The sequence below is a fragment of the Phaethon aethereus genome (assembly GCF_964289735.1).
Source record: "Phaethon aethereus genome assembly, chromosome: 11".
Taxonomy (NCBI): domain Eukaryota; kingdom Metazoa; phylum Chordata; class Aves; order Phaethontiformes; family Phaethontidae; genus Phaethon; species Phaethon aethereus.
In genome coordinates this window covers 7,280,666-7,352,295 of record NC_138587.1, presented here as the reverse complement: position 1 = coordinate 7,352,295, position 71,630 = coordinate 7,280,666, and the positions used below count along the sequence as shown (strand labels likewise).

General features: G+C 44.8%; 2 protein-coding genes across 2 annotated transcripts; both read left to right on the top strand.

The window, feature by feature from the left end:
- Positions 1 to 1,686: 1,686 nt before the first annotated feature.
- On the top strand, positions 1,687 to 12,164 carry KBTBD8 (kelch repeat and BTB domain containing 8; the record flags this gene model as incomplete). Its single annotated transcript, XM_082004444.1, is given in 5 exon segments — positions 1,687 to 1,701; positions 1,705 to 1,990; positions 4,399 to 4,609; positions 5,264 to 6,378; positions 8,929 to 12,164. Coding segments are annotated over 5 exon segments (2,091 nt in total). The 3' UTR covers positions 9,393 to 12,164.
- Positions 12,165 to 36,270: 24,106 nt separating this feature from the next.
- LOC309408660 (monocarboxylate transporter 2-like) lies at positions 36,271 to 61,889 on the top strand (the record flags this gene model as incomplete). Its single annotated transcript, XM_082004555.1, has 4 exons — positions 36,271 to 36,487; positions 52,878 to 53,021; positions 57,833 to 58,708; positions 61,519 to 61,889. 4 exons carry the CDS (start codon positions 36,271 to 36,273, stop codon positions 61,809 to 61,811), a joined length of 1,530 nt encoding a protein of 509 aa, XP_081860681.1. The 3' UTR covers positions 61,812 to 61,889.
- Between the last annotated feature and the right edge of the window lie 9,741 nt (positions 61,890 to 71,630).

Here is a 71,630-nt window from a genome sequence, read left to right as displayed (position 1 = left end):
AGATCCAGCAAATATGCAGAGCTGTGTGAAAATGCCAGGTCCCTGGATTTCCATGGGAGTGCTACATTCTGCTAGATTTTCTGAGTGGTAGGAAGTTCTAATGAACGATTCCAGAGAGGGGAAGTGGGTGATGGCATATTAAAGTTGAGAAACACTTCAGATTAAGAGAAAGTGCCAATATCAATGCCTCTTAAAGAATATTTAAATGTGTTTATATGGCAATTTATTTGCTTCACCAAACACCTTACAAAGATATGCTATTTCAGGAAAACTTGTGCTACAAAGTACTGGTTCAGAGTGGTATCTGTATTTAAAAACATTCTCCATTTCACTTCTGCATTTTGAGTGCTAATCCAGCCCAGTCCACCCCAAAGGAAATGAACTGTATCAGGCAATGTCATTTGCTAAAAGCTAAGAGTGGAGGTATTCGCCTTCCCTTCGTTTTGTATTTCTAGGAACAATTTCACAGGCTGTGCCATTGCTGAATGGGGAAATTGGAAAACTGCAGAATCGATTTGCAGACCTGAAGTTCTATTTTCTTTTACACCTCCTTCACCAGAGTCTCTATCATTCCTGTGTTGTGTAGCATTATTATCGACAGCAGCCTGGACACCACTGATAATTGCTAAACTAGGGAAAAGCTATGCCTTGCAAGTGAAAGCAAAACCACATAAACAGCAGTCACAGGACACTGAGTGGTACTATTCTTGCCTTTAAATTCATCTGGTTTAGAGCATCGGTAATGTACCCATGCTACATTATTTCTGACAGCTAAAGGGAAATGTATTTTTAAAATATTATTTAAATTGATTTTGTTTGCATATTTTCTCAACAAAGCTTCCCAGCTAAAAGCTGCAAAGTTGTATTAAATCTATTTTGATTAAAACCAGAAAAATATACTGGACTTCGGAATGCTTCCATTATTTGTTAATTCTTCTTTCATCAATTATGTTTCACAAAGAAGAAGAAAAAAAGAACCCACAAAAAGAACTCTTCCACGGCAAACATTTGATAATGACTCAGTTACCAAGAATGAAACCCGTCACTAGTTGCTGCAGAAAACTGGAAAAGCCGGTGACTATCAGCCACTTCATCTGGGGGATGGAGAGAGAAATGTGCTTTGTGGTATTAAAGGTCATTGGCAACAAAATGGTTGCTTGTCTGCTGGAGTCATTCAGCTGCTCTCTGTGTAGGGTTGGTACAGCTGATCTGGCTGGTCACAGTGTGCTGAAGGGTACAAACACAGGAAAAATAAGAAAGACTCCCAGTGTGATGAGCTTTCAGACTAAGCAGCTGATAATACATTTTTCCTTAAAGGTCAATTCAGCCTTGCACAAACCTGGCTCTTGCATCCAGACACTGCCTGCCCCTGACCATGTCCTTACAGCATTAGGATAGCTGCAGGCATTTTCTTTGTCCCTTTTCCTGCCGTTTTTCCAGCAATGGCCATGCTGTCTGCTCTCCCTGGTCTGCTGGGCAGATAGCTTCTGGGTGACACCACCGATCCCCTTCAGCAGGGTTTGCCTGAAGGTCAGCGAGGATAGGACACAGCACAAGGCCTGATAAAGCAAGAATTGCGGGGGAGGGGAGGGTGTTTGTTTACGCAGAGAAGCCATTTCTGCTGGGTACTCCTGGAGAGGAGACCGCTCTGGGGCAAGGTGCTCAGGGTTGCCTGAGGGCCCCAAAATGGCCGCTCCTCCCTGAGGCGCCCGCCTCCTCGTTGCTACGCGACGGGCAGAGCCCGCCTCCCCCAAGCCGCCTCCTGGAAACTACAACTCCCAGGCAGCCCACACCGGCGGAACTACAACTCCCAGCATGCTCCGCGCACCTGGGGCGGTGCGCCTCCGGCCCCCCGCACTACATTTCCCGGCAGGCAGCGGGGGCGGCAGCCAATCCGCGTGTCCTAGGTTGCGAGGTGCGAGGTGCGGGGTTGGCTTCCGCGGGAGTAAACGGGCCGCGGAGAGGAAGCGGCGCAGGGGAAGCAGTGTCGGTGACATTTCCTTTCGGGCCGCCCCCCTCTCCCGCTGCCGGAGCGGGGCCCCGAGAATGGCAGCGTTAGGAGGTCGGTGCGGCCGGGCCACCGGGGCAGGGGAACGGGCTGAAGGAGGGGAGCGGCCTGTGGCGTGGGGCGCCCGCGGAGGGGTTGCTGCTGAGGGTTGTTGGGGCCTATGTGTTGAGGGGTGTCTCGGGGGGGGTGGGCACGTAGAGGAGGGGTGTCGGCGAGGGTGATCTATGGGGGGTGTCCTTGGGGAGCACCGTATGAGGGAGTGGTGTTTGGCGCCCCTAAGGCTGAGGGGTGGGTTGGCCCTAGGAGGGCCTGTGGGGCAGGGGCGCATGGATGAGGGGTCTGCAGTGTGGGGTGTCGCTTCCAGGTGGGGAAGGTGCTAGCAGAGGAGGGTGCCTGGGAGGTGCCTGTGCGGGATGGGGTAGGAGGACGCCGGAGTGAGGGCCTGTATATGGGGAGAGATCAGTACCGGGTGGGGGGAGGTGTGCAGTGGCACTGTGCTTTTTTAGGGCGGAAGGAGGGTTTCCTCTGAGGGATACCCCCACACTGTGGCCTGTGTGAGGGGAGCTGAGCCGAGAGGGAGGAGCGGGGTTGTCCATGATGAAGAGGTTTCTATGAAGGGGGATATGTAGGGAGTGGAGAAGGGAGGGGTGCCTGAGAGATTAATGTGGAGAGTATTTTGGGGTGATGTCTGGCAGGAACGGAGTTAAAATTTGGAAGTGCAAGTGAGAGCAGTATTAATAGAGGAAAAACATGCTTGGGGCATAAGAGAGAAAATGAAGTTGATGAAAGTGACTGTGAAGGTTTTACGGGGTGAAAACTGTAATGTGGATAGTGTCAAGGATTAAATAGAAAAACTGGAATACATGGATGGGTATCTGGTCCTGGCTGAGTCCACCAGTACTGGAAGCTGCCTTGATTGCATGTGCTCATTGCCTGAGTGACTGGTAGGGTCAGAGAAGAACTATTTTGCATCTTTTTCACTGTTAGAAAGTAAATTAAACTCTTCTGCAATGGTAGCTGTATCAAAGGTTTTTTGTACATCGAAGCTTTGCTAGGGAGGAAGCTTTGGAACCAATCTAGCAAAGTATTAATTACTTGGAATTTGCTCACTAGTGATTAACATTGTTTCTGAACAAGTACAAGTACAAATTCTCCCCTTTCCTAATTATTGATTAGTTTTGAATGTTGGAGCTCAGCTACTGTGATGAACTCTCCTCTTGTAGATTTTACCTTTAAGTATTTGCTATTGTATTTGGGAAAAAAAAGAAGTGTTTTGAAGACTTTTGCTAACAGTACTTTGAAAAGACACTGGCAATATTTGGCCCCAAGCTCACTATGGGAAATGCGTGCCCAACAGCAGATCCCTACTGATTTAATTGTGTCTGTGCTCAAAGCTGTGTCTGAATTCTGAGTAAGAGAAATTGTAACTGCTGTATATAAGCACGCGTTAGAATTTAAATCTCCTATTCATCATCAACATTGTTGTTTGCTATCCTCTTTGCCCCTTTGTGTTGCCCAAAATTTGTTGGAAGCATTCTCTGTTGCAGTCAGCAGCTTTACCTGATTTGCAGCTCTTACCACCTAATGTTTTTTTGAGCTCTTCTTTGTTGTTGTTGCGTAAAAATTTAGTTGCTATTACGAAACAGATTTTTGTGCTTGAGACATTGCTCAATTTTCACTTTGGGATTTACTTCATTAGGCGTATCACATGTTACTTAGAAGTATATGCTCCACTTCATATGTTTTCACAATGATATGCAAACTCCTTCATACCTGAGTGATTTTAAATGGTAATTGTATTTTATTTGTAAAGAAAAACACACAACAGTATATACAAATTTATGTAAATTTAAGTTTTTTGCCCAACATACTCACTGTAGGGCTGTTTCTTCGTGAGTCTACGCTATTAACCATCACTTATGTAAGTTAGTGGCCAGTTCCTGTTTCAGTGTGAAGTTAAGTACGTATAGACTTGCGTAATGGTGATGGAGGTCGGGGGCTTATTTTATTCTCTGCATTCTTTTGTTTTTCCTATTTTATGAGTCAGTAAGCATTGTGATTCTTGAATTAATTTCCCTCCTCCCTAGTGATATGTGATAAATATAAACTACTTATATGATTTTCTTCGTAATATTAATGGATATAATTTTATAGGTTAATGGTAACTTACATGTACATTGGGCAAAGGGGAAAAAAATTGAGGCATCTTTATAGCTTTACTCACCCTGGAAAATTTTCGATTTGCTGTTGATGGAGGATGACAGTGAGGAACTATGGAATTTAATTTGTGCTAATTCTTGTTCGTGTGTGGGGTTTTTTTGTTCTGTGGGGTTTTTTGGGGGGTTGTTTTTTGTTTGATTTTGTTAAACAGTTTCAATTTTGCTTTGTAGAACCAAGTAAGTTTTCACAAACACTGAACGGAATTCCTTCTTCAAACACAGTCAGCAGTGGAATGGACCCCTTCCATGCTTGTAGTATTCTTCAACAGCTTAAAACCATGTATGATGAAGGACAACTGACAGATATTGTAGTGGAAGTGGATCACGGGAAAACATTCTCCTGTCATAGGAATGTTCTTGCTGCAATCAGTCCTTATTTCAGGTACAATAGTCCATTGTTCTAGTGGTGATCAAAAGCAGAATTATAACTTACTTTCATTAAATGAAAACCAGAAAAAAAATCACACTTATACTAGTATTCCATGTAACTATTCATAATATAGTGCACCTACTAAGTAAAGGTTATTGTTCTTCTAGTGTCAATGAATTATCAGTGTCTGTTTATTAAAGGAGAGTTTCCTTGGAGAAAATGTGACATGATTTAAGAATAAACAAACAAAAATGCTTCCAGTATTGAGGGTATCTTGGATACAGTACCGGCGTAGTTAAACTACTTGGTTACTTTTAAAGTTCTATATTCTAGCACGCTAGAATATGCATATGAAATAACATGTCGAAAGTTGAGTGCAAAGACTTGGATATGTCAAGAGCTTTGCTTGTAAACTGAGTGCATTTTAATATGGGGTTAGTGAGATAATTAAGCAAGAGATTCCACCTTGCCACTTTTGTTTCGGTAAGTCTAGAACTGATCTTAAATTTAGGCACCCGAACAGGACAGCGTAACATCAGCGATAAATGTATTTGTTCTGATATAAGGGCAAACACATCGGGATTAGCTGTACAGTATAATTTCATTTCTTATACTTGTAGTTAGAAAGTAATTACAAATAAACTGCTAAATATTTTTCTTTTGTAGATCTATGTTCACTAGCGGCCTTACAGAGAGTACCCAGAAAGAAGTTCGTATAGTTGGTGTTGAAGCAGAGTCAATGCATTTAGTGTTGAACTATGCATATACCTCCAGAGTAATGCTGACAGAGGCCAACGTTCAAGCTTTGTTCACTGCAGCTAGTATCTTCCAGATCCCTTCCATACAAGACCAGTGTGCTAAATATATGATCAGTCATTTGGACCCACAGAACTCCATTGGGGTGTTTATCTTTGCTGATCACTATGGTCATCAGGAACTCAAAGACAGATCACAAGACTACATTCGTAAAAAGTTTCTGAGTGTCACCAAAGAGCAAGAATTTCTTCAGTTGAGAAAAGACCAACTGATAAGTATACTCGACAGTGATGATTTAAATGTAGACAAAGAAGAACATGTTTATGACAGCATTATAAGGTGGTTTGAGCATGAACAAAGTAAGAGAGAAGTGCACCTTCCAGAAATATTTGCCAAATGCATCCGTATGCCTCTGTTGGAAGAGACATTTTTAGAGAAAATCCCTCCCATGTTTGCACAGGCTATGGCCAAAAGCTGTGTACAAAAGGGACAACATAGTGCCAATGGCTATACACAACGGCTTGGAATGACCGCATCTGAAATGATCATATGCTTTGATGCTGCCCACAAACACTCAGGAAAGAAGCAAACAGTGCCTTGTTTAGATTCGGTCACAGGGAGAGTGTTTAAACTATGCAAGCCACCAAATGACTTGAGGGAGGTTGGAATTCTTGTGTCTCCTGATAATGATATTTATATTGCGGGTGGTTACAGACCAAGCAGCAGCGAGGTCTCCATTGACCACAGAGCAGAGAGTGATTTTTGGATGTATGATCACTCTGGCAATAGGTGGATTCCGAAAGCTCCTTTGTTGCGAGCCAGAATAGGCTGCAAATTGGTTCATTGCTGTGGTAAACTGTATGCAATAGGTGGTCGTGTTTATGAAGGAGACGGGCGAAACTCACTCAAGTCTGTGGAGTGTTATGACAGCCGAGAGAACTGTTGGACAGCTGTCTGTCCAATGCCGGTAGCAATGGAGTTTCATAGTGCTGTGGAATATAAGGATAACATCTATGTTTTACAGGGTAAGGTCGTTTGACTGACTATATGGTGTTTTATTGGAAGTGGGGGTTGTTCAGTCCATCTGCACTCTCCTAAGCACCTTAGAAAACCCAAGCTTCCTGGACATCTAAAGAGTGCCCTGGGACAATGGGGTGGGAGGAAAGCTAGAGAGAGCAGTGGGCAAGGACGAGTGAGGTTGCTGCTTGAGTCCTCATACCCTGGGAATGTGTCACAAAGTTGTAGTATTGAGTTATTTGCACAAATGTCAGTGTTGGTGGTGTTCTAAGTGAACAGTGTAGAATTAAATTTTACTGTGAAAATTATTTATTAAATCTTCTTTATTTGGCTGAAATGCACTGATGTTGAAGAAAAGATACTGTCCTACGAAAAAGAACTTTGCATTTTATTTAGCTAAACCTGTGAAAATTCCTGGTGTCTGTACTGTTAGTGACTTTTACAAAAATCTGTAGGCCTTTGTTTCCTGCCCTACCCTGCTTTTTGAAATTGTCCTGGTAACTAAGAAAGATGGTTATCTCTTCCTAGTTTGTTTCTTTGGAGAGTAATTCTAGTACTACCTTTACATCCTTTCTTCTGGTAAAGGATCAGACTTACTGGTGTATTAGATACTGATTCTTAAATGAATAAAAAGGATCATTATGGGAATGGATCAAATAATTTATTCTTCCCTTTATTTATGGAGATCTTATATGAAATATGTATTTGTATGTATGCATGAGCCATATAGCTGTCTGCACTTAAAAGTGCTGAAACTGATCTATGAGGCTGTAGTAGGAGTCTTGACAAGTGGAAAGGAAGGAGGAGGGGGTGTCTTGGTTATGTTTTGCCAAGGGCCATCTCTGTAAATGCCTGCAGAAATTGGGGTCTTAAATCTGTACAAGCTCCCTTTTTGGGTCACTCTCCATACAAAGCTGGACCCCAGGAGAGAAACAAGGTAGAGAATTCTGTAAGGTCATTGTTATTTACTGGAAGAAGGCAACCTGATTTCTTGACTTTGCATTCCAGCTACTCAGTAAGGTTGGTGGGCTTCCTCATGGTTTGCAGAGAGTTTTCTTCTTCTTTCATTGTTTCTGTATCAGGTTTGACTCTTGGTTGTGGCTTTAAATAATTCTGTTACACTAGCAGGTTCTCTCAATCTGTCTCTTCTATGGGGTCAGACATCTTCTTCAGATGGTTAAAAAGGAATGCTTAAGAATGTTTAACTTGGTAGAATATTTGTTCATCCTTTAAATGTTTCTTAGAACTGCAAAAAAGTGGATATGATTATAACTTGTAGAATAAGAGTGCATCTTGTTTGCAAATTTTAGCTGCACTAATTATGTGCTTCAGTGGTTTAAATGACAGCTCAATGGTGGCATAAATAAACAAGCTAAATACTTCACTGTGCTAACCAGATTTGTGTCATGGGAAATAGGCAACTTTTCTATTTGAGTGGGGTAGATAAAACCTTGATTGAGTTGCACTGAAGTAGTATAAAAAAGTTAACTTTCCATAGTTTTTCTAGAGAAGGCTCCGAAGTTTGAAGTAGTCAGTAAGAATTGAGAGTGTTAAAATGCCAACGGAACGCAAGCATCAGTCATAGGAGATTACACTGTGGAACAAAAATTAATAATAAAAAATGTATTATCTGTAAGACTTAATCTCTTAAGCTATGTTCCACCCATTTTACTATATTATTTCTGAATTCTTTGTTATATTTGAGGTGCTCGGTTAACACGGCAGCTTGGTTAAAATTCTTAAAATAGCCATGTGAAATTGTGTATGATTTCAATTATGCTAATATTTGGCAAGTGTTAAGCCTTTCTTCCCCCAGGCTTTACAAAAGACAAAGTGGTCTTTATCCATGTTCTTTTCATGAAGTTTGCAGAGTAATAATTTTCAGTCATCTGAACTTCCATTATCTACAGTCTGTAGATGCTACTCTGTGCACTCAACAGAAGAGGTGTTTTATAATCTAATTGCAAAACTAATGATGAATCAGTAGCTTCATGCAAGTATTCACCTGGTGTCCTTTTAAGCAAATCAACGTAAATGTGTAACCCAGCCACCTGATACAAGTAGCTTCAAAATCTGTCTGTAGTACAAGACACAATTGTTTGTTCAGATTTAATAACTTTCAAGCACTGAATTCTGAGACTCCACAGTCTGTAGATGACATGTTGTGAAGATGTTAAAGAATGAAACAAATACTTTAGACGTTTCAAGACTGGAATCTTGAAAGGTTTTGTCCCAAGTTATTAAGCATGATTTGGAAGTAGTAAAGGATAGCTAGGAAATATGTAAAACATTGCATTTCTGATACGCTTCGAATTCCCTCTTCAGCTGGAATAGAACCTCAAAGTGGTTTTTACTCATGCTATTAATATTTTTTGTAATGCACTTGGAAGAAAGCAGGCGATGGTGCTAGGTTTTTTGTTATGGGATCAAGGCTTTTAAAAACTGGTAGACTGTTTCTGTCTGTGGAGGAACATACGTGAAAGTTTAGTAGCTGCAGAATTGTTCTTCTGGAAATAAAGTTATAAGAGTTATGTTTTATTTTTCCTCTCTCTTTTCAGGGGAATTTTTTCTCTGCTATGATCCTCAGAAGGATTACTGGGGATTTTTGACCCCAATGACTGTGCCTAGAATCCAAGGCTTGGCAACTGTATACAATGACTCCATCTACTACATAGCTGGAACCTGTGGAAACCATCAACGTATGTTTACCGTAGAGGCCTATGACATTGAACAAAATAAGTGGACTCGAAAAAAAGACTTTCCATGTGATCAGTCCATTAATCCATATATAAAACTCGTACTCCTCAAAAATAAACTCCATCTCTTTGTCAGAGCCACTCAAGTCACTGTTGAAGAACATGTTTTCAGAACCAGCAGGAAGAATTCACTCTACCAGTATGATGAGGTTACTGACCAGTGGCAAAAAGTATACGAGACTCCAGATAGGCTCTGGGATTTAGGCCGGCATTTTGAATGTGTTGTTGCTAAATTGTATCCGCAGTGTCTTCAGAAAGTTATTTAATTTTTTTTTTCCAGTAATGGGCCTTAGTGATTTCAGTGGTAATCTGATGCTAGAGAAAACATGTCTTAAAAGAAAACAAAGAAATTCTGTCAGTATTTATTGTAAGCTGAAACAGACAGTTTTTGTATATGGGGATGGGTGCTCTTTAAAGGTTGCAGTCTGGGGAGGGAATTACTGGTTCAGTTTCATATTTACTGATATTTTCCTGGGAATGAGAAGGAGGTTACAAAGTGCAATTATCAGCATTTTTTTTTCTGGTAAACACTTAATCATGTCATACTAGAGGGGTGTTTTTGTGGTAAGAGCAAATTAAGTGGAAGAGCCAGGATAACTATGCACTACAGTGAAAGAAAATCTAGCATTAATAGCTGAGGATGTCTAAGATGTTTTGAAGTGACTTTTTGGGTTTTTTCTTTTTTTTAAATACGGGTAAAATTTGAGGCAATATCACTAAGTTTTGTGGTTTTTCTTTTTTTTTATTTTAGATTGAAAGTACATAGAGGAGTGGTAGATCCTGATTCATAATGATCTTTTTGTACTGTTTTTGAAGTCTGCTAAGATGTTTGTGATGTTGTTTGTGCACTACAGTTTGGGAGAAAAGCTCAAGTCAGAATTGGAACATGGAGTACCTTTGCCCCGGATGGATGCCTGTTCAGATTATTGTACCACTTCCTGTCTGTGGATTTTTGTTAAAATTGAGCTTAATGATGGGGGGGGGGGGAAATCCCAACACCTAATTTCTGCCACTTAGATGTAGTGCTGTAAAAACATTTTTTTTTTTTAAACACTGCTCAAAACCTTTTTTTTTTTCATCCCATAAAGGGCTTTAACCCAAAAGTTGATGGTGCTAGTACATTTTTAATACTTGTTTGTCTGAAATGGGCTAGCCTTATGCTACTGTTTAAGACAGCCTGTTATTTTTCACTGAGTGTGTGTCTGTCTTCAGGGCCTGTCCTGTCATGATATTGTCTTTTTTTTAACATAACATTTTTACTGCAGTGGTATTCTTGCACAGAATGGTGACAGGATATGGCCTTAATATTGATTTTTTATTTTCTTTTTGTGTGGAGTGTTCATTCTGTCTCCACTAAAGTACAGTGCTATGTGCAGAGTTGGCATGTGCTCCAGTAATTTGAAAAAGTGTGGCTTAACTTTACAAGTTATTTTTCTTTTCTCCCTGCAATGAAGCCCTCAAATACTTTCTATTTCATTCTGATCTATAATGTGAAAATTTGCACTACTGAGCTGTCTTCATTATCCATCGTATTAAAAGAAAAATTGATAATAAGTGTCCATGGCTTAAATAATCTTAGATGCAAATATAAAATAGGGAACTAATATATTGCAACACTTTTCTCTACATATTTAACATTCAGCTTATTTTTAAGAAGTAAATAAGTTCAAAGTTCAGCCTCTACTTCAGTAGTGAAAACTGGATTTAAAAGGGAAAAGATTAATCCTAAAACTTGTATCAGCTATAATTGGCCAGGTTTAATTTGTTACAGCTCTGATTTTTGCAGAGCTGCGAGTATGTTATCTTACTCTTCCCTATTTTCTCAAACTGACCTAAGCAAACCAGTTAGCTTGAAATGGCAGGGGCCATCACTGGCTGCAAGTGCTTACCATTATCTGGCTTAACAGCTGATATTTCAGTAAGCCAAATATTTAGCTCATTGTTTATCCCCCTGGCATGGCTGAGCATTTGGATAATGTTCGTTTACTATGTGGTCTTACTGTTCCCAAATGGAATCTTTCTAATACATGAAAATACTTGCCTGGTTCTGTTTCTTAATTCTTGCACAAAATGTTTAAAAGGCAAAATCAAACAAAAAAACTGTGAAATGAAAAGAAAAAAAAAAATGCCTCTTTGCATTACATACCTCATCTTCCAGAGATTCACCAAACAGCTTCTTTCAAATGCGAGCGCCTGAATTTTTTTTTTCCTGAAGTGAAGTTGACAATTCTTGCTAAGACTGCATTTTCCAGTAGTGTTGAGGTGTGTGGTTTCTTTGTTTAGTTTTCTTCAGGATACTGTTTTATATATATCCATAGCCAAGAATAAGAGTGGGTTTTTTTTTTAAGTACAACTAATTTCATTTTTTTAAATTATCCTTAGTCCTTGGCTAGCTCTCTTTGCGCTGTTGTAGGCCTCTAGCTGCAAGCTTTCTGAAGCACCCTCCCTAACAGTGTTGCATTTGTGTACAAAACCATTTTTCTTGCAAAGTGTTATGTAACTTTTCTTGTTTTTTGTTTTTTGTTTTTTTGGTTTTTTTAGCTTGGTTGACTATTTACAAGACTTCTTGCTGCTTTTTGACAATCTCCTATATTTATTTCGTAGAACAAATTTCAATATGTTACTTGAAACTATGAAATAGAATTGAGTTAGCAATTGACTGGTCTTGTGATGTATAGAAGTACAATATGCTGTGGTTAATTCTGCAGTAGGTTTGTTAATTTTGTTTACCTGCACTAAAGTACGAAGATCTCCATTCTGTTTAACCATCAAACTGAGGGTGTGATCCAAGTCTGTAATGTGTTTAAAAGCTAAATCCTGGAACTTGCCGTGGGAGTAAAATATACTAAATCTTTTGCATGAGGAGTTTGTTGAGACAGTAATGTAGCTGTGAAATTTTGCCAATTCTTAAATGCTTCTATGTTTTGCTGAAAGTCAGATTCTGATAAAGTTTTGCTTTAGAGTCAGGCTTAAGTAAACTTGCACAGCACAAAAAAAAAAATTGCACCAAAGGTACTGGTAATATTTAAACAGTAATCTGTACGTTTTCCCCATTTGGTATCTTTTCTGCATTCATTTATTTCCTTTTATTAAATTAATTTCTAGCATTGTAAGGACTTATGTGAGTGTAAATCTCTTTTTCCAAAATTATTAGTTACTTTAGAAGCAAACATTTTGTAATTTCCACTTGATTCCATCAGTAAAATTTAGAATAACTAAAAGCAGTTTTGGTGCACCAGACATGCAGTGTGTGTATGTTCTTCAGGAAATCGAAGAGCTCCCTGTTCGTAAGGCTGTTTAGAAATGGCATCCAACATTCAGTGCTCAGGTATGTTAGTAAGAAGTACTGTAGTCCTATGAGGGCAAATGTGTGGATTTTTAAACATTTTGCCATAATTGCACAATTTTGCATTTTTACTTAATGTCATGTTATGTTTCTTAAAATAAACCTATTGTTGAAATACAGTGGAGTTCAGCTGGTTTTGTGATAAATCTCTTGCATTTTAGTAGAGCAAATGTCTGAAAATTAACCTGATAACTTTTTGATGCTTGTTCAGTTCTATTTCTGCACTTGTGTGTCTCAGCTGTGTGTAGTGGCACATGTGTTTTTTAAGGCAGCACTATGCTGTTGCTTGAGGTGGAAGATGCTTTGTTCTGCTTTTTTGTCTCAGTCCTCGTGGCTGTTCAGATCTAACTTCTCATTTACTTTTACACAGGGCCATCATCTTGCCCCTTCCCTTCCTTGCCACCTTTGACTGGAGCTGACATCCCAGCAGGAATGTCAAGTAGGGCTTTCTGGTCTGATGATACGGTGTATTGGAAAACCCTGAAACTTAGGAAAGTTGCTTCCCAGGTGGTGAAAAGGATGGAGAGAGCACAGCGATGTTGGTTGCAAAGGAGTCTTGCAGAGCTGAGAATGAGAGGCCTCCTCTCCCCCAGGTGTTTAAGCAAAACTTGAGCGTTGTATGTGGCTTCTGATCTAGTGGTAGTGCTTAGCACGTCTGCTTGTAAATTATACTTTTTATGTGAGAACCTTTGTTCCCTTTCAGAGACTGTCTAGTGACTTTATCAGCGATGCTATGTCATCACAGCCTAGGAAAATAACATGAAGTTCTCTTGTTTGGGAAGGCACTTCTATTGTGAGGTTCTCATGGGCATTATTTCCAGCCTCCTTCAGCCCTTCACCCCAGCCTGTAAACCTGTCAGGGTGTGATTTGAAGACTGTTCACCTGGCAGTTTGGTCACAGCAGGCGCAATTCAGGTGTCCAGGCTAGTGGTGTTGGTTGTGTGTGTTCAGATGAACTCTGCCACGTCTGATCAGTAAGTCAGACGGGGTTGGCTGCCGCGGCTGTCTGTGCAGCAGGCTGATGGGGCAGACTGCTCGCGAGCTATGTGGAGTGGTACCTGCCTTTCTGGAGACTTCTGCATGATGATCCCAACCTTGGGTACCCGATCTTGTGCTGCCAGAGCCACATGACCAGTCACCGGTTCAGAATGGTATGCTCCAGTCAGACTGAATAGCAGCCTGCCGCTCTCCTGTTATAGCGCCCAAGGGTCCCAGCCTCTTTGTATAATCACTGGTATCCTGATTACCTTTTCTGTTTGCAGCCTTCCATTGCTGGGAAGACTTCTCCAGAGAAATTAGCCAGCAGAGCAAAGGCACTGTATGCCTTTTTGCATTCCTGTCCAGATCTGCAATTGCTCTGTTAGAAACCAGGGACACATCCCCTTGAAGACATAGCGGAAAAAGTGATGAAGCCAGCACAGAGGAGGTAGGCTTGCTGTTTAACTGATTTTAGTGGGCTGAATAAATCAACAACAGACGCTAAACTATACGTGTTCTCTACTTGCTTCCCTGTCCGAGGACTCAGCTGGGTCCATGCAATATTAGTGGCTGCTGTTGGGCAGACAAGTCTAGCTAGATTTGGTCCTTTCATGCTGTCTCTGGAGTTTGCTAATAAAATAGTGACTGAGAGTCCAAATTGTCCACCCCCAGAATGGAGTTTACAGTTGTAGTTACCAAATCCTTGAATGATAAAAGCATCTGACCCTGAGTCTCCCTGCCTGCTGTCTCTGATGTTTCAGAGCACCTTTGCTCTGTCCAAAACTCTAAAAAACTTACAAGGGAAGATCCTCTAGTGCCATGTTATGGTTTTGCTGCAGTATTACATTCAGTACTAGTATGTAATAAACTGTTGGGACTTAAAGAAATCAAGAAAGGGCTGAAGCTGACAAGAACAAAAAAGAGAGACCTCCTTCTGTGATCCCCAAGGGAAAAAGTTATATGAGGGCAAAACAAGACACTGCCAGAAAAAGATAACTAAATTGCATCGGCTTCCTGGGGACAAATCAAATTCAGGGTCCACAGTTTGGACAAAACTAAAGCTTCAGAAGCTAACTGGAATTTTCTCCTTAAGTGTTTTGTTTTTTTTTTAACCGGAGTTGAAAAGAAACTGAACTGAGCAGTTGTAGCAGGAGCCTCAGTGAGCACCTCACTCTTCAGATACATCTGAATGGTTGTGCTTTGCTGCAGTGGTCATGGCTCCTCCAAAAAGATGTCAGTGTACTTATGGGTTAAGTAGTAGCTGTTATCTGGTTTAAAGATGATGTTTATGGAGATGTCTGCAAACTTTCAGCTGAGTCATCAAAGTCATATCTGGAAGGCATATCTGGTTTGTAATGGCCAAGGAGAGGGACAGGAGCCAAAACTGGGACAGGAGTGGTTTGACCGTCTTCTTTGATTATCTAATTTCTTCCTTGCTGTCGTGGCAAAAAATAGATAAATGAATGGGCCCCCAGTGCCCCAAACTTCCTAGTAGCTCTTGTGAAATCCTCTTAACGCTTGGCATGCATTACAATGTAAAATAATGCACAGCAATGGATGAGAGAACTTTTGCATGGTCAAGTTAACACCAAGTATGAGGAGAGCTAACAGTTAAAGGAGCAGTTTTGCAACAGTTTTGCAAATAATTATACCCTCTAAGCATCAAAGAGGATTTTCCTTCCTTGGACACCAAAGTAAATTCTGATGTATCTTTTGAAGAGAGAAATAGATAGGCACTTAAAAGACTGTTTCTGTCCTGGGCGGGGAGGAGTGGGGTGGAATTCTTTTCTGGTCGTGTTGTTTTTCCTTTCAGACATCCTCTGGGAAGCACGGCGTGATATTTTGGAAGCATTTGCTGGAGGAATGGAACACACCAAAACAAAGTAGCATTACTTAAATGAAATAATCCACCAGGTTTGTTCCATGGCAGTCCAGTTCCATGAATCCATGCTCTAGTTCTTCATAGCCCCAAAGCTATGAAGTACACTTATGTATGCTGCATGCAGGGCAATATCTCACAGTTGGGCACTTGTGTGCAGTCACTAGATGGAGAAATAACCACCCAGGCATTGCTTTCTCCTTATCTCTTTGCAACATGTACTTTCTTCTCTGCCTTTCGAAGGAGAAAGAGTTAAATCAACAAAGCTTGAACCTCTCCCATTTCTTAACATCTAGTAAAGGTCCCATATGCCTCACTGCTAATTTATGTGTTTCTGTACTTCACACAAGCAATAATGCAAATGTCCACTGTAAGAGGCAGGTATTTATTAGCTTTAGCTAAGTTTATGTGATCAAGCTATGGTTTAACAAGTTATTTCAGGAGCAGCAAAACTAATTTCTGACATATCTCTCCATAGTGGATTTTCTGAATCGTAACAAAGGTTGTGTGCACCAGCTTTCGCTCATGGGAGGTAGCATTGGGATCTCTTTCCTTTGTAGCCACCTAATTGCACAGAAAACCTATGCAGACTTTTTTCATCTTTGACAGCTTTGTCCCTCTGCAAAATGTAATTTAAACCAGACACTATCTCAGAAGTTGAGGTGTGTGTGGTAGCAGAGAGTGACACTGATTGAGGACAGGTACAAAACCCTAAATACTGTGTTCCTCATGGAAAAAAAATGCTAAAAATAACCACCTGGAGAACATTTGGCTAGGTGTGACTGTTTTTGAAGAGTTGGGCAGCTTCCTGCATGTCATAAGGTTTGAATGAAAAAGGTGTAGATCTACCTGAGGAGGAACAAAAGGGAGACAGATAAAGCGTGATTTCCTACTCTTTATAATACCTGAGTGATGGTGAGGCCTTTCCAGCGTGGAAAGACCATTGCTGAATGCAATTCTATAAAAATGGGCCACAGGTTTCTCCTTGGTGCTGCTTCTGTGTGCTACTGCTCCCTATGACTGTGGACCGGGACATAGGCTGGTTCCACAGCTGCAACAGGTTAATGGGAGAGGAGGCTGTGTGCTCTGATAGCCTTGTTCCTGTCTTTAAAGTGTGGAGTCTGACCTGTTAAAAGACAGTATGTGCTTATTTAGATCTTTAAGTGTCACTGAGTACAAGCAATGATAACATACCTGTAAAACATCAACCAAAATAGTACCAAATAAATCCATTTAAAGGAATGCTCTCTGTATTTCTGTGTCTTTAGACCTGCACGTGACCTCTGTTCTGCAGCTCTTACTTTCACAGAAAACTGGCAATGTCCAGTCCAAATGTAAGGAGTATGAACTGTATGCTTGGTTTGTGCCAACATTTGATTCTTTTTTTTATGATACATATATAGGCTTTTTTATTATCTATAAACTCAATTTTAAATTTCATTAATTAATTTGAAGTCAAGATGGTATGTGATACATCAGCTGCAGAAAAACATTTGCAGATAAATTTTGAATTACTTTATTACCTTCCAGTTCGATTCTGTTCATCTTCCTTCAGTAACACATTTCTTCAAACATTCTGACAAATAAGTTCAGGGGCAGGAATATTTGGTGAACATCAAATTAATCTTCTCCCGCAGCCAACAAATGAAGTGAAGCACTTAAATTGTATTTACTCTGCAAATTTGCTTTTTGCTTTTATTTCAATGAAAGAAATAAAAGATATACTAGTTTTGATGTAAAATGTGGTATATAGAGAGCAAGTCTTAAGAAAGAGCCATCTTATTAGTCATTCAAATTTCAGTTTTTCATAGGCCAATGAAATAGTAAAGGAGAATTTCTTCTGCTCTTGTCCATCTCAACCACCAATGGAGGTGACCAAGGTTTTCTAAAGTGATTTTGAAAAGCAGGCTCAATAGTTTTAATTGTTATTGCCTCTGAAGTGCATACAAATGGTCACAGCCCAATAACTATCAGCAGAAAACCTTTATAATTTAGGCAATTGCTATTAACACAGAGGTGGGAGGAAGTACAATACAATTTAATGAAGTCTAAAATGGCTCAGAGCCAAGGGAACTATCAAGTGTCTGGAAGCAAAGGAGAAAGCACATTTTTGGAAGAAAAAGATGGACAGTGTAGAAGCTGCTTAATTCTAAAAGTCTAAAGGAATTTCACCTTTTGCAATGCCATTAAATTTTTACAATAACATTATTCCTAAAGGTGTAGTGTTGAAAGAAACGACTCCCGTGAACTCTAGGTCTGGTGTGATTGCAGCCTCTTCAATAGGCAGCTTCTGATGACCTCCCATGGGACAGAGTACAGAGGACCACATGCATCTCGAACAATCTGTAATGAATTCTCATAGCATCTGTAACGGCATTGAAAGATTTATTCCTTTTAGAAGGCAGAAAAGCACCAGATATGCTTGTTATATTTCTGGTTGTAAAACATTTTTAGAAAGAATAACTGCTAGAAGCCTTGACCAGTGAAGTAGAAAGAGCTGGACCATAAGATTGATCAGACCAAGGTATGTCCAATTGGTATTATCTTCCTGACAGTGAAGTAATGGTGGATACCTGGGGAGACAAGAATGGCGCTAGCTGTCAACGTTCCCCAGTCTCCAGCAATTTGCAATCATCTGCAATGCCAGAGGTGGCATCTTCATATTCAATAGCCATTGTTGAATTTCTCTCAAGAATTTATCTTACTGTCTTTTGACCACTGGAGGCTTTTTAGCATGCTGTTACTGCTGGCTGGTGGAAAATCCTTTTAAAAGGGAGGTGTGTGTTGTGCATACAGTGAGAAGAACGTCTGAGCTGTCTGTGATAGCACTGGTGGCAGCCTTTATTATTAACATAAACTGGGAGCTAGTGCATGGTTTTAAGCACTTGTTTTGTCCTTGCAAGGACAATATTTTTGCTGGGGCAGTACAAAATAGCATGGATGGCTGACTGCATGCGGCTACAAGGCAGGAAATATGGGCTACAGTAGGTGCTGACTTGCAATGTAATTTGGATGAATCACTTTTCTCTTTGTCTCTGTTTACCTTTCTGCTGAGTTTTCTACTTAGATTGGATGAGAACATTACGCTGGCCCACCTACGGTCAGCGTTTTTTCCTGTTTTTTCTTGTACTTAAGTAGTATGTTGCAGTGTCTGGATTATAAACACGGCAGGGGAATGTTTTAAATCCCCCAAATCGGGATTTGCAACATAAGTCTTGTGGAAACATTCCTACTGAAATTGGGTTATATAAACCTGCGCAAAGCACGGCCTCGCGTTGTGGGCATTGCTCGCTCACTAATCCAAGTCAATCGCTCGGTTACTGGCAAGAAATTCAGGAACTTTCCGCACCCCCTCCCCTCACTCCCAGGTGAGATTTACCCCTTGATAAATGTTGCCGTGGCCTGTGAATTCCTTCATTTGTTCTGGAGAGATCAAAATAAGTCTGATGCGGGATGTTAGGTGACCCGGAGGTCATGCAAGAGGATTTCAGCCGGAAGGTTAAAATTGCTATAGCAGGGTGGGCAAAGGCAGGGGCTCTCCGTATGCAAATTCCCCCGGAGGAGAATTGCAGAAACGTGTGGTGAAGAAAGACTTAAGTTAATATGTACAGGGAAGAGAGGGAGGACGGGAAAGGGATATCTGACAAATAATTTATTAACATCCACAGAGATCGGAGAGAGGCCAGCACCCTGAGCACTGTAAATGGGGAGTTTGTCCTGAATCTGTCCCTGGGGGACGAAGGGCCACCCCTGTTCATGAAAGGTTGGTTAATGTGGGATGCGGTTGCCTTTGGATGTGAGTTGAGGGGTCGGGTGGCAGAGGGTGTTGCAAGTTACAGAAAGGTCTTGCATCTGAGGATACAGCCTCTCATCTCAACCTTTGATCTCAGCTGCATCTGGGGTGGGGGAAGAGTTCAGCAGATGGCTTTAAAAGCTGAGCAGGTCGCTGCCAGGGGAGCCAGCAACCGGAGTGCCGGAGAGAGGGGAGTCCGCGTGGTACCCGGCCCTGCCGAAGAGAGTGCGGTCCCACTGAACGGAGGTTAGTGAGTTTGTACGGCTGGTGCGTGGTGGCTTGCTTGGGTTGAGGGCAGCTTGGCACCAAGGAGTCCCTGGATCAACAGGTGAAGCTGCGTTAGACTTGGTTTTGGTTTGTCACAGTGCTCTCATCCGACAACAAAAACACCCCAACCAACAAATAAATAAAACCAATATTGTAGACAATAATTGTATAGTCCCCAGTTGATTTGGCTTACAGAATGGAGGTCTGCAATTGTATATGTTGGTTCCAAAAGACAAAAGTTCAATAAATTAAGGAAAGCAGCTGGTAATATCAACTGGATTGACATGTAAGGGGCTTGATTGTGCAAGAGACCTGGAATCTCTTTATTTTGAGGTTGTTGATAGTAGAATCAGACAGTTTCCTGAAGAGAAGGGAAGAATAGTAGATAAAGAAGATCCAGATATGACCAATGAATAATTAACCCTAAAAAAGTAACAGGAATAAAGCAATAAGCCTATAGGGAATGGTGGATGGAGAAATGAGAAGTCCAGACGTGTATAATTTCACAAAAAGGAAATAGGGGTAAAATGAGAGAGCCTATATATGAGTTTGAGTCAGACCATGGATATACAAAGGCAACTCTCAGGATTTTTCCTCTGCTACAATAAAAGGGGAATAAAGAGGTAGGGATTTCAATGCTGTCTGCGTAAAGCCTGTTGAGCATGGGGGGAGATGGGATGATCTCAGAGCTGACAAATGAAACCCCATGCACAATGCAACTGGAAAACATCAAATGGAATGTAATTTCTCCATTCATTTAAATGTCACCCAGAAAATTACAAGTCTGTAATTCTACATCAGTAGTGTGGCAGGGCCTGAACAATATTGGGAAAAACCAAGTGTGGCCCTGGAAGTAAATGGGCATTGACATAAGAAAACAAGGGCTTCCCAGAGGACATCAAACAGTGTAGAGAACAGTTATTAAAAAGGAAAATAAAAAAGTAAAGCATTTTCTTTAAGTGGATATTGGAGAAAGAGCTGCTATGGAGCCACATGGAAATTAAGAACAAACCTGTAGAAGATGGGGGGGCTGGTGCAGAGACGCTTTAAGGTGACGAAGACATGGCTAAGCGGGTGGTCACGGAAGGGGTAATGCCCCGTGAGAGAACGGTCCTGGGCCCTCCTTAGTGCTGATGTCCCCAGAAACCATGGGGGTGCCACAGGAGAAATGAGGGGAGAATGTGAATGTATCGCATAGCTGTCTGTTCACTGCTCAGGCTATTAAATGCTGTTAAAATAATCCCTGAAGTTTAGTTCCTCCAAGTTAACCTCTAGAAGCTTTGTTTCACAGTCAGGAAAGTAAGTCAACTGATAGGACTTTTATTTTTTTCGTATATGCTACATTTTCATTTAACTTCATTTCCTCTCTTTGGTATTCTATGTTATGTAAGAATTAGCCTTGATGCTGAAAAGCTGGACAATGAAGCTGATACCATAATCTGATTTTATGCTAACGTCTTAATAAATCTCCCATTAAACAGAAAATGAAATTAAATGAACAAATATATTAATAATATGAGATTTTTGAAGGTGGTGTACAACTAGTTACAGTTTTACAAGCAGACTGAATTGGCTGTAATAAAAAATAACCTTTTTTTATTAATCCCTGAAAATATATTTAAATTCAGGCTCAACCTGCTTAAAGGACTCCCAAAAAATATTTTAATTTGAGGGGCCTGAGAATTTTTGCATATCCTAAACTTTGGTAGACTGTAAATAGCAAACGTAATGTTAAATAAGGAAACATGTCCTCACTGTGCTCACCCCTTAATCAATTTTATTTTGTATAATTTCAGAACCTCTAGGATATGTCAATATTTTGGGGAGCTTGGTATTCTCCATAATATTTGAACTTAAATTGGGTAGAATACCCTTAAATGGGAACAGTGCAATGAAATGCATATTTGATAAGTAATAAAAGCTCTTAAACATCTTGTCAATGGACAGTCATTCCAACATCACCACTATTAGTCTTTAACTGGGATTTTCTTTTAAAATCCCACCCTACAGAAATGAAGTATATTTAATATAACTCTAAAATACTTTTTTTCTATGGAAAAACTTAGATGATGGGAGATTCTGCATCAAAATAACTTGTTCCATATATTCTGGATGCCTGTAATGGAAAAATAATGTTCAACGAATTTCTATCAGACCATTTTATTACTTAATATCAGAACAGGAGAAACTCTGAAAGTGCAATTGTCCTTGCTGCTGAAATTATAACAGGACATTTTCATTATTATTTTATTCTTTTAAAAGACTTCTTAGTTGGTGTTCTGTTGATATAGCAATACAGCCTCAGAAAACTCAACTACTTTCCACCCTGGATGTTATCAAGGTAGAAATTAGAGTTCTTCAAGACTGGATTTATTAAATATTAGTACTTTGGACTAATGTTTCCTCCAGCTATGACTGGGTTTTGCTCATCTGCTTTGGACAGAGGTCTAGGGCTGTAGAGTTTTCTTTTCTGTTAGGAGTTGAATAGTTCTTACATGTGCATTTGCCAGGTGGCCCTCGGAGCAAGTAAGTGAAGGGGGCAGCATCTTTTGACCTATTTAAAGAGTGCTTTGGGGTGAGGGTACAGACTGACATGGGTTTCTCTACCTGCCCATTTCCATGCACACCAGACTGACTTACTAGCTGGAGCACAGCACGGCTCTTTGTGTGGCTGCACAGCTCCTGCCCCAGACTTGCAGGCATGTGACCACCTCAAAACGTGAGCAGTAGTCATGCCTGCTTTGACTTGCCTGTGTGGATGTACGTGTGATAATCCCGGACAGCCAGCGGAATAAACTGTCTTTAATTTGAAGGGTGATTAGCAAAAGGACTTATTCTACCACACCTTCCTCTCCTCTTCCAGTGAGGGAAGGGCTATAAGTGGTAATGAAGAGGTAATGAATCCTCACGTGGGTCTCAGTGGAGCACGCCTTGCAGCCACACATGCAGTGCAGTCGCTATGGATTTGACCACAAGTCCTCCTTGCCACAGTGGCTGGTAGTGGATGCTGAGGGAGGAGGATGAGAATTAGACTGATGTATGGTGATCTTTCTCCAGTGTAACCTTTGAGGGCCACCAGAACCAGTGGTGATGCCTTTGCAACACTGAGCACGGGCTTACATAAATTCCCTTAAATAAAATGTAAAAGGAGATGAACAGTCTTAGTCCCTGATAAAAATGACAGTGAAGAAAAGTTACAGTAGCAAAAAAGCAACAATTATCTTTGGGAGGCATCAAAAACTTTCAATGGAGGTCTGATGAATGTTTTTTCAAAGGGTTTCCCAAACTCATCCCTGTATTTCCTGATGTATCTGGAAATCTCATCCAAAAACAATGTTGGGGCTGTTTTCCCTTTCACCACCTTTAGTTGCCACCAAAATGATGGGCAATGTGGACACAGGTGACCAGGGGAAGGTGGGTTTTCTCTTCCCATGGTTCTTGTTAAGGAGAAGGGAAAAATACAGCTTTTTTACCTAGATGAAGTAAAGGCTAAAAGGGATGTGATTACTCTCAGTGAAACCATCAGAGGGTAACACCAGGGAAGAAGAGAAAGCTTTTTTGATGTACAACACCATCAGCCCAAAGACATTATAAAATAGAAGTAGATAAACTTGACTTTGACGGTATGTTACCAACAATGGGAAGTGGGACACCCTGTGACACCATCTTGAGAGGGGAATAAATGTTTACGGTAGTTTGAGCCTCTGAGAACTGGATCTCGTTATATTTTTACAGCGTTCTGGAGCTGGCTCTCAGCTCCTTGTCCTAATGCTGTGTGTTCAGTTCACAGCCTGGGGCTGCCCCAGCACGCTGCTGAGGTTGGAGAGCAGATAACGTGTCTTTATCTACTGCGCCCGCGACAGTTGTCCAGACATAGGGGAGCTTGAAGCCTGTAGCGTAAGGGCCTGTATTAGTGCTATCTCTTAACAGCTGTAAAGGTCGATGAGAGAAAGCACAAATTCAGGAGTGTATCTGTAGGCCCGTCACTAGCTTAAAATAATAGTTTTTTCTCTACTGTTTCAGTAGTGTCTTCCTACTTACAGTTTGAATCCAAACTGCATCTCTGAGGAGGCAGTGAACTCTCAAATAGGTGCAAATTACACACCGCTTTTCCTATGGTGGTTTTTTCCTTTTTTTTTTTTTTTTTTTTTGGCAAGATAAGCAAAGGTCCTGCTCTCCCTGGCCAGCTGACTACTACCTCTGAGGTTCAGCAAAACGTCTCCAGCTGATAGCTGGGTCTTCTCCTTCCCATTAGTTCTCATGATGCCTTTTCCTATTGGCTTCCCTTACTTCTGAGTTCGCAATATGTAAAGACAATAAACCACCTTTTGTCCGTAAAGATGCAGGTGTAGCTACCTGCCACCCTTTGCTGTGGGACCACCTTCTCTCCCCTCTGATTTAATGTCTACCTTGAGAGGAGACTTGTGGATTAACTCCTGAGAGGCACGTAGCTTTTATTTTTTTCTTTTTAGCCTCATTTTATTTTAATGGCCAGGGAAAACGGGAAGAATGCAAATGAGTGAATGCCCTCTTTGATCTGTGTTGCTCCTGAGCATAATCTGCTAACCTGGCAGGCGCCAGGCACGAGGGGAATTGCTGTCCCTAAGTCGGAAGAAACTTCAGCCTCTTTCTGCAAGCGGCTGCTCACAGTCGCTTGTTGGGGGGAGCGAGCAGCCAAGAGAGCCTCATTCCCCTGCAGAAGAGGGGAGCGGGATGCACTCTGGGGCCGATCGTCTGCTGCTCACGTAATGGGAATTATTCTTTTAAGCAGGGATAACTTGAAATCATAAGGTTTTCCACCCGCATCTGAAAAATACACAATGAAGCGTTTAACCTAAGAACGGTACAACTGCGGCGTCTGCTTCTCTCTGGAGGGACGGGCTGAGCAACCGTGACGGGGGCAACCTACAGAAGCCATCTCCTGAGGTGAGACACTGAGCTACCGGCTGGATGTGGAAAAGAAAATGGAGGCATTAACTTCGGTTCTGAATAAGGTCCATCCCTGAACATGGAAGCTGTGGGAGTATTTTGAGGGTGTGTATTTAAAATACAGGTGGAAGAGCTGGACAGGGTTATTGGAGAGGGAAGGGTGATTTTGGTTGGGTTAGAATTGAACAATAAAATTGTTAATGGCCAGCAAAAGATCAAGGCTTCAAGAGTGGGTGAGCCTCTGTACCTCTAAATTATTTTACTACACTTCAAAATGATGCCTGATTACATGATATGCATATTCTGTGAAACACACATATTTTGTGTGTCTTTGCTCTGCAGGACACCAGGAAGTGGGTTTTGCTCTGAAATCTGGATTGACTATGTCTCCTCCGGTCCCTTCAGACCTGGGCTATGTACCCCCTGATGGCGGATGGGGGTGGGCAGTGGTGTTCGGAGCCTCCATCTCAGTTGGGTTTGCATATACATTTCCTAAAGCTTTCACAATCTACTTTAAAGAGCTCCAGGCTGTTTACAGCATCTCCTACAGCCAGATCGCCTGGATAACGTCCATCATGTGTGCTACCACCTACGGAGGAGGTAAGTGAAGCAAGACTGTATCTTTCGTTGGAAAAGAGGAGATTGGATCTCTGTACCAAAAGGGGAGGGGAGAATATATTCCTTTGAGAAAGTTCTTGGAAAGCTCTAACTGCAAGTTTATCTCTCTGTTTTCCGATGATGTACAAAACAAAGAAAACCAGTACTGCTGAGTATTTTATTGACAATACATATGATGTCACCTATTCTTGTTATTTCATCAAAAATCTTGCTATGTGTGGGTGGAGGCTTGTCCATGATGGAATGATTCGAGTCCTGGACAGTTATTTCAGCATATTTAGTATTGCATCTTCCGTTCATATTCTTGTCTTTGTTTTTGAACGAAAAGATTTATGTCTTGCGCTCATGGCTGTAGAGTAGATGCTGGAAACTTGAAACCTGAAGTTTTGCTGATGAACAGGCATGGCATACATACATGTAAATCTTGAGATAGTATGTAAATATGTTCTTAAATATTCCATAATTCCATTGCTAAAATCTTGCTGCGAGTCATTCTTTAAGGGATGATGTTTTAGATTTCTCTCTGCAGAATCTTTCTGAAAGGACACTGTGTCCACTGGTTACTTCAAGTGAAAACGTTTGCTGAGTACTTGCACCTCAGCTGCAAAAGTTGCTGTGGTCCGAAGGTTGTGGGAAGGTATTACTTGTCCTCATAATGAAATCACCAAGTGGATATTCTCAGAGGGATGTTTGCCTCAGATACTGATGCCAGGTATCAGTCTGCCACTTTGATCTGAGCAGCTGGTGTGTATCTTGCTGTTAATGGTTAGCAGAGGACCACCTCGATTTTAGGCTGCTGATGCCTGTGAGGTGCGGCTGCGGGAGGTTATTGCTGTGCTCTTAGCAGGCTCTTGGTTCTTCTTAGCTTGTTTTGCAAGGGTGAAATGTAAAAGGATTAACACTTGAGAACACAAGAATAGCCATGCGACTCGCATCTACCCAAAACGAGGTCAGTAACACACACTTTGGGAAAAACTATTCCAAACAAGTTGTAGATGGAGGGATCCTCTCGGTACCCCCTTGCCCTCAGGACGGTGCAGGCTGGAGGCTTCCTGGGTCACACGCTGCAACTGTCAGGGTTGCAGAAGTCACACATACTCATCTCACGTACTTTAGGAACTAGTTTTATGCGGCAATAAAAAAAAAAAAAGAGATGTTTTGTCATCCGATATGGGATGGATTAAGGTGAAAGGAGAAAAGTTTTGTAAGGCTCACCTGGCATTTGGGACAGTGATACACGTCGCTCTGTCAGTGCCCTAGGCAATGCGTATGACTCTGTGGACAACCTGTGTCTTTACTCTTTTGACAGCCCATGCCTAGTGTTATTGAGCATGCGGTTCCCAAGATGACTCCGTGTCTTGGAAAGCTGGCACGGGAGCAAGCAACTTTTTACTTACCGATTCAAACCCAGCCCTTGCCAAGGGAGACCGAAGGCTCCTACTGCCACCAAGCCAGCAGCCGGTCTCAGCCCCTTCCCAGCGGGCAGGTACCGATGTCGCTAGCCCACCGGGGCCGACTGGTGCGTGCGGGGTTCAGGATGGACGTAACCAGAGAGGTGTGAGGGATGAGTTGCTTCCCTGCTTGCAGAAAGAGCCTTTTTAGGTGTGGCCGAAGTTGGTCAGCCGGGCAGTGAGGAGTCTTCGTTGGGCTTTTTGGGCTATGGTCTCTGCTGCGGATGGACCTATTTCCCTTTGAAACGGTGAAGGTGTATCCTCTGGCTGCTGCTTGGCTCTGGGGGTTTCCTGCAGGAGCTGCGAAGGGCTAGCAGTCTGAGCGAGAGACTGAAAAGCCATTCAGGCTCCAGAGGACTCGGCTCCTCAGGGTGGCTGTTCAGGCCCCCTGAAAATTGGATGTCTGAATCTGAGCACCGAACGTTAGAGATGTCTCAGACTGGTTGAGATTTCTGCCTTTTTGTTTTCCACATTCCCCGGGCTAGGGAACGCTTCGTCGTCTCACCCGGACGACGATATGGAGGAGAGTACAGCAAGGGACCTGCTGACAGTGATCTTGATGGGCAAGAAGCTGTTACAGTATAAACCTTGTGGTTTTCGTCACTGATCTTCCCACCTTTAAATACGGACTTCTGTGAAATCTTATTGCTGCAGAGCTATCTCTATAAGCAACAGCCGAGTGTGCCAGCGCCTGACTTTCCCAGATGTCACGTGTAGCGGCAGGAGGGTGTCCACATAAGCGGGAGAATACGAGATGCTGTGAAGCAAGATGACTTTTCCTCTTCAGCGTTGCATTTACCTTTACGCAGACTTTGGGCTAAGAACTCAGTGCTGGCAGGGGGTCCTGCCTGTCCCACCTTTCCTGGCATTTTCACAAACACTTGTGTTTATGGCTGCATGAGCACCTTTCCTCTCTGGGGGCCTGTCCTGTGGTGTGGTAGTTGTTGCTCGTCACCTCACCCAGTTTTTAAATTGCTGTAGCATCTGGGTAAAAAAAACCGCAACAAAACAAAACTAATAAAAATGGAAGAAATAGATGTTGCAAAAAAAAAGTCTTAGGAAGAATCCCTGTGTAATGATTATTCTAGAACTAAGGAGGATCAGTTATCTCCTCTGTTCTTGCGAATGATTAATAATTCTAAACATCTCCCTGTCAACATTCTCATCTTTCGGCTGTTGTTTCCAGTAAATGGTGTTGACATCTCCATAGATCTGAAAGCAGCAGCACGCTAATAAAGGGAATGGAAATAATAACAGATTTAGGAGTTTCATCTTGGGGAATAAATATCTTTGAGTGCCTAAGTAATTGAATACTCAGTTTGATCTTCCTTTCAGCTACACCAGCATAAATCTAGAACAATTCTCTAGCATCTGGTGAAGCTGCATGCTGTGTTTGAGAGAAGAGAAGAGCACCAGCAAAGCCTGCCCGGAGTGGTTTAGGGCATGCAGGGGGTCCCTTCAGGGAGAATTCTGCCTTTAAACACTAATTTTAGTTTTACAATATACTGAAATGCTACAGCTAACTGCTTACAAAATAGTCTTTTAGGACAGCATGTATTTCTTTGCACTAAGGGTAATTAAAAAGAAAAAAAAAAAAACTTCAACAAACATTAACATTGAATATGGCTTCTGGGTGAAGCTTTGGCTGCACTGAAGGCAGCAGGCACCTCGCCATCACCTTCAGTGGAGCCAGGATTTCATCTTTCAGCTGCAAAGTTTGATCTGTTGATCTCTAGCACTAGAAGCCTGGAAAATTTCAGCCCCAAGCCTGGTATTTAGGAAAGAGGGCTGAGAACTGAATGAAACCTTAGAAATTAATTCTGTGTCTGTAAACACTGGGTTTCACAAAGGTCTCAGGGAATATTAAGTGACAGAGTGCCCTAGAAACACGACCTCGATAATAGGTGCATCTTTGAAGCCCGTCTCACGAGGAGTCATTTCTGTGGCACTTAGGGTGCTCTTGGGAAGGTCAGTCTGTAAACCCAGGATTACAGCAAGCTTGAGCAAATACTACACTTGGACCAAAAGTCTCCTCTTTTTGATCTTGTGGGGTGACATGGATGTACAGTGTCAAAAGTTCAACAAGCTCCTAAAGAACACTCTGTGTAAGACCTTGAAAGTTAATACTAAAGCATCGTGCTTGATCTGCTGGACAACGGTCAGCCAGAAGGGCAAAGCTGCACAGAAAACGCAGGCACGGGAGCCTGGCTGAGTTTACCTACAGTAATATTGTGTATTGCATCACGCTGTGTTAAGGGCACAGAGCGTTATACGCAGCTAGCCGCACCGCGCAATTCATGAACTAATTTCTTCCCATGTTCGATTCTGCTTCTTGTTTCCGTACCCCAGCATTTAAGTACATTTGAAAGGTAATGAAGGGGCTGGCTGGATTTCCTCCATGCCACGAAGAGGAGCTGGTTACGTGCAGAGTGGTTGCAGACGTTATCCTGCGGTCCTGCTTCCCACCCGCTCTCTTGCGGTGTCTGGCATCCTCGCTGGTGACAAGAGCTGTGTGGTATCAGCCGAGATTCGCTTCTGCTTGGTGCATCCTTGTCCTTAAAGCATATCCAAGGTGCCCTACATATATGCAGCCAGCAGCAGTACCTGCTCCCAGAATGCTACAGTCCTAGAGGAAGGTTTCTTGGAGGAACTCACAGTAAGAGCAGAAGCCCTCATGGAGTTACGATCACTTGGCACAACAGGCTGGGAGGGAAACAGACAACAAAGCTCCAGCTGCCTCTTTATGATAGTTTTCTGTAGCTTTAATTGACGATCCCTCTAATGCTTTGAAAACTTGGGAGAGATGGGGTTAATTTTTGGGGAAAATACCTGCATTATGTAATGGTTCAGAGTACTATGATCTGCAAACAACTGCGTCCCAGAGACTACTGGCAAACCGATGTGACATTCCCCAGTTCCTGAGCCGAGGAGCTGCTGACCCTCAATTCAGACTCGGCCAACACGGGGCAGTGCCAGCTTTCTGGTGTTCTGGAGTGGGACTCGCTCTTCATGGCACCTCTGTAGCATCTCATCAGGAGGCTTTAATGAGATCTAAAGCTCTCCAGCTTGTCGAAAAGTTATTCGGGCAGCGCTGAGGCAGCTGATCCTCTTTCTGTCCTGTTAACAACTACTTGAGAGTTTGTTTGTAGCAGGATGGTTTCGGAGGTGGGCTGGAGACAGCGGTGGTCTTCTGCACCCAGCTGTGCCACAGCTGCTTAGGGCCATGCCTTCGAGAAAGTGCTTGTGGAGGGGCTGGATGTATTGGATCCTGCAGCCACAAGTTGCTGGATTAGTTTTGGCAGTCTACACTGCAGATCTTTGCTAACCTGGTTCCTTTTCGCTGAAATGAGTAAGGAAACTCTTGCAAGAATATTTCCATCAGAAGTCAGCCGTGGGCTCAGTGGAGGTGAGGCCAAGCCCCCGTCCTTGGGCTGCGGTCTCCTCCATGGCACGGGATGTACATCCAACACCCTGCAAGTCTCCCTGAGTTTGCAAGCTGTGAGCCTGTTGAGATAAGCTAAATTCAGTCTGGGGAGGGGGGGAATGTAGCAAAATAGCACCACGGGGACATGGTTTAGTGAGCATGGCGGAGTTGGGTTGGTGGTTGGACTTGATGATCTTGGAGGTCTTTTCCAACCTTAATGATTCTGTAATTCTGTAAGCAAACAGGTCTAAGACACATAGCAGGCATCATGTGGACTATGCGTTGGGGTAACAACGCAGGGGGAAACAGTGCACTTGGAAACAACTCCAAGGATAAATCCTTTATTGCTGCCTTTCTAGTATATTACCACCATTTCACATCTTTGTAAGTGAAGGGATGCACAGGATCACATGAAAATAATTATTTTAAGTAAAACTGGGATTTGGCGGTGACTCTAAGTTGGCTGAAAGTGGCAGCAAATGCTCTGGGGTGGAGGAAGCTGCTGCCTCTGTTGCTGGTGTAATCAGGGATCCCTGGTGGGGTCAGCTACTCCGTGACAGCATTGGGGATCCGCAGGGTGGTACTGACATCACATAGTTCGTGTTTACCAGGACTTTCCATCCTCAACAGGCCAGAAATGTAAGTGCTTTTGTGTGTGTGTGCTTTTTCTTCAAAATAAGAATGGGAAGGCAAACTGGAACAAGACGGGACATAGTACTGATTTTATTTTGACAACACTACAGTGCCTTTCTTCACTACGTGTTTACCTTGAACAAAAAGGTATGAACTCATCATCCTGTGGTAAAACCTCCCAGCAAGGAGAACAAAGCTTGAGTCTGGGAGCGGAGAACCACGGGGTGGGAAGGCAGAGGTTTCCCTCTGCACACAGTGTCCCCCGGTAAGGAGTCCCCTTTACTTTGGGTACAAATGAAAGCGTGAGCGGCTCTGCTCTGGCTAATGTATAATTACACCTTCAACACAACCTTCTATCATCTCGGCTGTTTGTTTGCCCGTGTTTGTGTGCACGGTTTGAGATGCCGCCAGGCTCTGCATTCAGCGATGTTTGGAAAAACCCCCACAGTATTTGTGCTAATTTTCAATCATTCAGGGCTTCGCGTAGCCAGAGACTTCTGCCCATAAAAGTTAATAGCTGAATTCTCTATGCATCTTTGAGTACTTCAGCCATGTTGTTTTTCCCTTTCTATACAGTCATTTTCCAAATATAACAGAGGAAGATTCTACTGGGATTAAAATGGAAATGAGACAAAGATGCAAGAGCAAAGGAATAATTTGTTTTAATTCCCCAGTGGAAACATTCCAGTTATTAGATTTAGATTAATTGTAGCCCTCTTTTTACCAACACAAATGTTTTGGTTTGGGCTGCTGTTTAAAACCCTGCACCAGGGGAAAAACAGAAGAAGTGATGTCACTGCTCAATTTATTTTATCATCTCCAAGAAACCAGCATATCCAGCAGCGATGCCTCACGCGCCTGGCTGGTTTACCGGCACGGATGCAGGGCTGGAGCCGTCTAAGAGGTTTGCTGGCTCTGGAGAGAGATATTTCATGTTGTATGAATCCTTCTGCCTGCCTGGCCTCCGCACAATTAATACTGGAGCTTAGCGAAAAGCAGGTTTGACATTTCATAACTTTCTGTTTTGACCTCTCCTTAACCCCCTTGTAAAACATTACTGTGTGGAAAGCAGAGCCACGGGGCTCTGCCAGCGTCCCGGGTGGCTCCCGGCGGTGCCAGCACCGCCGGCCCTCGGCTCCGCGCGGTGACACCCCGCCGCCGCGCCCAGGGACGCTGGGGCTGGTGGCTCTGCCCGCAGCAGAGCTGCTCACACAACGGTGAATTGACGTTCCCCCCAAAATAGCCGTAGGGATGTCAAGAGATGCGGCTTGACCGTGCTCGACCCACGTGGCGCAGGTGTGGGCGCGGCGCTGGCGGGATGCTGCCCGCACCCCTCCCGCTGCTCAGCGCCCCGGGAGCCGCCAGGCAGGGTTAGGTTCCCTTTAATTAAAACCGCAAGCATGAAAATATTAGTGGTAAATCCCTGAACGCTGGAGGTCTTGTGGCTAAACACCGAGGAATGTGTTGTACCAGCCCGGTCACGCTCAGCGGAGGGGAGAGCGTGGGGGACGGGGTAATTCTGCGCTTGCCGGGCAGGGAGCTCTTGATCTGTCCCCAGGCTTGTGTTTTGTGATTGCATCTGGTTGGGGTCCAGAGCCAAGCGTTCTGCTGAATCCAGACCTTTTCCCAAGTAATAATCTATGTTAGTATGGATTGATCCCGTGGAAAAAGTTAAGAATATTATTAGGCAGATAAATGTGTGTGCCCGTTTTTGGAGAACGGGAATACTGCTCTCCTAAGACGGATTGCACCGAGGAAAGTAATGGCATCGCGTCCTGGGTTGCGGGGTCCACCCCTTTGGTTTTGCAGGCAATTGCTGCTTATAATCTCATTCATTAGCTCAGAAGCTCCGTTTTAAGCGCGGTTATGGATTGGATTTCACTGACAATGGAATAGTTTTGAAAAATGTGGGTATGCCGTGGAAGTGAGAACCACAGATGCTTTAAAGCAGTGCAGTTACCTCTCTAGGCGCTCACTTACCCGGTGCTGTTTTCATGCAGCAGGGAAAGGTATGGATTTTTTTTTTTTTTAATATGGAAGCAATTTCTAAAGCCTTTAATTGACTTTCAAAGACTCAATGAAGGAAAACCACTGTTGGGGTTATAGAGTTGTAGCTCTTACCTTTGGCTGCAATAAAATGCCTTGTGTAAAAGGCTGCGAACAAAACTCTTTCCAAATACTGAAGTGGTCCCCGGAGAATAAATAGAAATGCTTTCTATTCTCAGGGGACCCCATATTTTTTCTTTTTTTTTTTTTTTTTTTTTTAGGAAAAGAAAAAAACACTCAAATTTTCAACACTAGTCACTTTTTTTTGTGACCTTATTTAAATATAGTTCATCAAACCTTGGGCTTCAATAAGTGAGGGACGTTATTTCATTTGATTTAAAAACCATGACTTAAAATATCAGTGGGAACTGTCACGGAAAGTTTTGAAAAGTTTGAAAATGGCCCTTTTGGGGAGAGAGGAAGAGTTTCAGATTCTGCCTTGCTCCTGGCCCCTTTTCCCACTTTGCCCCTCTTCTTTCAACAGCTCTGGAGCGGAGTGCTGGGAATACAATAGCAGTCGCTTATTTACATGGAGGCCTGCGATAGGGAAATGAATCCTTTGAAAAGGTACTTTGCAATTTTAATCAATTTTGGTGCCGCTTGCCAGCAAATTAAAAAACCTGCCCTCCAGGAAGCATCTGCTGTCTGTGGATGAGTAAATGGAGCCCGGCCCCGCGGGGAGCCTGTGCTCTCGAAACGGAGGGGGAGCACTCACGGAGGCAGCTACTGTGAGATGAGCCCAAGTCTCCCCAAATTGCTAAGAAGTCCTTTTTGACCTAGTGAGCCCAGGATTTCTACTGCCAGTCCCACCCTCTGCCCCCAGGCTGTCATGCTTTGCTTGTGAGCATCTCTTCAGAGCAGCAACACGAGGGCAAAGACTGATCGTTTTCAGACGTCTTTAGAAATTATTTATTTGTGCCCAATACCTCCCGCTGCAATTGGTTTCCTGCTCCAGTTTTGAGTTGGCCACCGGTTTGTTTGAACATTTACCCAGAGGGTGCCATGCCAGGGCCTGCTGCAGAGGACGTTCTTTAATATGAGACCAAATTTAGTATTTCTGCAGGAGGAAACCCCCATCTTCCAGCTGAGGTCATCGCTGGAGTTGTACCTGCTTCTTCATCCCTCTGCTCCTGGGGGTTTCCATCTGCCCTCCCCATCTTCCACACCGCTGCTAAGGATGTGCCCAAGTTCAGTCTCAGGTGTGTTTATTTAGATTTGGTCCAATTTTTTATTTTTGGCAGAACACAGAAACCAGCTGCTGAATTCCTGTTTATTAGAAAAACTAATCTTTCTGATTCTAGAAAACACTAATCCAAAGCCGCATCCCTCTGTAGGAAAACAGAGGAAAGCAGCACTGTCCCCTTGACCATCTCCTTGTTCAGCTGCAGACGGGGTTTTCGTACTGGAGAGACTTCAACTGTCTCCTGCGACGGCAGACCGGCCGCCCCGCACCCTGTGCCTTCGTGCACGCAGGACGGTGCAGCGTACAAGCGATGCAGTAAAAGCAGGTATCCTTAGAGCCCATAAACTGGATCTGGGCTGTACCAAAACAAAACTCTCCAGGTCAGCACACTGTGACCCTGCACCTGAGAGTAAAGGTCTTATGGTCGTTTTGAGTTTACTCGGTTTTATAGGAAGAAAGAAATAGTAGTGATAAAACATCTTACAGACATGTTGTAAGGAGATCTTTAAAGCTCTAGATTAACTGTGCCAGGAAAATTACTGAGCAAGGCACTGATTTTTTTTTTCCCCTCTCCATTATTGCTTAATTGCATGTGTAGAAAAATGGGATTTACAGTAGCACGGGGTCTGTTTTGGGAGCGTTGGAGGGAGGGTGGGTATAGGGAAGAGGGGAGCTCCTTCTTGTTTCATCAGAGATTGACATATTTGTACCTGAACCGAAAGTAGTACCGCTGTTAAAATCGTGGTGTTAATTCAAAATCAGGAATGAAACGCCAGCCCAGAGCAGCAAGGTTTGTCTCCCCGTTCCCTGGGGAGGGACGAGCTGTGTGCAGGCCCAGAAGGGTGTGAGACGGGACCGCAGCAAAGCCTTACAGAGCTCCCCGTGAGCGCAGGGATTTGCTCTTTCCCCGACGCTCTGGTGCGCAGCGGGCGCGGGCAGGCAGGGACCCCCCGTCTCAGACAGGGCTGGAGGGGGAGACCCCCTGCCCCCCGCAAGATTGCCACGCGGGTGGCCTTTGGCTCTAAAGGAAGAGGAGGACAGAAAAATGTGAAAAGCAGCAGTGTCTAAACGCAGATTTTAAAACCAGTGGATTTCCACACGCCTAACTAGTGTGACTTGTTTGAGTGTTGGGTTGTGTTTTTTGAAAACAGACAGAATGCAGCTCCGTGGGAGGTCAGGGAAGTGTCGGTCTGAGCCTCAAAACACAGAGAAGCCAAGGGGGAATGGAAGTTCTGTCTTAGGGGAATGGGGAAGAAAGTGCCATAGTTGCAATGCAGGTCATGTAACTGATTTGCAGGCAAAATGTCTTTTCCCAAAATAATTTGTAAAATCTGCCCAAATCATATCCCGGTCTTCATGCTTACAGGTGGAGGGAAGAAGGTCTTCCTGTCAGACAGGGCGCTGATACTCACCTGCCACCTCCATATGAATTTCCCCAAATTTGGAAAATTTCCAAATTTGGAACTAGGAGGGCACGTGGCTGAATTCCTCCAAGAGCCATGGGGCTGGGAGGAGGCAAGGTTGGGCAAGATGCACCTCTGGTGGCAAAACTGCAACTTTCCGGCAAGAGCAAACACCGCTAACGTTTCCCCAAATTAACGTCAGCGTAAAAACTGGAATATACAGTGAATTGGTGAACATAAACAGACAACTGCACGTGTCTGCGATGAGGTAGTGGTACAGAGACAGGAGAGCAGCCTGCAACGTCGTGAGGAGGAGAAAAGGGCTGGGATGCTGGTGGAAACATGGGGGGCAGGAAATTCCCATTTCCCCACGTGTCACTTCAGGACGTGGTTTAGTAGGCATGGTGGTGTTGTGTTGATGGTTGGACTTGGTGATCTTAAAGGTCTTTTCCAACTTTAATGATTCTGTGATTCAGGATGGCTTAATTAACGCCCGTGGGGTGGCTGCGTGTTGCTGCCGTCTCCCGCAATGCCTTGGCTCGGGGGGGGGGGGGGGGGGGGGTGGGCAAGGGAAATCAAGGGGGAAAACGGGAAAAGCAGAAATGCGCGTGAGAGCCAGGAGAGGTGGGGCTGGGTCCCGGGTCTGTGCTGGGGCGGGCCGGTCCCGCGTGGGGCGGTGCGGGCGGCTCCCCCGCCCCGCCCCGTCCCGGCGGCCGCGGGAGGGGGGGGGTCCGTGATCGCGCCGGTGCCGCGCTCCCGCAGGTGGGTGCTGCCGCGTGGGGGGTGCAGGGTCCCACGCGTGTCCGGGGGCTGCAGCCTAGCTTGCCTTGCGGGGGCGGGGGGCGGTGGGCTGGACACGCAGGAGCGAAGCGGTGCACCGGGTGGGAGCCGCCGTTTCTGATCTTCTCCGCTTCCACGGGGCATTTCTGGCACCGTCCCGCTCCCCGCCAGCCCCCGCGCCGGTGCCACGAGCAGCGGTCACACGCAGCGGCTCTTCCCTGCATTAAACGGCAGCAGAGAACGGCAGGGGCGGGGGCGAGGTCAGAAATAAATAGCTAGGTTGATAAATAAATAGCATCGCGCTGGGGCGATGCTGTCGCTGCGGAGCGGGGATCTGGGGGAGCAGCATCCCCAGGACTGACTCCGCGCCTTTGCACTCTGTGTTCTAGGGCTTCCCGAGCAGCCCCCCCCGCCATGCCGCCCCCCCCGAACACGGGGCGAGCCCCCGGCCCCCCGGACGGCGGCTGGGGCTGGGTGGTTGTCTTCGGCGCTTTCATTTCTATCGGCTTCGCATACGCCTTCCCCAAAGGCATAGCCATCTTCTTCAAAGAAATCCAGGATTTCTTTGGCACGTCCTATAGCGAGATCGCGTGGGTCTCCTCGATCATGTTGGCCACGACGTACGGTGCAGGTGAGTGACCCTGCACCCGCCCCGGCGGCGCGCTGTGTTGTAAAAGCAGAAATAAGCCCGAAATCTCCGCTCGGGGCCAGCGTGCAAGGAAAGCAGCAGCGTCCGTCTGCACAGGCACTATCGACAGGTTCATTTTCTGGTCGTGCTTCCGGTGGCTCCAGTTAGGGAAACAAGTCATAAGGGGAACCTAAAGGGGCTAAGGGGCAAGTTTTTGGATGTAAATGGGTGTTCGTTGGGATTTTCAAACAGGTCTGGTGCCTTCCGAATTTGTCACTGGGTTCAGTGGGTGCAGGCGTCTTTTGAGCCCTCTGGGTGCCTTTTGGGCCTGTGGGGGACTCCAAATGCCTTTGAAAATGTGGTGTGTGACCAGTGTGGTGCTGACATTCCCTTTATTTCCAGCTGGGTTTGCAGCACCTTTGCCGCTTTTCAAAATAGGGCTCATTTCACTAATACGGACACGGTGTTAACGCAGAAGCCTTTATAAAGGGGTGCGGTATCCTCTGCGCACCAGAGGCTGAGCTGCATGGTGTGTCCCATTGCTGCACCCCTTCCCCAGCCACGCTGCCAGCTGCGGGCTGCGTTGGGGAATTTCTCTGACACCACAAACAGAATGTGGCCTTGGCCCTGTCACACAGCACCGCCGTTCCACCAAAGGCAGGCAGCACCAGCCCTGCTCCTTGTATCTGAGTGGCGAGGGGCCAGGAGAGGTGTTTTGAAGAGACACGGGCATCCTACTGCCTTGCCTTGCCACAAGCCGGTAACTTTGCACCCGAGAGGCTGTGAAGTAGCAGCGTGGCTCAGGCCTGGCGTGTTGCTGAGGGTGACAGTGGTGGTCCCCGACCCAGAAATCAGAAGATTACCTATGAAAGCTTTCCGTGGGCATCAGTGAAAAAGACCTGAGAATATGCTGGTGTGAAATAGCTGGGTCTGGGTTTCAGCCAAAGGTGAGTGTGGAGAAGAGCAATAAATGAAGTAGCTCCTTGTTTGTTGTGGCAGCTTATAATTCCAGCAATGAAATCGCCAGAGTCAATCTTTCTCACCAGTTGCAAAGCAGTGCATATAAATTTGCTTGTTTTTGATGATTTTGATACCACTTTCATGACTCAATGAAACCTTGAGCTGCCTTTGATTAAATCTGCAATGAGAGGTAGACAGGAGCCACACTCTCTAGTTGTAGGAAGCTTCATCAATATTTATCCTGGCTATTAAAGCAATTCTGAAAATATTCTTTGTTTTTAAAAAGGGGGTTTTTTTTTCCCCCTTAATAATACACTGTAGTGCTTTTTGGAGAGCGCGGTTGGTAATGAAAGTAAAGATGCTTTGTAAAGGTTTGTGAAGTGGAAGCGATGCTTGAATCAGAGCTTATTGTATCCACTCTATTGTAACCCACTGCAAAGGCTTGGTCCCACGGAGAGTAGCTCTGCAAGGACTGAGTTCCTATTTGAGAACCCACATATGGAGCACTTCGAGGGCAAAACCCAAGCAGTGATTTAGAAAGAGAAATCCTCTGCTTAAGCCAGTGCCGTTGTCCCCGGCCAGCCCCTTGACCTCCCTGATGGGATGCTGAGCCCGAGCCCTGGGAGCACTGTTGGCTTTGGGATAGATTTCCACTGGGGCTTGTTACTAAATGCAGAGAAAAGCGCTTTTGCCTCAGCCCCAGCAATATAAATAAGCAGGCTGCAGTGAAAAGGAAACGGCTGGGCTCTGTATAGGCTGAACACGAGCGAGTGGGTTGTGGTGGGGGAGGGAAACGCTGCTGTGGGGAGGCAGGCGAAAGGACTGCTTGTCATTTAGGTGCTACTTAAATGCTGTTTTAAAGGGCTGGGTAAATTACATGGAATGTCTCTGAAGCAGTCAGATGGGAAAAAAAAGGAAAAGTAGGCAGTCCATGGCTTTGGTGTGTTCAGTTGCCTATAGATGAGTGTCTAGGAAGCTGCATGGTTTGGAAGTCAAAGAGAGGTGGCTAATATTTGGTACCAAAAGCATACAAGTGAGTGGAGGCTGCTGTAAATTTCATGGTCTGATACTAAAATCAGGATGTCACTTGTTGGGAAGGCTGTGGTTTTAATATAGGTGAATGTGCTAAATGTGTCCCACGGAGAGCTGGGACCGCTGCTCTCCCTGCTGGCTGGGTCCCTAACATATTTCCCTCTGTCTTTCCAGTAGCTCAGGGCATCGTACAGCGCAAGCCTTCTTCCTGGGGAAATGCTGTTTCTTCCATTGCACACAGTCTTGGGTAGGTGTTAGCTGAGACTCAAGGCATGATGATGATCTTATGATTTCAACCACCATCATCCACAGTGAAGTAGTGGGAAACCCTGCTCTGCCATGGGGTGGGGGAAGACCTTGATTGAGCGGCCCCGGAAATCATGTCCCTTCCGCAGACTGCCGTGGGCTGAAGCGATATCCCATCGCCTGTCCCGTAACGCTGCAATAAATGCACCAAAGTAGTTACCTGTAGGCTGGGGGCTCCCTGGCTGCCTCTGAGGGTTGTTGCCAGCTCTGCTTTGTCTTCCAATAAAAATGTGTCCCCCCACTCTCTGCTGTGGAAGAGATGCTCCGTACCTGACCGTGACCGAGCGAGGAACACGCTCTGCAGCTTAACCCTGCGCCTGGCAGCGCCTGCAGTTGCTCACAGCGGTGTGGATGGGGGGGCTTGAGCCTCTCGGGGTGCAGGTCACGGACCACGAGCTGGCTCTGGAGAGGGGAAATGCTGCTCTGATCGCCTCTGCCTTCTCCCGTCTGCCGAATTTCCAACCCGCTTTCCTCTCTTTCTCTCCAAATGTTCAAGTCCGTGCTGTGTGCTCTGTACCTGGGATGTTCTAATGGACTTCTATCCCAATTAACTGAGCCTCTCCTGCCTTTTTGCAAGGAGCTTTAACTCTACCCTCCCTGTTACACGGTAATATGGGGGATGATACAACTGGGCACTGTTAGACTTAATTGCAGGCGATTGTACCTTTGTACCTTCCCACTTGCCTTGCAGTTGCTCAGAGTTATGTCCATTTAAATAGTCCTCCTCTCCCCTCCTCTGCTCCTGAATAAGATTTATTGCTTGTTTGATCGTCCCTCTCTCTGCAGCGATCCAGGCTGAGATGCCGAGTCTCCCCGTGGCTGCAGACAGGGCCGTGCTGGGGGTTTGTGGAACATGGAGCAAATGAAACACACGTGCCCAAGAGCGTATTTAACACATCTAATTTGATTGACTGGGCATTTGATTGCCAGAGCGGGCTTGACTTATGAATGACTTCAGTGATTTGGAAATTCTCGTTAAAGGAGCCGGGCGACGGTTCCTGTGAGCTGCCAAAGTCGTGCTCTGCTGCGGCGCCTGTTGGGGCTGTTAGGATGCCCGTGCGGCAAAGCTCGATTTACTTTGCTGAAAAACTAGAAAATATTTTAACACTGATCTTTTCTGAAAAAGAAAAAAAAATCTAAAACTGCCAAAGTAAGCTTTCAACACAGTCCTGAGTGACTAGTAGAGTTGCTAAACCAGGTAATCATCGCCATGGCTTGTCCTTTCCTTGCCTTCCTTTCCCAAACCAGTGGTGGGGCAGAACTGTCACAGCTGCGTGGAGGTGCAGGGGGACCTCGCAGGAGCCATGCCGGCGGCACTGAGCATCGCCTACGCGAGGTGTCAGCCCGTGTCCGGGCGGGCTGGAGGGGCCGAGTGGTGCGTTTGCTGGTGTCAGGTGTGCGCATCGCAGCCATGAAAGCAAAGCCCCAAGCTTGCCTCACCCCCACCCCTTCCCCCTGCTCCAGCAGCAGTAAATGGCCGTGATTTGGAAGGTGGCCACGTAGATCAAAAGCTGTCCCCAAGAGCGCACAGGCTCCACTCTTTGCTCAGTTGGCTTCAGGGAAAGGCTGTAGCGTTGCTGTCCCCTCCCCGGTGTTCGGCCCCGTCTCTGGGCTGTGCCGTGGCTCTCGGAGCCGGGACTCTGCAGCCAGGCCGGCATCCGAGCGTGGTGGTGGCCCCGGTCAGGACTGGCCCGGCACCCTGCGCGGCTCCTCCCGCGCCGGGAGCTCAGGGCCGCCGTGCCGCCCCGCGCCTTGGCCGGGTGCGGAGGGTCTGATGCTCTCACTGACAACAGCTTCTGTTTGCAGACACCCTCGGGAGCCAGTCCCTCGTTTCCTTGGCATGCTCGTCGCTGCGGGGACTTGTTTCCAGGCTGCGCTGCTTGCTGTGTAACAGAGCTTACGTTTGCAATTCGTAAACAATGCAAATGAGGCGTATTTTCTGAAAACGCGTGCAAGAACTTACCCGAACCTCCACCGGAGCAGCTCTGTTGACTTTGACAGCATGGATGCAAATTTACAGTGACCACCTGAGGCTCTGGCTTGTAACACCAGAGCAGTGCTAGTTTTTCAGACTAAGACTGAAAAATCAGCAGCCAACAGTGTTTCTGCCCTTCACTTTTTGCTTAATTCCCCTGGGAAGCTGTTTTACACCAGCCGAGGCTCTGGCAATATATATCACAGAAGTTTTAATATGTCTTATCCCCCAGTTTCTTAATCTGAACTCGGTTGCAGAAAACAATTCTGTCACTATAATACAAGTAGTAAAACAGATTAGTGTGCAGTAAAGTGGATAGCCTGGACTTTATGATAGGGTACTCGTAGTTCTCGCCAGTGTTCACGTTCAGCCGTTCCACGTTTCCAGTTATGGAGGGCAAACTGGGAGGCTGGTGGGCGAGGAGCACAAGGGAACATTGCTTTTCTCTGACCAAATCCTGCAGGGTGAAACCCTGTCAATCTGATAAAGAAGGATTTCTGTTTTGCAATGTTTCTACTTCTTTTTCTGGTCATGGGTGAAGAGCTCATTCCTTACTCCAAATGAGAAAGGTATTACAGAGCAGTGTCTTTGCTGGTTGTAAAGGAGCCAGGATCTGTCCATAAGGGACCAAGGATGATGCCACCATCCTTCCCTAAAGGCTCTTTCAGCTGCACCTCAGCTCCCAGGTATGAGTCTCCGGGGTTGATGAGGACATACAACACTGTCAAAATGTGGAGCGTGACAGGGCTCCCGTCATGCTGCTGCGTGCCCTTGGCAGGGTTTCCTTTTGCAAAGTGCCTCCTTGGACTTTGGTAGGCCAGCACAAGACCAAAGCTCCCAAAGTCTTGCCCCATGTGCAGGGATGAGTTTTGTTCAGGGAGACAATCTTAAATAGTGTAATTGCAAAACTGAAAGTCTTTGGCTGTCACGCCTCCTGACTTGGGCTGTGTGCCTGCGTCGTGTTCACAATAGCAAACTGAGCTGCCCTTTTCCCATTTTTAAGGGTGACCCATTTCAAGCTAGGCCACAGATGAGTCCCTAGAGATAACCATCACCCAGGGAAAGCGGGAAGCAGTTGAGCTCCCGCGACAGAAGATGAGCAATATTAATTTGCTAGTCATTTAGTTGCCCTATTCAGCATCGGGGGAAGCAGCCAAACATTCTAAAAATAAGAAATACTGATGCCACTAATTTAATAGCAGCGATGTTCTTCTAGCTGCTATGGTCTCCTCTAAGGCTGTAAGAGAGGTAAGGATCATGGGAAGAAGTAATGTCTTTTATTATAGCCAACAGTTAGAGCTTGAGCAATGAGCCAGCTTTCTGGCATGTGTGCCAGAATAGAGAGAATAATTTAATACCTAGGACAGTATCTGCATTTTCAGTTTTTTTTTTTTTATGGTAGCTCTGTGGCCAAAATGCTCCTTTCATTATTGTAATGAAACAACAGAAGTCATCTGAGTGAAACTCTGAGACCAGATCCTGACACGGTCATTTCAGCTGATAAGCTTGAATAGCTGGGCCTACAGCAGGAGACATCTGACCTTTCTTCTTCCCTCATTTTGAAGAATTTCACTCTTTCTTTTGCAATTGCTATGCAGCTAAGCCTTGTGCGCGTTTGTACATGGTTTGTAGGTGCAAAAATGTGCTGCTTCTCTTGCTCCTTAGTACATAAAAAGCCAAGTTGCATCAGGTCCATACGTTGTTTTTATACTGTATGTAGTGCAGTGGAGCCTTGGTCACGGTCTCGCTATACGCTGCTGTAATACTCCCCAAAAAATCTCCCGGGGGCTGTTCTTACGCATCCAAATTTCTATTTAAATTAGGGAATCACGTTCTGTCTGTTTTGCAAAGACAAGAGCAGAGATCCGCCTTTTGTAAATACCAGAAAAATTAGAGCGTTTCTGAAGGAAAAGCCCTATCCTGAAGCCAGTCAGTGTTTATTACCCGTTATTCATTATTTATCACTTTGTAATTGGATGAAATGTCTGAAGATTTAATTCTGGAGATGCTCCACAACGGAGTCTTTTCTCCAAAGAAACTTTCTCCCCGAGCTTGTAACTGCTTAACAGAGCATCTGCTAAAGCAGCAAGGGAGAGACTGGGAAGTTGAAAGTCGACCATTGACCTTGAACATTTAATCCAAAATTTTATAGCTGTATTTTATTACACTGCTAGCATGATAAATTGCAGTGACAGGTTTAGAAAGCACCTTACAACATGCAGTGGCGTAAAGCTATATTTATAATGAGTTTGATTCCGCAGTTTTTAACTTAATCAAAACTGCCAGTGTTCTCTTCTGGTCTGGTCCAAACCTTGTCAAAACCTTCCCTGCCTCCAGAAGCCCTCGCCCAGGGCTCTCCATCCATCCCAAGTGCTTGCAAATAGCTGTGAAGTACCACAGCACTAAAAGGGGAAACTGAGGCAGGGGAAGAGAGGCACGGGTTTTTTACAAGCACAAAGCAGCAAGTCCCAGGCCAGGATTCAGGAGGTGCAAGCTCTCTGAGCCGTTTCGGCTCAGACGTTGCCTGATGGAGCACAAGCGCCAGGGCCGGACGTGCCTGACCGGGAGGCTTTACCGTCTGTCCTGCTAAACGCTCGGTGACGGGGGTGCCTGGCAAAACTGTGTCGTGCGTTGCCCAGCGTTTTGCACCGGGTTTGTTGTGTGTGGAGTCCCAAATGGCTGGGCATCCCCCTCGCTGCGGGGAAGAGAGCTGTTTGCCTGTGTGGAGCATCCTATGGGGCTGCCGTCCGGTTTAAGGAGCAATCTCTCCAAGGCACGAGTCCTTTTGCAGATACTGTGCTCACGTGCTGTTGCTGCTGTTTTCATTCCCTGTTGCTGAGAAATGAGCTGCCACAGCATGTGCTGGCGTGTTTTCCTGTTCTTTAAGAAACCCGGAGCCCCAAAGACTGAGTTCTCTCACGAGTGGCTTCGCTCCTAAAAAGCAAAGGGGTTATCTTTGTGCGTGATGCTTGGGTGGTTGCACTATGGGCTTTCCATCATTTTCGATAACGTGGCTTAGCAGGGAAACGAACGGCTCAGTACCTGGGCACGGTTTGCGTTCGGAGGTGCCCAGCCCACGTGCATGCAGTGTGGCTCTGCGCTGCGCCGCCGGCCGCTCGCCGGTCTTTCCAGGAAGTCCAGCGCCTGTGTCCTCTGGGTCCTGTGTTGTGTCTGACCACCCCGTGGGATGCCTCAGGTACCCGAGGGTGTCCGAAATGACATGAGCACCTCCTTCATCAGCCTTTAGTGCTGAGCAAGGGTTACGAGAGAGGAGGGCTGGACAGGCGGTATTTAAAGTAATGTGTCAGCTCTCTCTACTTATGTGCTTACAGCATCGGTCCAACAAAAATTCTCGAGTAGGTCTTTCACTAGGATTTCTCTAGGCATGTGCTTTTCCGCCTGGATATTTTGTGTAGGCTGAAACAAAAGGAGTATCTCTGTTTATCCACAGTGGATATCCGGCATCCTGCCATCGTGGCCCAAGCCCAGGCAGGTGCTCCCTGTGTACCCATGGCTCAGCTGCCCGGTGCTGGACTTCATCCTTTTGCTTATGATCACCATCTCTTGGAGTCCCACCAAGAGTCAATCGGCCTCCCTGTGACATTGAATCAAGACGTCTTCCCATGCTGGGGCAATCCCCGGGGTAGCAGCACCATTACGGTTGTGGATTTTGTTAAGAAAGCACGATGAGGAATGATTTGATTTCTGTAATGGATGGCAGTGCAGATTCATATACTTCTCCTGACTCTCAGAGAGCACTCAAGCCCTGCAAGGTCACCACGTATGTGCTTATATTTTTTATTTTTTTAAATAGTCCTGTTGTACTTAAAAGCGATAATAGCACTATAGGTTCAGGTGAAATATTTCTGTGTTCGTGGACTTGGTCACAAAGCTTTATCATTTCGTCCTTCATTGGAGCTAGCAAGGTCACCAGGCAGCAGTAATAGAGGTGTGATAGACTTAATAGAAACCAAGATTAATATGAACTAGGAAGAAGAAAGTGAAGAGTTTTGGTTGGGGGACTGTTAATGCTTTACAGGCAGGTGTTAAGCCCGGGAGTAAGTTATAATCCACTCCCGCAAGTGAAGTTCAAGCACGTGGAAGCTTCTTCCCCCAGTCAGTACAGCATGCGTTTTGTGTGCTGCCGTAGGACGGAGTGCGAGAGTGTTGATGCCAACCTGTCGCATAGCGCTGCAGCTTTTCTGCCCCTGGATGGCTCTCCAGCATAACTGGTCTCTTGGTCAAATTATGTAGGGCTTCCAGGAGGTGGACAAAGCCCTTTAGAGACCATGCCCAGGTAGGGGCTCATTTGCTTGTAGAGCAGTGTGTTAAGACCACTAACGAAGGGCTGCTGATCTTGGGGAATAGGTGTAGGGAGCTCATGTTCTGCAGCTGGGCTTCAAACGACAGAAGGGATAAAAGTCTGTGATCCTGCCAAAGCAAAAGGTTAGCTAAAAAAATCGTGGGAAAGAAATTCAAAAAACGTGAAGTCGTGACCTTCTGAAGGTCAGCGGCTGTGATCTGCTGTGTGGGTGAGATCCAAACCAGCAGCCCGGGGAAACCACTGAGCGCAGGCAGCTGTGTGCGGGGCACCTGCGGTGCCATCCCCTTGCAGGAGCGGTTATTTAATTGCCTAAATATGAAGTGACACAAAGGACCTTGGCTTCAGCCCCGATTTTGGAGCTGTTGGCTCGTGGCTTCTCCGTGCGCCGCAGGAGCAGCGCGCTTCAGCTGTGTAATCTGGAAATTGAAATGCCAAAGCGCTGATCAGATAAGATTGCTGGATAAGGAAGAGGACACTTTGTCTTTCTGAAGCTTGGACCTCATCTGCTTTGTTTTTCTTCTTTTTTTAACATCAGGATGCTGCTGTGGCAAATGCATGTCTTTCTGATGGGTGGTCAGGGCCCCTGGCTTCCCAAGGACGTGCCTGGCGGGTGCAGGGCAGGGAGGGCTGCCGCGGCTTGGTTTCTGCTCCAGATCATTACACCCACTGCCTTCTCAGCTGGATACTGTGCCAGTCCTGCCCAGGAGACCCAGCACCACAGAGCCTGGACCGACCAGTTTGATGACCGAGTAACGCGTGTCCAGGCAGTCTCTCGCGTGCTTGGTTTCTGCATCTCTCGGGGGCTGTGCTGGAACTGCAGCCGTTGCCCCCTTTAACGTACAGACCATTTTCCTCACCTACAAGGAAGAACGGGAGGAGGCTTCTGGTGACTGGTTAGTGGTTGGAGCTGCTGTTGCATATGCTGGACCTCAGCCTCCTTATTTAAAAATGATTATTTGCAGTGCAGATACTAACAGCAGGCATCAGGGCAGTTTAGGGGTGGACAGGTCTTTGGAAGCTGCCCTTTGGGGTCTGGCAGAGGGGTATTTGATACCATGGCTGTCACCTGGGATGTTTTCTTGCTGCTGCTTGTCCTCCAGCAGCGGTGTGCATGACCGTCCTGTCTCCAGTAGCACTCCCTGAGGAAGAACCAGTTGTGTGTGGGCTCCTCAGACATTGCAGGCGCAAAACAAACCATCTGAACCAAGCAGTTGAGACTGTTAACGCACTGTGTTATTACCAGGTACCAGCAATTCCCTCCTGGTGATCTGCAGCAGGCGTGTGCTGGGCTCCTCTAGCATGGGTCCGCTGGTGAGCAGCAGTTCTCCAAGCCCTAGTGGCAAACAGTGAAGAGCAAGAGCCACCCTGGTCCTGCACCTTGGCCTTCTAGCAAGGCAAAAGACTGAAAGGCTGCAGGTTTTAACCCTCTCATCCCTTTCCCCTGCTTTTGCCATTGTGCCCCATGTTTTCTCAGGCCACCTCCCTTTTGGGCCGTGCGTGGTTACCGGGTGCGGATTGCGGACGCTGATCCCCTCCGCCTGGGGAGGCTGGTGGATCCTGGCAGCGTGTTAATGACGCGGGGGCACTTGCTTTCATTTGCAGGGTAATGAGGAGGTTGCTCTGTTACAATGGGCTGGTACCCTGGTGGATAAGTTACGAGGCCAAAGGCAGTGTTGTTATTCCACCGAGGGAATGAGATTATTACTGAGGAAATTGCAGACCTGCTCCTGCCGTTGCTTTACTACTAGTGTAATAATAGACTTTGTTTTATTAGTATAAATGATTTCCCCCGCTTTCCTCGCAGCAGAGTGCGCTCTGCTCCTTCTTACGTCCCCAGTGACTCCACATAGTCAACGCCAGTCACGTCGTGCTGAGTTCCTCAGTATTATCTGTGTTTTCACAGCAGTTCGGAAAATATTAACTATCTGGGCAGTTCTTTTGGTGCTGACCAATGTCCTTCTTTAGAGCTGCTTGTCACTGCAGAAAAGTGGGAAAAGCTGAGCTGCACATTGCAGCCCCAGTCATGGGGGTTACTGGTGGTCCCAAATCTGCCAGCACTGGGGTCCGTGCAGTGGACTATTTTAAACTGTTGCTATTTTATCCTCTGCATGGCCATCAAGTGGTCTTACCAGCAGACATATGATGTTTGCAATGGCTCTGTGCCACTTTATACTGTCAGAAGGTCAGTCTTGTGAAACCTGGAAAAAAACCACGTTGCATGGAGGCCTCTGGGTTAAGGGATCTGTCTTTCAGGGTCACAGCTCTTAGCTGCTTCTCTGAGAGCCCCGCACAGACGTATTTCAGCAGAAATTCATCCAAACCAGGTTCCACTGAAATGGGGGAAAACTGTTCCTGTTAGTATTGGGTTAAACTAAAAAAAAAAAAAGACAAAGCAAACTTTACAAAGAAAGGAAATATATATGGTCAGAGGTACAGGAGAGAAGAATGTTTTAATCCTTGTTAAAATACATCGGTGTTTTGTACCAACACTGAAAGTTTTGCAACTCATAAAAAATTCATAAGGCGTATTGAGGAAAACAGAAAGGCAATTCAGGTGTCCATTTTTTGAGCACTGTCATACTTGCAAGAGTTTAAGCCAGTCTGGATTGATATTTCTTGTTAAATGCCAACTCTGCATTAGGATCCTGTCTGGATCATAGTTCAGCGGCTCAAAAAGAATAAATGACAAGATGGCCTGGCTTTGTGGAGGAGAAGAGAGGAGAGTCCAGGCTATTTTGCATTTTCTTTATGGTTTTACAATCTCCTCTTCAGGGTCCTTTTTACTTCTGCAAACACAAAGCTCAAGGTGAGAAGTAATTGGACAAGCTAACAAATGAGTTAGGGCTTGCTTTATTTCCCACCGGCAAGTTCCTCTGTTTTGCTTGCCACCAAGATCAGCTTCTTTGACACGGCCTTTCATGTACCAGCTAACGACGAATGGAACTCTGCCACTGGTATGAGAAAAGAGAGGTTTTATACAGGACAGGCACTAAACCACCATGATTTATATGGGCTGAGGATAGTGCTTTACATTACATCAGTCTTCCAGGAGTGCCATGATCCCAGCAGCACCTTTAGGGGATATTTGGTGTGAACTGTTGCTCTCCAGACTGCAGAGTGTTACTGCAGGCAGAACCCCCTTTATAGGCACCTTGCTATGCGAGGGTCTGGGGTGTAAAACAAGGCATTTCTGAGCCGGCTTTCCTTGCTCTTACACAGGGGGTGGTGGTAGCTGCACCGGAGAGCGTGTCCCCCAGCAATGCCCTGTGAGCCGCGGGAGCGCAGAGCCACTGGCACGGCTCTGAGCGCAGCCAGCAGCAGGATGGTGCTCAGCATCCCCCGTGCCCTCCGCTGTCTGTCTCATCCCCTCGTGACGGACAATACATGACCACTGTGGCTGGAAGTGCCTCGGGAGGGAGGAAGCCACTTTCTGGGTGGTGGAAGGGGCTGCCCTGTTTCCTAAGCCTGGGTGGGTGGAAATGCCGTCCCTTCCCGCAGCGAAGCACCCGCGCTCTTGTGTCGTCAGCCTCATCTTTGTCATGTATCAGGGGGGATTAAGTTTTATTCCTGATTTCCTCGTTAGAAGTTGCGATGGTGCTGCGGTGGTGGGGTCGTGGGGACGGCGTGGCTGGGCGACGCGAGCCCTGGCTGCTCTGGTCCCCGAGGAGCCACGCATGGGGCACACGCTCGGCAGCTGAGACGGCCTGTGCTTCTCCCCGTGACTTTTCAGGGACTCTGACAGCATTTGGGGGCTGCTTCTGCAAGGCCAAGCCAGGAAAACGGCGGCTTTCTTAGATCTTTGCCAGCTCTTTCTCTTGCCCTGTCCTCACCTGACTTGGTAAATTAAGAGGCAAAAATCACCCCGAATCCTGTTAGCTTCTCCCGCCGTTGGCTCGCGGGAAGGAAGGATGGTTTAGTTCGGATGCCAGGACAGGGAGCCTGTGGTTCCTGCCCATTTGACCAGGCAGGTATTAGCAAGTAAAGGTGCCTCGGCATCTAAGCCGCTCACGTTACCGTAATTGGTTTAGGTGGGGTAATATGCGGTACCTTTATTCTTTTCATGCAGGCTGAATAACTGGTAAATGGCAGGTCCCGCTTTTCAATTCCACCATGTTTCCAGGGGCTGTCACACTTTTAATTTTTGCAATAGCTGCAAGCAAAGCAGTAATTGTGCTTCCTATTTCCCACAGCTGTGGCACTGCCTTTGTTCTTCCCTCTTCTTAATTCCTCTGCCCTGACTTGAGCTATTGGATGTTTTCCAAAGCTCCCCGGGACACTGCTGTTAAAGTTATCTAAAGTTTGATGGCTCATCAGCCGCTTGCGAGAAATACACTGCGGGTGGCATGTGGCAGGGCAGGGCAGCAGAGGTGCGCTCGGGCCCGCTGGGTGTGATGCTGATCGCCGAAGACGCCTGGGCAGGGTGAAGGTGTGCGTGTCTGTGCTTCGTGCGCCGGCCCAGGCTGGCAGGGTTTGCGTGCTGAAGCGTGCACAGCTATGATGTGACATGTTGCGCGCACCGGTTTCTGCCGAAGGGACGGGACAGCTTTTGAAAGGCTGCTCCGTTAAAGCCTATGGTCGTTTCTGTAGGTCCAAATGACTTAAGTGGAAGTAATTTTGGGGACATGGTTTTGCATTTGCTTCAGTGCATTTGAAAGGTCTGCTCAGGACTATTAATAAAACCTTCGACCGATGAGCAGCAGCTCAGGGAAGTTTGGTTTCCCAACTGTTTGAGGCCAGGGGGGGTGGTGGGGTGGATTCTCTGGTGTCTCGTAAAGTGTAGGTCTACCTGATGCTTTCCCTGCAGGTTGAGTGTTCATCATGGCCTTTGCTGTGGATTCTCCAGTGGCTGGAAAGGTTTAGTCTAGATGCTCTGCTCCTGTTTTCTCCTCTAACTGGCTGTATTTAGTATCTTAGAGGTCTCTGACCATCAGTTCTACGTGTGTGAGGCTGGTCAGGGAGATCACATGCTGCCACTCACAGGTGTGGGCTGTGATCCTGTACACAGTGCTGCTTTAGCAAAGCAGACTTGCAGGACCTGGACTTAAGGTTTCAAGGTGTGAAGGAAAAAGGTTCATGTAGCTTCTGAAGTTCATCACAGTTCCCTGTGAGCTCAGCCCAGCCCAGGCAGATGATAACACCTTTGAAATCACAGTTCTCCCACCCGGACTGGCAAACAAGTGGGACTGGTTATCCCCCTGTAAAACTGGTAACACTGGCTACAGCAAATGAAGGCAGTTTGCTGAAGGTCACACAGACCTGCTGTAAAGTGTTGCTGAAAGATCACACAAGACAAGAACAGGGAGCAGTTGCAGTCTCATGGCTTAATAAGTAATTGCTGAGGGGTTGGGCTGTGGTTAGGGACACTGCACATTCATGAAGGGTGCCCCAGGGGCACAGGAAGGGTACTCGCATTCGTAAAGCCAGTGGTTGGGATACGAACTTTTGCTTTCATCTACTCCAGCCTCCACCCTGGGTTGTCCCTGTAGCCAGGAAGCAGAGCAGAATGTGTCCCACCCTCGGACCCTTCCAGTTCCTCATCTGCTGTCATGGTCCTTACTGATGGGTGAAGCCAATACAACAGCTTATGAACTGGAGTGAGAGGGATGTCGATCCATATTTCCCTTCTCCCAAGGTAGATGCTGTAAGAGTGGGAGAGATGTAAGCATTTTGTTTTACTTCTCATAGCAGGGGTTTCTCTCCCCAGGAGCTGCCCTGTGTCAGAGCAGGAGAGGGGCCTTATCAGGGATCTTGTGGACTTTAAATGCTCTGCTCCATGGTATGGCATCCTGTAGTTTTAGAGCTAATGTGAAAGCCCTCTTCCAGCGGGAAAAGGTAATTGAAACCACATTTTCTTAGCTGAGTAATTAGATTGATTCTGGAGAAACGCGGACATGTGGAAAATTGAAAAATGGAAGAGTTGTGTGCCCTTAGGCTGCAGATGAATGTCTTGGTGCCTTTCTGAGGAGCACTGGCTCGATCTATTGAATTATAGGACACACTGAGACCAGCTCAAGCAAGATGCAAGTCCAAGCCCTGACCAGAGGAAACTCAGTAAGAAAGGGGTCCCTTTCCTGCTGTGCTGATCTGACCTATGTATATCTTTCCCCAGAACTGCTCATTGAATTCTGTAGTGCTCTGTGCAGCCAAAGGGTGCAGGCATGTGCATCCAGTTACAGGATTAGGAGAAAAAAATCTTCACAGAATTATACACTTACAGAAATTTTAGTTGAATGGTGCATTTGATGGGACCAGCTCACAGATCACGCCGTTATAGGGATACTGCTAAGACTGCACTTGTGTGTATTTCATTTATGAGCATTTTGACCTTAGACATTTAGTGGAAAGTATTTTACATGTTACGGATGTAACAATGGGCTTCATTCCCTAGATTAAACCAGTCATTCCTACTGTTTTTTATTCTTGCACACTATAACAGCTGAGAACTTGTTCGGATGCTGTCAGCCACGCTGAGGGGATATTGGGGTTTTTGGGTCTCGCTCCTGTGCTCAAAGTGTACTGTGGTTTGCAGGGTCTGGAATGAGCTCTGGCACTATTTTTGGCTGGGGTTATTTAAGCAAAGGTAAATATCCTACCAAATGGCTCTGTGGTGTGGTAGATCCCACAGTTAAACTCTCCAGAGATGCCTGTAAGCTTAAAATACCTGTTTCCAGTAATCTGTATGTGGATGGTGTGGACTGTTCGCAATGGCAGGAATGAAGGCAAACGGGCACGCTGGGCTCCGAAGCACCGTTGCCGTGTGCTGAGCAACACCAGAAACAGTCAGGTGAGATAAGATACCAAACGCTGCCTGTATCCCCCTGCCTCATTTCCAGCATCATTTTTGCAGCATTTTAGTTCAGGTTTTTTGAATCGTTTTCTTACGTTTCATAGCTTGACTTCTGGACCGCTCTGTCCTGCTCAGTTTGCTTTCTCTCATTCTGACTTCTCAGCCTGATCCAACTTCAGAGTTGGCTCTGCTTGGAGCAGGAGGTTGGTCCTGAGACCTTCAGAGTCCCTCTGACATAATACTCTGTGATTCTGATTTTTACTGGTCCTCCAGCTAGTTGAGACTACTATACACAAGACCTCCCTTCTTTCCTCCTCCGCCCAAAGCTGCTGGCATGTTCCGCTTCCTCAGATTTAAATCCTTCCTTTCGGTGTGCACAGTCATTGTTAAGCTCTTTCCCTCTTTCATAATTTTACACTTCCCTGAACCACCTCTTTACATAAATGCAAGACCAAACTGATTCTTTTGAGCTCCGGCTAATCCATCACCCTAAACTGTTTCTACCTACATAGACTGCTATTAAGATTTAATTAACAACTGTTCTGCTGAAGCTTCAGTCTTGGTCAGCAGTATCGGAATTGCATTAAATAGAGGCATTAAAAATGCAACAGTATTCATGATATCAGCCTCGTAATATGAACCACTTCTTTGTGTGCGTGGTTTAGCATCATAATAAATCAAGAAGCTCCTATGTTGGGATCATGTGTTCACCTGATTTGTTATTGCTGTTTGCCTTCTCTGATGACACTTTAAAGTCCTGGGTGCAGGAGCTGTCACCAGCTACACAGCCACTGTGTGGCATGGGACATGCTGCCATCTCCACACAGTGTGCATCATCTTTCTCTCTTTTTCCATTTTCTTCTGGAGTCACGCTAGAAGCTGTCAGCAGCACCTCAGAGGCGCTGATATTGCAGAGTTTTATCATCTGCCTTGTGTCAAACATGCCCTTCTGTCAGAAGATGGTGTGTCTCAAACAATCCTCAAGAACCATTTTGCTCTCTTTCCCCAGGTCCTATTAGCAGTATTTTAGTAAACCGCTATGGCAGCCGACCCGTGGTTATATTTGGAGGCCTGCTGTGTGGCATTGGGATGGTCTCAGCTGCCTTCTGCACCAGCATCCTGCAGCTCTACATCTGCGTGGGCTTCATTACAGGTAAGAAGCAAGCATCTCCTTTCCACGCACACCTGAGCTTCACTTCTGATGGCTTGGGGCATCCACACCTGGGGACCTCAGCCAACCACAGTGGGAAGCTGGTGAGATAAAAAGTTGGTGGAACACGGGCCCTCGCTTATTAACTGCTCCTGATGACCTTTAGGAAAGAGCATATCCCCTGCTCAGTGCTGTGCTCCTGCCTGAAGGTTGCGTGCGGGACCTTGGCAGGGGAGGTGCTGTTCACAGATGGGCGCTCTCGGCCAGAGGCGATGGCGAGGGTGGCCATCAGCGCCCTTGGCTCCCGCTGAAGCGAGCGCAGGTTGGCTGCGCTCTGCCCCAGGCAAGGCAAGCCCTTCGAGACGCAGGTGCAACTATGAGGAAAGCTCCTGTGTTCCTGTGCGTTATCTTCCCTCTGCGAGAGATATGAAGTAAGATTTCAGGAGGATAGTTTACTTGCCCTTTGCCCATTTGTGAGGTTAGGAGGTCCTTTATCTGAAAATAATAACTACTGGAATCGATTGAAAATATGCAATATTCTCCCTATCGAGAAAAAACAACAACTATATTTCCGTATTGAAGTTAGGGTTTGAATTGTCTGTATTGAAATATGAATTTCCATGTTGGAAACTCAAACAGGAGAAGGCACAGGCTCAGTCCAGCGTCTTTAAAGCCTGCAGGTGCTGGGTTATTGCTTTGAAAGGTAGATGGATTAGAGTTCTCCAGCTGTGTGAGTACAGATGCTTAATTGTAAGCATTTTCATTTGATTATTTTGACTAAGGTACAGCCAGTGTTTCTTCCAGTGCAGCTAGGATATCTGCCTGAAAACATGACACCGTCAGTTCAAAATTGGCTTTTGAGGTTGCAAGGTGTATGTTTTAATGAATGTTCCCTCTCTCTCTGCAGCCGCATTGTGTTGCTGCTTTCTGAACATGAAAAGTATGAGCTCCACATTTAAAATCAATAAAACCAGCCACTAGCAAAGTAAATTGGGACAGAAAGTTTGTCGCCTTGTTCTCCTACACCAATATTGCTTTATTAAATATGTACAGTAGTGAATAAATCCCCATGTAGGATTCCCTCTCCTAAACCTTACTCTTTCTAAGGAGAGTCACTGTAGTTAGAGGAAACTGTGTTGTTATTACTGAATGAATAAATTTTGCAGATTCCTTGAAAGAGATTCCAGAAACAAAGCGATGAGAAATAAAAATAACCAATGCCTCCCATGGATAAATTCAATATTTATTGATGCATGAGCTTGCAGCATTCCCTGCTAAATAAATGTCCTCTAGCACTGGGTTCGCACACAGAAACCGTAAATCCTTTGCTAAAAATAGATGCGTTTTGGTGAGCAGAAGGGCTCAGGCAAGGAACAGTGCTGTAGGAAGGCACCAACTCCTATTTTTTCAAAGGTACTTCTCTAAAGACATGCCAGGAGGGAATTTTGTGGCTAACCCCAATGGGTCTAGGGTCTGTGAAAACTCTGCTCTTTTTTGTCCCTGGATGTCTTTGCAAATTTGGTTCGTTGCCCACCCCAGAGAGCTGATAGCACGAGCTGTGCACATGGAACCCTCGTGCCAGCAGCAGGGTACCAGGGCAAGCTGCCCCCGTACCTCCTCGTCTTTAACGCTGTGATGTTTCCTCACACCTTTGGTGCTGCGTGTGTCTTTTCCTCTTGCTGTCTGAATGAGGGCAGCTGCATGGATGAGGTTTTAGCTAACAACCCATCATTTCCAGGCATGGTGTGTGTGCTGGGGAAGGAATATTAATTTGACAGAGAGGGGAAGATGCTTGTAATCCTGCTAACATGCTTGATGCCTCTAATTATGCTTGAAGTGCTTTCGCTGGTCGGGCCTAACATGGAAGCAATCAAGGGCAATTATGAAGCTGCCTGCTCATCACGCAGCCGAGGCAGCGTTACTGTACGAGGAGAGAGACTTCTGTAAAGGCGATTTACAAGGACTGTAAAGCAACCTGTAAACATCACGGTCTTTCCAGCCTCCTTCCCACCAGCCTGAAGAGGAAACGGACTGACGTAAAAATCCGTGTTCATGTAGTTCGCAGGGATGGAGATAAGAACAAGACAGTTGGTACTAGAAGGTCTCTGCTGCAGTCCTGTGCCTTTGGCATATTAATAGAAATATCTTCAGAAGGAAGTATCTGTTTACCGTGGAGGGATTAGACACGGCAATCTCAGCTGCTTTCTTGATTATGTCTTTTTCCATTTGCATGCGGAGCAGGGACCGCGCTCCACTGTCAGCGGAGGCTCTGAAGCAGCTCTGTCCTTGATGGCACCGAGCTGTGGGCTGCACGAGGCACTTTGTGTACACTGTAAAACCCCTGTTCTCTTCCTCACTTGTTTCCCTATAGTGCTTAGAAAAAGAAATGGGGTTTGCAAGCTGTCAACCTGGGTAGATGCCAGCCCGGATGCATTAAATAGGTGTTTAGGCATGACATCTCTTCTTCAGGTTCTTCAAGTCTGAGGTAGAAACAGCAAATGTCAAAGCTAAACACAAGGCAATAATGACTGGTCAGAGTTTAGTTCAATCTGTAGCAATTAGACTGCCACAAAATAAAATGGGTTCTAGGGTGAATCATGTTCACTAATGAGACTAAAGTCTTTGCCTCGGCTGTTAATGTTGAGCATTGAAATACCTGGTAGGCTCTTCCTTTGCTGATAAACTAAGAACAAGATCAATAGCTACACAGCTCACTCCTGTAGCACGACTTACTTCCTTCTGCTATGAGGGAGATGTATTTATCCTAGGGAAGGATGCTCCTTCTGGCACGGGCTTGCTTCTCTTCGTGCAACACCACTGGTAGGTCTCTCTCTCATATCCCAGGGGAGAAAATGTGGTTATTTGAGGAACAATTTCAGCCATGGAAAAGCTCCTGTAGTTTCTGAAAACTGGAATAAAATGGATTTAAATATTTCCAACTAAAGTCAGCCAAAAGCTTAAAGTAAATTGAAATTCCAGTCAGTCAATTTGAAAGTCTCCAAAATTAATTCATGGGAAGAGCATGAGGTAATATTAAATTAGATTTGTCTGACTGGCAAATTAATGTTCACATAATAAAAAATTTGAGTTGATTATTATTTAAGTGGGTAGCTGGCATCCAGTCTGACTTTCCTTATCTGCACGACATGTGGTAGGTCCCTACCAAAAATGATTCTGTGGAAATGATGGTTCAGTTTCTGCCCTTACCTACCAGCCAGGGAATTACAGAGTTAAAGCAAACTCTAACCCACTGTGTTGCATCTTCTTAGGTGAAAGAAGATGCAGTCCTATAGCTGAGCACCGTCAAGGGTGTCCTCTAACCAAGGCTGTGTTTTGCCTCCATAGTTCTCAGGTCAGCCCTCTCACGGGCATGAATTTGGCCCCATATGCATTATGAGCAGGCTGTACTTCCCAAAGACATGCCCTACAAAATATATGGAGTATCAAGAAAAGTTCATGCTGAGAATGTGTTTCATATCAAGACCAGTTTTAATATGTTGACATTTCAATTTGTTTTTCATGTTGTAAACTTTCGAGTAACTTAAAAAATAATTAATCTTATACTTGGCAAAAATCATAATTTTGTAAAACCCTTCAAACTGAAGCTATCCAACATCAGTTGAATTCTGCTGCATCAGTTGGATTCTACTCTATCAGCAACTAATGATAGTATTCCTTAATTAATTTTGAGGACCTTGACCTTTCTAAATTCTCTTCTGTAAAGCAATATGCCTAATTATGTACTGCACAGTTAAACAAACTAATTATATAGACTAATGAACAAGGAAAAATCTGCATGACCCTATTTTCAGGATTCATGTTCTCTGGTATAATCACTTCAAGGATTACATTTCTGCTTTGTTCTAATGTGGCTTTTTCTTTCCAAGATGATAGGATGGAAAATATGTGGCATGATATTTAAATGTCATTTTGATGGAGGTCTGAAAATTTAACTTTTTAAGGAAATACTGCTCATGATAGAAATATTTGAAGAGATTATTCTATGCTAGTGCTGTCAAACAGAACTGCAGAAAGTTGAGACCATCACAGCATTAGGTATCTCTGCCTTCGGATTTCACCTGTGTGAGAGCAGCTCACTAACTGAATTAGCAATGTAGCTTTATAACACCATTTATATATCTAAATGCAATAAAAATAAATTTTAATTAAAAGAAACACTTTAGGGTCTTGTTTAATTAGCATCTTCCATAGCTGTTTTGCTACGTACTTGCAGACCTCTCAATCTTTTGCATCAGACCTGAATTGCTCACACCACCACATGAGTAGCGGCTGAGTCTGCCAGCCCAAAAACAGTGTTGGGTGCCGACTGCCCATGGAATCGGGTGCCAGCCGCACGTGAGAAGGGTGCGCTTTGGTGGTTAGCACTGTCCCAGCCAGAACAACCTTCCTCAAACTGGGAGTTGTCTTTTTTTTTTTTTTTTTTAAATAAATAGTTCCATCCTGTCCTCCAACAAGACTGCTGTGTCTGGACAAAACCAGCCAGCATTCACTGAGGGTGAAGTTTCAATTTCTTCTGAAGCAGACTCTTTGCACTAGCTTTGCCACCCAAAAGATTTGCAGTGCAAAAGGAAGGGGCATCCTCTGACTGAAAGTGCCTTTATGGGACCTGGTTTCCTAAGTACGGCAGCCAGAAGTTTAGGGATATCTGGAGCAAAGTTTGCATCCACATTATCATGTTGAAGAGCCACCAGTGGGCCAATTGTCCATGAAGTTGCCTAAAACAATGAGCTGATGATAAATGGGTCTCATGTCTTTCCTTTGCATATCATCTCAACTATTCTTCTCTGTTCCAGGATTTGGCCTTGCTCTCAACCTCCAGCCATCAGTGATAATCATAGGGAAATACTTTCTGAAGAGAAGACCCATTGCGAACGGACTGGCTATGGCAGGGAGCCCCGTGATGCTTTGCACCTTGGCTCCTCTCAACCAGTTCCTTTTTGACAATTTTGGCTGGAGGGGCAGCTTTTTAATTCTTGGGGCAATTTTATTAAACTGCTGTGTGGCAGGAGCTCTCTTCAGACCCATCGGGGCAGCCACAGCGTCAGTCAAAACCCAGGCGATTGAGGAAGGAAAGGAGACCCCAAAAGAAGAGGTCACTAAGGATGCCATGGAAATGAGTAGCCCCAGGAATGTCCCCATGGAGACTGAAGTGGAAGAGGAAGAAGGAAAGGACTGTTGTGAAAAAATCAGTCAGTACCTCGATTTTTCCCTCTTTAAGCACAGAGGGTTCTTGATTTACCTGATCGGAAATGTGCTCATGTTCCTGGGGTTTTTTGCCCCCATTGTTTTTCTGGCGCCCTATGCAAAGCACATCGGCATTGATGAATATTCAGCTGCTTTCCTCCTTTCAATCCTTGCCATCGTGGATATGATTGCCCGACCTACCACTGGCATCATTGCAAACAGCAAGTGGGTGAGGCCGCGGATTCAATACTTTTTCAGCTTCTCCATTGCTTTCAATGGCGCCTGCCACCTTCTGTGCCCGCTGGCTTCTGGCTACACGGGGCTCGTTGTTTACTCCATCTTTTTCGGCTTGGCCTTTGGCATGGTTTGTGCCATGCTTTTTGAAACGCTCATGGACCTCGTGGGAGCTGCCCGATTCACAAGCGCTGTTGGCCTGGTCACCATTGCGGAGTGCTGCACTATATTGCTGGGACCACCTATTGGAGGTGAGTGTATTTGCTTCCACTGGGTTGTCACTTACATTTAGCCTCTTGCAAGCACAGTTTGTAAGAAATGATTGTAAAAGTGTCTTCTCTGCTTCCCACCCACAGTTCTTCCACTAGTAATTGTACAGGGAAGGCAGGTTCTAAGTATCTCCTCCAACGTTTCCTCTTTACTCCTTTCTGTGTAGTCCTCCAGTTGAAGTCAAGAGTTGCAGAGTGATCTTTTAGTCCCTGATCCCTTCAAACACTTAAACCGAACTTGCAGACTGGGACTTGTGCAACGCCAAGAACCTCTCCTCCTGGAGAGCCTGTTGCAAAAGGCTGGAGTCCACCACAATTTAAGCACAGTAAACCACAACAGTTCTATGAAATCCTCTTGTTGTCTCAAACTTAGTATTTGTTATTTGTCTCTAACGATCTGAGTACTTCTACCTATGGATTCCAGTCACCTCAGAGCATCTGATAGATTTAAAGCTGTTCCAAAAATAAAAAAAAAAAGTTTTTTTTGGATGGCATGGTGTGAAATATCAAGAGACAGAGACCCTCAAGGGTCCATGCTGACCATACGGAACCTCCAGCAGGGCTTACAGTCATCTGAAAATAAGTGGGAGCAGTGATCTCCTGTGATTTTCAGAGCCTCTGCTTCTTTCCCTCTGTAGCATGTGCTCATTTCTTTTTCTACAAGGAACACACCGTGTCTGGAAGACACCATGTTTGAATCTGGCACTTGGCTCTAGTACAGTCCTTATCAAATCTGAGTTGGCTATGAATTAAATGACTTTACAGGTGGCATGCTCTCAATGTATAGATACCTATAGATACCTACAGATACCCTATCTATAATGCATTTCAGCTGTATGCAAGCTATAATAACTGGTTTGGAAACTGGTCACCTTTAAGTATGCTAAAGTGTTTAATTATGTTGTGTGTGCTGTATGTATTTGGATGTATAGAAGTTAAACTCTGCTAAATCTTTTGATATGCCAATATTATAATAAATTTAAAGAACACACAAAAAGAAGGCAGTTTAAACCCATTTCCTGGATTCAAAACTGAGATCTGGCTAATACTCTGTACGACACCTCTTGCAGAGCCATTTAATTCTTCATATTACCATGTAGCTCATACAGTGTGACAGAAGCAGCTGTATCCTCTTGCTGTCTTAGAGATTCATTATTTAATTAATGACAAACAAAAGAAAATACAGTTTTAAAATGACCATTTTCTGAATTATATAATTTTCTGTGTGGAAGATTAAGTTAATGACCAGAGACTGATAATGAGGCTAAAACAGTTCTTTGTAATAGTCAGTAATATTAGTTTTGTAGGGTTTTCCCCACCATTTTAATAAGCAGCAAATTTATTGGTTCTTTGGCATCTTAATAACCTACTGCAGGGTTCTGCTTTAATGAACTAAGTAAATTGTTCCCAGTGTGTTTTATAACTTTATCTTATTCTCAAAGGAAAAGAGGCAAGACTACCCTACTGTTGAATTTTCCAATACTCTACTCATTAAAACTCTCATTGAAACCGATTTAGGAGACCTCTAGGTCATCCTGATTAGCAGAAAAGGAAAAATTGTTGCAATTAGCATTTGGTTGATGTTTCACCGGTAGCATGGAAAACACAGTGCATTGAAAATGGTGCACCAAGGCGTCTAGGAATGACCCAGGAAGAACCATTGACCAAAACCAGTTAAAAATTATTTTTGTGATCAAGAAATCTATTTGGTGGCAATAAACTCCCTTGTTAGTATAATGCAGTGGGATAATTAGTCATCAGCTTTTCAACATTAGGGGTCAGTCAGGAAGTAATTAAAGGTCTCTCTTTTTAAGGAGGAGAACATATTCCAAAAAGACAGAGAGCTTATGGATGATGGGCCAGTTTCAGGGAGGACTATTTGTATTGTGAAGGCCAGGTTAGGAGGGGGTCTTACTTTAATTAGGATTTGAGATGTTAAGAATGGTCTGTGTTGTGCCAGTAAATGGAAATTAATGCTCAGGATCATAATCCCAATAAGATTTGCATTACATTTTGACATAATGGAGAACACTGACATTTCAATTAAGCCATCTCTCTTCAATTACTCTGTAACTCCGTAGCAGAGGCATTAACCTTTGAGAGGAACCTGTCACATTTGTCTTGGCATTGAAATTATCTGACATTGACAGCATCATCTTTGCTTTCCCTGGAACTAATATTTTCCAGTTCCACACAGTGCCCTTTCATCTTTAGATCATGCAGAAAGGGCAGCAGTGACCAAAAGCTGAGTCCCCTCTGACGCTGGTGAATGACCCGTGGTGGAATAAATTGGAGGGTCTTTGTCAAGAATCCGAGACGAGACCCAGTGGCCAAGTGCCATGTCATGAAGGTCTCCCCAAAAGCTGCTGCTTTTGTTGGCAGCCTGAGGACTGCCAACTTGAGTGGGCATCCTCGTAGTTGATCACTGGAGTCAATGGAAAGGCTGTCTGCAGAGTCTGTGATCAGAGGACTTGATTTCTGCATGGAAAAAATACATGTGCTTGAAAAGTCCAGACTCTGCAATGTAGGTCTTCTGTCCCCTTCTACCTACCTGTACAAATTATTGGTAGCATTACTATATCAATGTTAACTACTCACAGGCTATATAGTGGAACACGTGTGAAGTATTTGCAGGATGAGAGTATTTGTGGAAGAGATTAGAAGTACAGAGAATGTCTTATTTTATCCTAAAGCCGCAAGGATGTCCCTTTATTTAGGATCTGAAAACACAATATTCTTGCCTTCATCTCGAAGTTTTTTGTTTGTTTTTTTTTTAAATATATGTTTTACAGGAACTCTTATCGATACCTTTGGGGACTATAAATACATGTTCATTAAATGTGGAGCTGTGATGGTCCTGGCAGGAACCTTCCTGTTCATCATGAATTATTATAATTATCGTATGCTTGCCAAGGAGGAGAAGGAAAGAAAGGCAAAAGAAGAGGACCCTAAATCTGTAAGGACAGAAAATGAAGGCAGAAATAACTGGAACAAAGAAACCATACGGGATGGGCCTGAACTGGAACCTTTGAGGGAGGAACGAGAAGGACTAAAGAAGGAAGTGAATGGCACAAATGAAGTTTAAACCTGTTCTCATGGGCTGAATGGGAAATTACTTCTGGGTTGCTTAAGTTGACACTAGCTGTGAAATCACACTAGGTTTTTAAATTTTGCCCTATGCTGTGCCATGTGCATCCTCTTCTTTGTTGTAGGAGAAGACTAGAAGAGAAACAAGTCTAGTTTCTTCCAAAGTGCTGGGACACACAGTGCAGTATTCATTTGCATACCAAAGGTCCTGCAACATTTTTCTTCAGATATTTTCATTTCCCAGAGGGGCTGAGTAAGGGTGTAACTGATGCCCCATTTCTATTACTTGTTGTACAGCTCTACTTGGTGAAAAGGCCAATGGACATCAGAGTCAACAGCAGCCTGAATGGGCTTTGCATTGAGTACTGTGGTGGCTCGGTCTTCTCCCCATGTGATCAAAACTCTTTGACTCTCTTTGACTGTAGTGTCAAAATTATCCCAGGGATTTGGTGCTGCCTTCTGCTGGCAGCTGCACTGTGACTTGCACCTCTGTCTCATGGAAATGTAAAATAGACCTTTATGCTCATCTTAAATACAACATGAGAGAGCTGCTTGAACAGAACCGGGGCAGTACACGCCTGTGCGTGAAGTGGCAGCAAGGCAGCCTGTCCTTGTGGCTGGAGCGTGCTAGGAAGGAACTAACTTGGGGTGGCTCATCATGGCTTGACCAGGGACTTTCTCAGGGAACTCTGCATTTAGCAAAATGCTTTGAGAAAGGTGGCATTATGCAGGGGGCCAGCACAAGGCCGACATGCTACAGGAGTCCTTCTTCCAGGTTCTTTATCTGTGTGGGGCAGAAACTTAGTCTTAAAGGGCTTAAACTTTGATCCACATTTGAACAGTGCAAATTCTTTATAATTTTCCCTAGGAGGTCACACAGCCCTTATTATGCAATATCTGAGTGCTTTATCATTTCTAGCATGCTTTTTCTTTACAACACCCTAGTGAGGGAGTACGCGTTGTTGCTATTAATTAATTGTGTAAATGAAGAGCTGAAGCACAGAGGAGCTATGGGCATCATTGCATCAGTGAATAAAGCTTAGGCATGCCACAGCTGAAATGGGATCCACTGCCCTGGAGTTGGGTACCTGCTTGAAGGAAAACATTGGCAGCTGAGGAGGGGAGGTCAAGCACAGGTATCCCCCTGCTAGAAAATAGGAAATACCACGGACAGTCGTGCATGAAACCACAGCCCTCTCTGCAGTGCATCCTGCTTGCTTTGTGCTTCATACTGCTCAAGGTTAATGATTTTAAACACTGTCTTAGAGCTGTGACCTTGTGCCATATTTTTTTTAACCTGGTTAAGTTACATCCATCCTGGAGGGAATCCAAACACAGCTGCCCGCACCTTCTGCAATAGCACTGCAATACCTGGTGGCCTCATGCCATCCTGTTGCATGAAGTAAAATTTCCCCAGGTCAGTGATGAAGAGCTGCAGCTAAGGACACATAGAAGGCTCTCATCCAGTGGTGATAATTTTGATCTGGGAAGATCTGGACTCTGACAGTGAGCACTGATGTATTTTATAAGAAGCAGCTGTTGCCCAAGAACATGGCATCATGTAGTTGAATCTTCAGCCTTTTGTGGATTTCGCTCGAAATGACTAGATAAAAACAAGGACTTTTCAGACAGATCACCCGAATCCAAAGCTAGCACCAGTCCAAAGGCTAGGTTTCCTTTGCTTCAGTGATACCCTTATGTGATCAGATAGATAGTATTTTTTCATTACTTTTGTCACTGAAGAACTGTGTTTAATTATCCCTTGTGTACACACTATGAAGAAAGGCTTGTAAAAATACTTTCATAAATACACTATACTATTAAATTTAGATCACTCATATCTTCTTGTACAAAACCTTTTTGGTGAAATCTTTCATTTCACTAAAGAATAATGGTCTTTTGCCATTGACTTCAGTAGACTTAAATTTTATCTTTTGTAGTATCTTGTATTTTCTCTGAAAAACAAAATCTATACTATACAGGCTTTTGTTGCTGTGTTTTTAGTACTTTTTATTTCTGTCAAATATACCTATGGTATTTTAGTAAAAAAAGGCATTGATAGAAGGTCCTGAACATTTCCCAATATGCCTTCTGGAAGCTTTTGTATACTTAATAAAACCTTTTAAAAAAACAAAATGAGTTTACCTTTGCCCGTTGTGATCTGTAGGGTAATTGTTGCCTTTCTATTCAGTAAGGAATTTATCCTCATGGGGTTTCTAGTCCTGGCTCCATGAACACCATAACACAACTCTTGGTTGTAGTCTCTTATTCCAGGACCACCACTGGGAGCTCTTTGCCACAGAGTTTCTTTGACATTTTCAGTGATCCAGGCCAGCCCAACTCACACCTCCAGTTACATGGGCCCATAATGAGTCTGAAAGCAGCTGAGAATGACCTGGCAAGGGTCTGACAAGGTGATTTTCATACCTTCCCACCAGGCTGTATAAATTAATTCTAGGAACAGCGACCCAGGTCCTCATCTGTCCTTGCTCCAGGAGCTGATGTTAAGGCTCTTTGTCTAGCAAAAACCCAAAGCAAGCTTTTTAGATCATAAAACTTTGTTAATATAGACAACATTTTCAATAAAAAGGCTTTTTGTTCAGATATCTGTGAAAATCATCTGGAAAAGAGACACCTCTATTAACCTGTCCCCAAGGGCAAAAAATGCTACATTGGGTAAATAGTTCTTTAGGGCTTTCAGAAGTCTTCTAACATTAGCAGCTACTTCATGTAACCTGCTCAAGCCTCCTGTCATAGAAACACATACTTTAAGATTATGGCACTATTTCTATCATGTAGGAAATCAAGACTATTTTAACACAATTTTGGTGATTATGGCTGGCTGTCAGCGGTGGGTGGCCTGCCTCTTCCTTGTTACCTGGCCTCCTGTCCCCACCATGGGTTCAAACCACAATATCTCACTAATCAATGCAGCAAAGCAATGCCAAATAACTCTGCACTTTTAAGCATGTGAGTAGCCCTAGAAATGCTTTGCTGAACCAAATCCTATGAATTCAACACCTTGCAGGCTCAAGCTGTAATCCAGACTTGGAAAACTTTAAAGCTTTCCTAAGAACATTTTTAGTTATTAAAAATGACTGCTGCAATATGAAATATCCATTAGAAAAAGTTCTTGTGAAGGCATAGAAGCTGCCTGTGCATCCAATTTAGTGATTTGTGTGGCAAATTGAACACAAAATTCATACTTACATGCATGCTTAAGTCTGGAAAGCACCAGTATAAGTCAGGAAGCATGAGTGTTGTACCATAAATGTATGTACTAGACACATGGGGCGTGCTTGGGATATCAGACATGCAAGGATGATTGCTAACACTTTCATCGGAGTGCAATTATTAGACGTCTTTTATATTTCATTAGCTTGTGACCTTACTAGAAGTGATTGCTCATTTTTTCCAAGGTTGCTTGAACTTCTACAAGAGCCTGATTTTGACGCTAAGCCATTATTCCCAACAACCACAAAAGAAGCCAACAGTCCAGGCAGCAACTCCACACAGCACTCCCTGCAGCCACATCCCGCTGGTGAGGCATGAGAGAGTTTGACGGGGTGGTGTGACATGTAGCATGGATTGGATTTAGATTTATCCCACACACTCATTTCTTATTTATAGTTCCCCTCACTTTTCCCCTCCCTATATTGAGCTTTCCAAATTTAAAGGCATGGAGGAGGCATTAAAATATTTCAACACTTATTCTGAAGTGGCAAAATTTGTACACCTTCCTATGCCCCTTTTTAAGAGAATGATAAAGCAGTGACTGTGCCGCATGGTGGAGTGCCACACGACTAGAAGGGGACATTTTCTGCCGTCACACATTTTGCCAGATGCTCCTTTGCCACACATAGCGTGGTCTCCCAGGAAAGGAGCATCCAGGCTGCCTGAGAGCAGGGCTGATGAGCAAGGCCGGGGGACACAGATCCACAAGGTCACCTGTAGATTTGACCTCATCGCAAAGAGGAGCTTTAATGCTTTTTCTTTTCTACTGTTAATGAAAACCTTCTTTAGTGGGGTGATGATAGCCAAGAGGACGTCAGTACCCAGCACTTAAGGAACCGAGTGTAAAACCAGGCTGTCTTGTTAAGCGAGCGCAGGGGGCTGCAGTTTTCAGGCTTGTAACCACCACCAGTGTGTATTTATGCTGCTCTGGGCAGGCACCCACATTCGGCACACGGAGGAGCTCATGGCTGTGAAGGGGAAAGATGTTCACTGGCAGTATGTGCAGCAACAGAGCAAAATATAATGGTCCTCCTTCTAAAAAAAAAAATGAACCACATCCAGAAAGTGCAGAACACACGAGGAGACCAGAGAAGTCTGGAACCACAAATGAGTAGAGGTAACTCGGTAGTAACTTGGTAGTTAAAAACAAGCGAGCAAGCAAACAAACAAAAAAGAATGAAGTGCCAACCTGTATGTTTGAAATAAGCAATCATTTCAGACAACAACACAAGAGATTATTCAGAAGGACAGTTCCTGTGGCAGCCGATGCCAAATTTATTTGGCTGTGTTCAGAAAACACCTAGTAGACAATACAGGTGCATTCAGATTACATTGAGGAATGAATTTAAAAGACGACTTTCATGCCCTCTGCGGCGCCAGTGACATTGACTATAAAATAGTACTATTTAGACTTATCAGAACCGTGTGAGGGTGTTTTAATGAGTGACATTCATAACTGTCAGCAAAGCTTCCCATAATGGCAGCGCCGCTGAGAAATGACGACTTGATCTGCCATCTCCTTTGGCACTCACTAAAGTATTGCTATGCTTTTGTTTGTATTTGGAGAGAGGCTCTTTTACATTCTGACACCAAAAAAAAAGAGAACAAATAAAGGTAAATGGGATCTTCTAGGTCACTATGGTCAAGACCCTGCTATCACAGGTAATGGCATCGTATAATTCACCTTTAAAGACATACAACCTGTTGTCCTGTGGAGCCAAGCACCCGTCAAGCTGTGACCCTGCTGTGACATTTGTGCCTGCAACTTCGGTGTGTCTGCAGAGGGTGAATCTCCACGTCTTCAACAGCGCAGGTGTCTGGAGGCTTAAAGAAGCACAATCCTGCATGGCTCGAGATGCCCACCTTAGCCCATCAATCAGTTAAGGAGGGTATTTATGCAAGGGAAAGTGATACGTCCTCTCTCTCTAAAAAGGTATACATTTGGACAATATTGAAAAATCATCTTTCTTTTTTTAGTATTTATTCATTTATATGTTTATATGTTACTGCTACTTTAGTATTACTGTGAGTTTGAACTGAAAAAGCTTCCTTTAATGACTTTCCTTTCTTTTGTCGTTTTAAACTACTTTGTTCAGACACGCTAACTTTACACTGAACTTGGCTGTCATAGTGTGCTCTTTCAATACTTGTTAAAAGCATGTTTTCCCCTATTTCAACATTCTTGAAACACTGCAGAGTCATTTAAGAGTTGTAGATCGTATTTTAGTCAGAAACTCAAGATTCAATTTTGTGAGACAGCCTGAGAAATCTGTTACAGTGCAAGCCAGACAGGGAAAGCTTCCGAGGAGCAACACCACACGTCCTGCAGCAGGGTCTGGGCAATTCATGGAGAGTCTAGCACAGACACTGTTTGTACCCTCTAAATATAACAGTCCCTCCCAGTCTTTAAAAGATTCATTTACATTTTGATTTCTCCAAATTCACAGGTAACTCAGTGACAGATATTTGGCCATAAGTGTCCAAGGCAGCTGACTGTCCCAATCAGCTCCCTTTTGTAAACTGAACACTGCAAAGGACCCTCTCTTCAGAGACTACATGTCCAGCACTGCAGGAACTGCTCCTCTGCAAAGGCTTATTAAAATCACACCGAAGCTTACATTTAGCTGAATTAGTGTTTCCCAGCCAGTGCCGTGGGAAAGGCTAGAGGCAGTCCCAGCAGACCAGCATATAGTTTAAAGCCTTTTGGTGAATGCAGCTCTGTTTTACATCTTACCTGTTAAGGCATACGTGCCCAGCAGATTCTAATTTAGAAGGAAATATGGTTATTGCTAAAGGCAGCTAAGGAGTGTCTTATGCTGGGAAAGATGGGAATGTCCCTCAATGCACACACAGGACAGAGTCCTGCGCTTTGCCCATAGATACAGGAGACAAAGTCTGGATCTACCTCAAGCTAACCGTCTGGTAGTCCTAACGGTGCCAACACCTTAGCTGGTACTGCCCATCATTACACCGTGATCATCTCCGAATGGTCCATTTTTCACTACCAATTCCCCAGCCCATGGATTTGTCATTTTTCACACCAGAGTAAATCTGTGGGAAGAGAAACAAAGACAAACATGGAGCTTCCCATAGGGTCTCCAGAGTTTTGTAGCCTTGTGTGTGTTCAGTTGCAAAGGTGTCCCACCAAAATGTGTTGCATGAAGAAATTTCCTCCTTCTGTGGGAATATTGCTGTTTTGGATAGGCACCAAACAAGAATGTACCTCTAGGCTTCCCTGGTCAAATCCATCGGCTTCTGAGGAGCGGAAGATATCCACTCCCCTTCAAGGTCTAGTTCTGACTAAACTCAGACACGTCAGATTCCTTACGTATCCTGGATTCCCTCTGATGTGCAAAGCAGAGTTGTTCAGTGCCTGCTGCTAGCGACACATGAACTGGTACAACCGAAATGAAATAGGGACAAGCACTTCCCCAGTACGGCAGGGCTTGGCATTCCCTTCTTGGACAGATGAGATTCTTAAGTAGTTTTTAATCAGTATGTAATCAGCCCCAGCCATTAGTTATGCCATCTGATCACAAAACACAGCTCCAGAGAGAGATATCCTTAGGATATCTAAGAGGATCCATGCATTATTAAGTGAAAAAACCCCACAGAGTCTACCTATCACCCGTTAATACTATGTATAATAAGTGCTTGTTGAGCAAACTTGCCAAGTCTAATTATTCTCCCAGCAGACTACAGGGTTTTTTTGGCACTTCTACAAGTCTAATGGAAACCGCAGCAGGCCTGCCTCTGCAGAGGCAGCGTGGGGAAGGAAATCTCTCTGATGTGTTCCAGACTGCTGAGATAGTCCCTACCTTGCGTGCACATGCATGCACCCACACCCCAGCCTCCCTCCAACAGATCGGAGGGAAAATCCGCAAGCTAAAGCCTTGCAAACGGGCTGTAGCCCCCGGTGATGTAGGGACTGATGTGTTGAAAGCCCACGAGTCACTCAAATCTGATGGCAAGGGGGATCCTTAAGGCATCTTTGATGGTGCTGGGTGGGTTCGAGCCAGGTGCCCATCACAATGTGGAGCGAGAGGGGAGCTCCTTTCAACGCTGACTCCCAACCCCAGACCACAGCTTGCTGTCCATGACTGGGCTCTCCTTTCTGCTTTTCCATCCAGGGCAAACCACGTAATAAAGTTTGTTCCCAGGTCATAACCTGGGACATGATGTATGATGATTCATATTTCTTATTCATTTGGACTTACTTTTCTGAGATCTCTTAGCATTACTCCAAAAAGTCAATTTAACACTGAGATTGTGGGTATTTATACAGAAAGATTTTTCAGCACACATGCTCCTCCATGAGAAGTTGTGTTCTCCAGAAAGTCTGTAGTAGTCTGTTGGACAACAGTGCTAGTGGGTTGATATGGGGAAGATGAGTGAGTCCTCATAGCTCATCCAAGAAGTTAATAAAGATAACTGTGCTGATTAATTAAGACCAGAAGCAAAATCTCCCTGCTGCTCAAAGGGTGGGCTACAGCCATGTGGGGCTTCTCCTGCATGGAGTGCAAACATCTAATCTGTATTATGGTATTAAACATAGGTCTACAAGGAAGAACCTTCACCCCTCCAAAATAACCCTCTGTTTGGAGACCTCCATCAGTGGATTGGCTTAGAAAATCGCAAACATCCAGAAGATTGGTGTCCTTCTCATTAAGCTCAGTGTTTTGGAAAACACCCTGAGTATTTGGGTTTGTCTTTTTCTCTTTTCCTTTTTGTTAGCAAACCATTGCCAAGCTCTTTTTTTTTTTTTAAACAAAAAGTATTGTGAGTGCGGTGGCAAGAAATATATTGAATTCATTTACTCAGTAGGTATTTGTCCTCTGACTCACCTGTTACAGATAGCCTTCAAAAGACAAGATTGTGTAATTCCAGTATGAAACACGAGGGACAATTAAATTATGATTTCAGCTTTCAGCCAAAGACGACAGCAGTTACACACTGTATAAGTAGCAGTGCAGTGAAGTAGCTTTGTAATTACAGTGTAACTAAGCTGTAGCTAATGTACTTGTATTCTGAAGTGTATCTGAAGTTAGTAATTAGGTTCAGTACATGATGAAACACTAGCAATATACTTACCTTCACACAGTGTATTATTTTTCACTCGTATCTATCATGACCCTAGATATTTTCCAGCGATTAATGATAGGCTGTGAAAAGTTGATAGCCTGAAGTTCAGCAGAGAGCCATTAAACTGGCCTGGTCATTAATCCCTAGAAAATACCCTGCACCAAGGTTGTTATAAGGTGAATATGGAAAATAACATTTCACACGTTGGCTTTTGTCTTAGCTGTTATGTCTTCGACAGTGTGTAGAAACAACACCCCAAATGCAAGTGACTCCTTCTCCCTTGTATTTGGATGTGCCTAATGTTAAAAGGGACGAATCCTCCCTAAGTTCACCTTTGCACATCACTGAAGGATGCCAGTAGAAGACGCTGAATAGACAGCCTGTATTCCAGCAAGTCTGTCTTAGCCACAGTTGTCTGGCAACTTTTGGAGGTTAATTTTAGACTGAACCTCCATTTTCTGAAATGTGTAATTCCGGCTTCTCTGAACTGAGAAACAACACCGCCGGCCAAGTAAAAATATCCATTACTGGGGGAATATGTAAAAACACTGTTTCATCAGTCATCCTCCTCACATGATTCCCTCCCAGAACTGAGGGTGAGGGTGGTAATGAAAGTAATTTAACATACATCTATAATTAATTTACGACATTATTCCTGCTGATGGCAATCATCTTACCTGGGAAAGCTCATGAAATTGATCTTAATGCGTAAAAATAGAGATGAAAAAGCACTAAAGGCAGCTAAATGTGGTTTACTTCCAAGCATGTAAGCAGTTAAGCACTGTTTGGAGAAATGTTTTGGGGCTCATTTAGCAGGAACCATTACCTGTGAGAAATGATGGCGCGCACACAAGCTGAGCAGGGCTTTCCCCTCGACACACACAGTTTGTGAGCACTGGTGAGCGCACACCAGGCCTTTGCTCCTGGAGGTGCTCCAGTTTTGCGTAATGTGAACAGAAATGTGAGAGCGGGTTCGAAGAGGCTTTTCAGAAGGGTACAAAGCTGCTGGACAGCTAGAGGTAGCACCCGGGACAGAACTGCACCAGTTCATGGCTGTTACTGGAGTGCCATCCGAAGCCATGAGCCCAGGCCCCCGGCATCCTGTCGGAAGGAGAACTCTGGCCAGTGTGCAGAACATCCAGATGTGCAGATGCGCACCGCACACACCCTTATCTGTGCACACATTGCACGTGGAGAACGGATACCACATGCATGTGACAGAGAGTCCTATGTCTACGTGTGCAGGCTGTGTCTAGGTCTTCCTGGTGGTTTAAAAGCATCCTGGGGTTGCTCAGATATCACTGGGTGCTTGTCTATTAGCCAGTATCTTTTCACCAGCTGGGGCTTTTCTGCACATCCCCGAGCCACTCAGCCGGGCTGATGGTTCCTACCCTCCCAGTGTCTCTACGCTCCTAGAGCAGCAGAGAACCGCTTGGGACCGTCAGGCTGGTAGGAACTTATCTCATGCTCTGACCCGCACTTCCCAGAGACCCTACTTTAA